Below are 56,195 nucleotides of genomic sequence, written 5' to 3'. Positions count from 1 at the left end.
TTGATTTAGGGGTGATTTTCATGGATTTTGTGCATTCAATGGGAGATTGGGGCGTGTTGGACGTTGCAGCCCCATATTTGGACTTGATAATGACAAAAAATGCAAATTTAATGAACTTTTAAAAGTGGTTTTGTCTCAGTTTTAAGTGGGCTTATTTTTGGGTTTTCGGGCTTTTTAGATCCATTAAGCTCAATTTCATTGGTCCAAGTGTTTGAACAACTCAAGAATGAGTTTGACACCAGCCATCACATTTTTGAGGTTTGATATTGGGATAGATGAGGTGGTGATTTGATTTGGTGCGTCGCAATGACATCTTTCTAGTTTAATAGTCAAACAAGTAAATTAGGATGTGAAATTTGACGTGATGAGATGTTTTGGGTCTCTAAACACAGTGGTGAGGTCTGATTGGCCTAATAGTGTCGAGACGATGGAAATATATGGCTAACAAATTCGGATCAACGAGATTTGTTAAAATAGAACCTTTGCTTGATGAAGGATCAAACAAGGGAATTTTGGGATGAAATTCGGTGGGTAGGCATTTTTTAATGTCCTGAATTTGATGGAAGTGATAGTCCATTGATCATAGGTGTGGATTGATAGATTTGGTTTGGGTCAATGGTTTATTGGTTAACGAAATGGTTTGAAATGAAATCTCACTTTTTAACGGTCAAATGGAGGAGTTTGGTCGTGAAATTTAACGTGATGGGGTTTTTTTGGGTCTCTAAACACAGTGGTGAGGTCTGATTAGTCAAATGAAATTCTGAAGATGGATGATAAGCTCTAATCAATAAGATTTGTTGAAATAAGATGTAGGCTTGATGGTGGGTTAAAGAGGGGAATTTTAAGCTAAAATTTGGTGGGTAGGCACAGATTGAGGTGAGGAGTTGAGAAGATGGTTCTGATTTGAGAAGGAAATGGTTAATATAGGTTTTCTAAATCTAGTTGTGCAGGGTCAATAGAATGGAATTTAGGTGCTTTTGAGGTTGATCGTTGTACACTTATAGTGAGATTTGCTAGTTGATTGTGTTCTAATGATGTAGAGGTGATGGATGCATTGGATCAGAGCCATTAGAAAGGAAGTTGGCATGATGAATGGTAGATGTGTGACTAATTTATAGTTTCGTAAGTCTGTAGGCCATATTTGATTGGATGTCAATGTTAATCTCGAGGTTTTCATTTGTCCAATGAATTGTGTCAATAGAGGAATTTTTGGCTTTATAAAGTTCTAAAATTGATTTGGTTGTGATTCCAGATTTTTGGGGTCTGAAATGAGAGTATAAAGTGGTAGGGTGAAGGGACTGTGAAAAAATTGGGTGCTAACAGTGGGTTTTGATTTGATTGATGCAATTTGCTTTTAGTTTAATGGTGGAGACCTTCTTCTCAGCTATACCTCAACCTATATTTCTCTGGTCCCTAAAGTTAAGATTCTGTCTTCCTTCTTGGATTTTAGGCCTATCCGTGTATGCAACTTTATTTATAAGGTGATTACTAAGATTTTGTGAATAGACTTACCCCCTACCTCACATGTTAGTTCCCCCCATCAAGGGGCCTTTGTGAAAGGCAAAAACATTATGAATAATATTGCATTAGTCCAAGAACTCTTTCAGGAGATTGACTATAAAATAAGCGGGAATAATGTTGCTCTTACGCTAGATATGATGAAGGCATATGATCGTCTGGATTAGAATTTCCTCTTCTTTGTACTCTAGAAGTTTGGTTTTGATGCTCGGTGGATTGATCTTGTTCGAAAAGTTGTTGACAACTGTTGATTTTCTTTGAGCTTTCATGGGTGCTAGGTTGGTTTCTTTAAATCTACACGGGGTTTAAGGCAAAGGGACCCCCTCTCCTCCTATCTCTTTATTTTAGCAGAAGAGGTTCTTAATCGTGATATCTCTAAACTCTTTCACAACTTCCCAGATCTGTAGTATAGAGTCCCTTGGGGCTGTGTTAGTGTTTCTCATTGCTTATGCGCGGTTGACACGATCATTTTCACTAATGGATCAAAATATGCACTTTAGAAATTAATGCTTTTTCTCTCCAGATATGAATCAACATCTGGACAAAAGATTAATAAACAAAAGTGCTTTCTATATCTCTTCTAAAGCCAGCCCCTCACGTTGTTTCATTGTTGCTAATACAACTGGGTTTCATAAACAAGCTTTTCCCTATAAATATCTTGGAGTTCCGATCCATAAAGGCAAAGCTAAGATTGGGAATTTTCTGGAGCTCATACAAAAAAAGTTGAAGCTGAAGTCTACTATTGGCAAGGAAAATTTTTATCTATGAGGGGTAACCTCACATTACTAAAGCATGTGCTGTCTTCCATGCCGATCTATATGATGTTGGCCTTTGACCTCCCAAAAAATCTGCTACATAAATTGGAGAAGAAATTCAGGTATTTCCTTTCGAGTGCCTCCGATGATGCCAAGCATGCTTGGGTTAGCTAGGATAAGGTATGTCGGCCGGTTGAGGAAGGTGGCCTTGGGCTCAAAAATTAAAAGACCTGAATCTTCTATTTAGACTAAAAGCTCTTTGGAGGGCCCTAATTGAACAAGGAATTTGGCAATCTTGTTGTAGAAGTCGGTTCCTAAACAATGATCATTATAGCAACATCGACTGCTCCAAGGGTTCTTCTATTTGGAAGTTGAACTGCAAATTTATAGATCTGCTCCTTGCAAATTCCAGATGGCTCATTAGATTAGGTATTGTTTCTTTTTGGCATTATAAATGGTGTGATGAGGGCCCTATTGTTAATCATACCACTGAAGCCATAGACACTAATATTCTGGTCAGCGATGTACTTGATGAAAATGGTAATCGGGACTGGTCCAATCTGAATTATTCATTACTTGATGAAATTAAGTCTGCAATAACCTCTTCTGGTATTCTTCTCTCACCCGGTTTGGACAGATGGACATGGGTGCTGAATAATTTAGGTAATTTCACCTATAAATCGGCTTTTGATGTAGTTCAAAATCGTTTTTAGTAGGTTCCTTGGGCGAAGCTCGTTTGGAGCAAAGGCAGCCCCTCCAAAATCTCCTTCTCATGGAGGATTTTGTGTGGGGAATACCGATTGATGTGGGTATTCAGCGTCTTGGCATCCCTTTCCCTTCCGCTTGTGTATGCTGTAATCACAAGTCTGTTCAAAGCATGGATCATCTTCTTATGGATGGGGTTCTTGCCTCAAAGGTCTGAGGCTATTTTTCCAAGACTCTCGGGGTCCCCTTGATAAGATATCAATTTGCCCGGACTCGGATTCTTCATTGGTTTAACTGTGCTCAATCTAATTCTCAGTTAGGCTAAGTCATTCGAACCACTCCTATGTTGGTAACTTGGGATGTTTGGAAGGAACAATGCCACTGTCGAATGGAAGGTGTCTCTCTATTTGCCCATGCCATTATCCAAAAAGTTTGTTGTTGGCTCCAAGAACTGAATTGGTCTCCTCCCTTGAACGCTCCTAGTTGGAGTAATTTCCTATCCTTTTTGGTGCTTTTGGGTACCATCAAGGTAAATGTTGATGGGGCCTCAAGGGGAAACCCGGGCCCAAGTTGCTAGAGGTGGAGTTTTTAGGGACAAGAGGCAATTTCATCTTTGGGTTTGCTAGTTTTTATGGAGTCGGTTCCAATATGATTACCGAGCTCAGAGCTATTCTGCAAGCAGTATAGTTTGCTTCCGAAATGGACCTTCGCTATCTGACTATGGAAAGTGATTCTAGGGTGGCCATTGATATCTTGAATGGTAAAAGCGCCTCTCCTTGGCACTCCCTCTATAACCAACTTTGCTTGTTGTCGATGTGACAATTTCACCTTTAACACAAATAATGGCCTTCCTCACTCATGCACATGCTATCTTTTCAGTGATAGTTTGTTTATTGCTCATGTTAGGTTACACTAATTTTTTGCAAAAGGTAGACGAGCTATGAGCTACCTCTTTGCTTTGTATAGCTTTTTTGGGGTTAGGCTTTTATGTCCCCCATTAGGCCCTTTTTCTTATATCATTGAGAGAAGGACCATTTAGCCTAGGGTCAGAATTCATAGGCCTAAAGTATAATTGGGGTAGGTGCCAGATCGGAATTGATGCTAATTTACAGGCGGGTATGGATGCATAGAGTGTAGGTTTTTGATTTTTGAATGTTTATAGATTTGCAGGGGAATTCAGAAATCTGCATTAAGCCTATCCGTACTTTTCCATAAAATTTTTTATGGCCTCCCTCCATCGAGAATAAATTTTGAGATAAAAAATAGATACACTTCTTTATTTTCCTTCGATGAGCGAGAAATAGTAAGTAGCTTCTTGGAGTACCATGCAATAAGATTTTTTCCTAGGTAAACACAATAGTCCATTTGAGAGCTCTTGTTATTTGAAGTTTGAACAACCAACCCAATCAACATAAAAAAACATGAAGAGAGGTGTGCTTAGAGGGAATAATGGCATGACCAAAGTCGATAGTCTACTTCAAATAATGCAATATGCATTTGACAACACTTTAATGCTCCGCCATTGCGCTATGCATATACTGGTCTTGTTGACAGTAAAGGAAATCCCTAATCGAGTGGATTGCAAATTTTGAAGAGAGCCGACTCTTTGCCTATATATGGTTCTATTGGGAAGTAGACCTCTATTGTCATGAAGAGAGGGACGAATAGAAGTAGACGTTGGTGTAGGCAGGAGTTTGGCCTCAGTCATCTTAAGCTTTCATGAACAAGTCAACAATGTATTTCTATTGGGTCATTAGGAGAATACCCAACTACTCGAGGTGCAAACAACTTCCATGCCAAGAAAGTAGCAAAGGGGACCAAGATCTCTTAACTATAAAGGATTGGCCCATTGAGTGAATGGGATGGGAAGTGGATGAATCAGACAATGATATCATCCATGCAGATTAAAACAAATACACTAGAGCCACAATGACAGCGATAGAAAAGAGTATGACCATGTCATGAGCCATTAAAGCCATACATGATTGGGAAATTGTTTGACAATAAATCCTGATGATTATATTACATGGAAAAAATTCTCGATTAGTACTTTGTATTTTGGGCCTAGTGCCACTTTGGTCCCCGAATTTTAAAACGTGACGATTCAATACCCAAACTTTCAAAATGTGCCAATGCAGTACCTACCGTTAATCAGCTGTTAAGTGGTATTTGAAAAGACACAAATGCCCTTCAAGTATCATCTAATTTTCTTTATCAACCATCCAAACATTGATAAAAAATGAACAGTCCCAAATCCTTGACTCTTCCATTCAAGAGAGTTGGGGTTACTAGAATGCCCATTGGGATGTGACCCCAAATGTGTCCATTTACAAATGGACCGGATCCAATCTAATCTAAACCCAATACAAACCAAATCCAATCCAATCCATTAAAATGTAAACAGACTGTATTAAGTCCAATCTAAACTGAATGAAATGTCAAAAATTATAAACTACAAAAATATATTAATGAAGAAAACCTGAAACATTAGAATAATAGAATCAAACTTCTTCACAAAATATATATATATATTTTTTTAAGTTTATTCTTTCTATAGATTAATCTTCTTCACTATAGACTACCAATCTTCTTCATCTCAAAAAGCTCTTTTCTGCAAAATTTCATCCACATATGCGCTGTCAACCAGTACCTGAAAAATACAAAACGCATAGCTTGTCAAAATCCCACCATTGCCCAACTCTGAGTTCACTAAATATTGAGTAAAACCTATAGAGCTTTCAATAGCAAGGTTGCCACCCCATTTTTTAACAGTAAATCAACCAAAAGTTTCCATTGTTAGAAGAATTTATTTCCCTAATCTCATAAGCCAATTTCATTGACCTTGTAGCCTCGTCCTTAGTTCACCAAGTGGTATTAATAACCTCCACAACTATTGGCCTGATTACATTTTCATTGGAAATTTCTGACCTTGACAATAAGGCTCTTCATTAGCTTTGTTTTCTTTCCTATGGGACTGTTCTATATGAAAATTTCCAAATAATGTTGCCAACTCCATTCTAGGTTTCTAGTTGGCTGATCTTAAGGTCCATATGCACAAGATTTTCATTCTGGATCTTGGGACTCTTCAGTACTGCCACTCATGCATAGAGCTAAAAAAGTTTTGAAGCTTTCATCTTGAAGTAGAGGATTTTGAGAATCATACGGTCATTTCCTCTTACAAATTTATGATTTTCCAAATTCACTGTAAAGTCATTATATTTGTCCTTTTGGATGTACATTTTTATGTTTTGAAATAAAAATTGTTTGTTAAAAAGGGCAGTATTCTATTTGTTGAACTGCATTTTTTTGTTCTCATAAGATTCTTGGAGTCTGATCCCATAACTGGAGAAAGTTGTGATACAAGTCTTGGTTTGTTAAACCAAAGAGCTCTCAAGAGCTTAGGTCCATTCCTGCAACTAATTCAATCTGACTCTGTACCATTCATGGACCCAACCGAAGATAAATCAATGTATATCCTTTTGAAAACACTAGGATAAGTGTGCCTTCTCATTTAATGGGTTTTAAAAGAGAGATTTACTTAATAAAAACTTAGATTTAAAGATAAATCAAAACTCAAATTTAATGGATTTACTGAACCCGCTACAACTAAAAAGATCTTTTTATTATTTACATTCTTCACAACAGTGGTTGGTTCCACCTTTTGCTTCAAAAGTTGTAATTAATAATCTTCAATAACTTCAAAAGGAGCATTCTTCATTCAAATTTCATCACAAAAGGAATCTGTTACAATTAATGATCTTATAAATTCGAGATGTGAGAATCATTACCCACCTTTTGCTTGCACAGATTCACTTTAAGGATGCGGTTTTGTTTTCTTTGTGGGTCCAATGGGTTGCCTAGAAACTATGTTCTGGGTTGGCAAGTTTAATCATGTTAGAGGAACTTTAGTAGTTTATCTATACATCCCATAACTTCAAGCTAAAGAAGGCTAGAAATTGTATATCTCAAGTCTAAAACAAAAGTTTGTCATGCTTAAAAAGCATCCTACCCCAAGCAAAGCATTCAGCTGTGTATTGAATACCCTATCTTCAATACCCAAAGCTCTATGAGAAGTGGGCTGGAGCAATTAAACCTACTTGCAATAGAAAGCAGCTTCAATTTGCACTCCATGTAAAGAAAAAACCCTTACATAAGTTACAATAGAAAGCAGCAATTAAACCTATTTGCAATGAATCGTGCAACAAGGAAACCTACATTCATTCTCGGTGGTCTCTCTCCTACCGTTCTCATCCGTCCGGCGGCAGATGGAAACCTCCTCTGTTCTGCCCAATTTTGCCATTTGCACATAAGTTATCCTAAGAGCTCTAGTTCGCAGCATCTGCAAATCGGTCAGGTAAATCCGAACTAAACTCTTTCTATATTTGCTCTTGTAGTGACGATGTGAGGTCGGGGACAAAGGTTGCTGGAGTTGGTTCCACCGAAACCCACTCCCATAAATTCTCATCCCTGATCCAATCTGACCTGAGTTATTTATTGGTTCCCATGCTTTCGTTAGATCCAAATATACCTTTGCAGTGATTAAATTGCTATTAAATTTTTTTTTTAGATTTCTCTTGTTAGCTGTTGTTAACAGTATGGATACCCATTAGCATTGTTTTCAAATTTATTTTGGTTGTTAGGCAGTTGAGGCTTCAGCATCTATTTTTGTTTTCTTATCCTTAGCTATGCAATCTAATTTCATGTTATGTAATTTGATTTCATTTTAGATCCCAGTAGTTTAGGTTTGAATTGTAGTTCACTTTATTAATGGTAGATATAATATCCCCATATTAGCAGATAGTAGGAACTAAATGTATAAGCAAGGAAGGGGAATTAGAGGAGTTAGAACAACTTCAGAACATTTATTTGTGAATTGGGATGGGTGCCAGTTACAGATTCGGGTATATGGCTTGATAGGTAGGATGTGATTAAGGGGAAAGAGTAAGCTACTAATAACCAGGAGTAAAAGAGAAATATAAAAATAAAAAATCAAATCAAGAAAAAGAGAAGTAAAAATAATAACAATAAATTAATTAATTAAGGAAGAAATAAAACATTAAAAAATTTTAGAAAATAGAAAAATAAAAAAATAATAATTAAAAATAGATAAACAAATAGGGTTCTCTAAAAAAATAGCAAAAGAATAAATACAAAAAAATAAAATATAAAAATTATTAAAATATAATTTAGGGGGGATTCTCTTGTACGTTTGTTCTACTTATCTACTTTACTTTGCTCCTAATCAATTAAATAATGGTATATTCAGGATTATGTTTGTTTAGGATACCATGTGGGTCCCACCAATTGGATCCAGGAGAACCCCTTCCCCCTCCCATCCGAGTCTTACCCGAATTGGTGTAGCTAGTGCTTGGGCTTTGGAGTCACCATTAAACTAAACACACTTTCTAATGTTCATCTCGGAGTCCCATCACCTCCTTTTCCTAATCTGATGGGTGGCGACTCCAAATCCAGGCCAAATAAGCCATTTTCTCGATGTTCACAGACTGACCATTCCTTTAGCGAATTCTTGGACCATAAGTGGGTTCCAGATGGGGCATGTTCAGACTTCATTGCTATTTTTTGTATATATGCATGCTTATGTGTTATTTTGTTTTGTTTTAGTAATAACTACATGTTCGGGTTATGGTTGAGCTGGCTTTAGATGACACGTTGTCACAGGTGACTCCTTCATCGCGCCATCAAGCACCTACAGTGAGCCACCCGAGTGCCAACCGCGTGCCTTCATGGTGTCAACATGTGTGTCATGGGTGGGCTTTGCTTGTATTTTGTAAGGGGGACCGCCAATGGCGTTATTGTAATTACTTAGTATGCTTTTCCATCATTTTGATGTTTCCTATTGTCACTCCCCCAAAAGCTTAACGTACTCTTTGAGGGGAGGTAGGTAGTCGAGTGAGCTCATAAGCGTGTAAAGGTTAAGCATGAGATCCCCTCGACACTGTACTGTGTGCTTGTGCTTACCACTGATTAATGCAATACAAGTAGCCTTTTGCTAATTCGTGTGCCATCTTGTTGCTTTTGTGTGTGTGTTTGCTTTGTTTCGTAGGCTTACTCGCCCATTTTGAGTGCCGCACGGGGCCCCAACGATTACCCCGTGACAGTTGGTATCAGAGTAGGTGCTCCTACAAATACTCTGGACCGTCTTCGTCCCTACATCAACCCAATGAAGAGCAATCGGGGCGTTTCCGATGACACACCACATGGGCGGACTCAAGCCCACGACACTGACGAAGCTCCACTTGACGAACCTACCAAGACACAAGCCCCAAAGGGGCATACAACCAAAGCTAGCAAGCACGACAAATCAGTCGACCAACTAGCTACCGTGGACATGCGCCTCCTACGTTGCGAGGTGATAGTGGGAGAAACCCGAGATCGGGTTGATGAACTCCACCTCAACCTAGAGACGGTTGAGAATGCAGTGGTGGAACTAGAAGGACGTTTCAATGGCGCCTTCAGAGACATGCACACCACCATACAGAATTCGGGAGCTGGGCCTTCCCAAAGCAGCCTACAGGGCTTGCTAGACAGATTCCAAGCGCAATTGGATAAGATGAGAGATGAGATGACTCTCCTAAAGAGGGCAGTGGCCAACACACCAAGCACTCCCTCCACCCTAGCTTCCATGAACATCAAGATCCGAGAGCCAACACCTTACTCGGGTGCCCGGGATGCTAGGGAGCTTGACAACTTCTTGTGGCAATTGGAGCAATATTTCTCTGCCACTGGCATCATTGACAACCAAACTCAGGTACGTACAGCTGCTATGTATTTGACTGATATAGCAATGTTATGGTGGCGTAGGTGTTGCCAAGACATTGAACGCGGAACCCGTACCATTGACACTTGGGTTGGATTCAAGCGTGAGATCAAGCAGCAGTTCTACCCAGAAAACGTGGAGTACTTGGCGCGCCGAAGAATGAAGAATCTCAGACATCAAGAATCACTACATGACTATGTCAAGGAGTTTTCGGCCTTGACGCTAGAGATCACGGACATGTCAGACAAGGATCTTCTGTTCAATTTTATGGACGATCTCAGGCCATGGGCTGAGCTCGAACTCCAGCGACGCGGGGTTGAGGACCTCGCCACCGCCATGGCCATAGCTGAACAGCTTGTTGATCTGAGAACACCTAAAGAAGATGTGCAAAGACCATCCAGCCCAGGTACCATGAGTTTGAGTGGGGGAGATCCACAATCAACCCCTACAAAGGAGAAGCCAGTGCCCGTGAACAAGCCCTACACTTACCAACAAGGGAAGAAGCCACAAGGAGGCCCAAGCTACCAGGGCCACCAATCCACTAGAAGACCTCCTCCTGCACCGTGTTACCTTTGCAACGGGAAGCATTGGACGAGTGACTGTCCAACCCGAAAGAAAATAACTGCCCTCATCGCCAAACACAGCGATAGTGAAGAGAGTGATGAGGAGAAACCCACAGCGGCGCCCAGAGTAGGCGCCCTCCAACTCATCAATGCCATGGTCAAGAAAGAGGCCACATCAAAGCGGCCCACCAAAGCCCACAAGGGGCTGAGTTATGTAGACATCACCCTCGGCAGGAGGCCGACCCAAGCCTTGGTGGACACTGGGGCCACCCATAACTTCATTTCGCTTGCGGAGGCAAAGCGACTCGGCTTGACCACCACCAAACAAACTGGGTGGGTCAAGGCTGTCAACTCCGGGGCCAAAGCAGTAGAGGGCATGGCCCGTGGAGTAGAACTCCGAGTTGGACCATGGAAAGGACCCATCAATCTATCTGTTGTTCCCTTGGATGATTTTCAGGTGGTTCATGGAGTGGAGTTCCTCAAGCAGGCGGAAGCAGCACTTATGCCACACATCAACAGTTTGCTTATTCTGGACGAACACTCCCCTTGCATGGTTCCTGTCTCATCAGCCTTGCAGATACTTGGGAAGCAGCTTTCAGCCTTGCAGTTGTACCAAGAAACTATCAACCATAAAGACAGCTCTGCGTCAACAAGGAAGAACCCCTGTCAAGTACCCCTCATCGACACTGGAACTGGTTGGGAAGTCGTCACCAGGAAGAAGTCACCCCCAAGACAGTTCCATTTTCAACGCCAACAACAATGCCAACGCCCAAGTCAACACCAACAGCAGCATCAGCTTCAGCGCCAATCACATCAGCAGAAGTCGACTTCGCAGCAGAAGCCGTAAGTGCCCGCAACTGGTGGGCCCAACAAAAGAAGACCCAAGGCCGTGTCAAACCTTGCCCACATCTACTACCACAACCACCGGGGAGAGCGAGTGCCACCCAAGCCATCTAGGGACCACATTCACATCATCCCGAAGGCTAGTTCCCGTAGTAGCCCGGTGAGATACCCTTGGGGAAAAATGCATGGGAATCCACACCTTAATAATCCAAAACACCATTTTGATCCTTACCTGGCCCAAACCTACCCCTTAGCCAAACAGAACCAGCCACTAACATACCTTGAGGCTGCCAGGAAAGGACTTAGCCATAGGAAACCCCAACAGAATGAGCCAACCCGACCATGCCACCAAAATATACACCTCGGCCTTGGACGACAGCCGGTTCGGGGAGCAGCAGAAGAACCCTCCTTCCGCAACAGAGACTCTAAGGGACCAGCCGAAGCCGATCTCCGAGGACGTAGATCGAATTGAGTGGGGGAGAATGTCACAGGTGACTCCTTCATCGCGCCATCAAGCACCTACAGTGAGCCACCCGAGTGCCTTCATGGTGTCAACATGTGTGTCATGGGTGGGCTTTGCTTGTATTTTGTAAGGGGGACCGCCAATGGCGTTATTGTAATTACTTAGTATGCTTTTCCATCATTTTGATGTTTCCTATTGTCACTCCCCCAAAAGCTTAACGTACTCTTTGAGGGGAGGTAGGTAGTCGAGTGAGCTCATAAGCGTGCAAAGGTTAAGCACGAGATCCCCTCGACACTGTACTGTGTGCTTGTGCTTACCACTGATTAATGCAATACAAGTAGCCTTTTGCTAATTCGTGTGCCATCTTGTTGCTTTTGTGTGTGTGTTTGCTTTGTTTCGTAGGCTTACTCGCCCATTTCGAGTGCCGCACAGGGCCCCAACGATTACCCCCGTGACAGCGTGGCACCTACGTGGCCGCCCCATCTTCTCGGCCATGTCAACACCATGTCATATCCGCGGCTTATCTTATCTCCTCGACCATGTTAGCACCACACCACCTCCACCGCCCCATTGCACCTTTCTATCCACGACGACTCCACGTCATGTGGATAGACACGACTGAGACATGAGAGTAGATGGGGACAATTTTGTTGGGATTAGGTCTTATCCGAAGACCTCGACGGTTAACCTCATCACGACAACCTTGAAAGCCTAATCATAGATCTTCGGCTATAGAAAGGTACCTCCCACTCAAGGTAAGGGATCCAACTTCTAATTCTCATACTACTACTTTGCTCGGGCCAGGACTGTTCTTCAACTGCTCGGCTTGACCACCTACTGTCTTCTATGACTTGAGCGTCGGAGTACTTACTCGGGGATAACTCCTCAGGCCTCTGACTATTTCTTGTTCGCAGATCTCATTGCGCGACTTCGTCCTTCCACCTCGGCTCTGACCAGTTAGCAAGGGTTATCTGACTATGACCTCAGTTCTTGCACTACCTAGGATTGAGCAACATCAGATTGGCATTGTCTGTGGGAAATACACAAAAGGCCTTTCCTAAATCTCTCTCACCGCGTAGTCAAGAAGAGATCAAGATGCCAAGAAACTACTTTGAGCATTCAGTAGCCCGATCCCAATCTCGGGAATCCTGTCGTCGCATCCCCCCACGCTAGGAAACCCAGTAGCCACAACCAACAATAGTCGACCCCATCCAATTCCAAGCAATCCAAGAAAAGGTTGGCCAAATCTTGGTGATGATGCAGTTGCTGGGGTCTACGGCGCCACCCACTCAAACCGTCCCCCCCGTTGCCTTGACGCATACGAAGGCCGATCCTCGCCCCGAGGACCCCAAAATGCACTGGTCAGACAAGAAGGGAGCATGATCTGACCAAGAAAAGCAAGATAGAGCAAGAAGGTCTTTCTCCTCTACTTGCTCTCACGAACCCAACAACCGTAGTAGGACTCACCAGACTACTCGGATCCCAACCAAGGAAAGGCTCAGCAAACAGATGTCGTCCCAGGTGGTCTCTGTTGCTAAGTCCAGTTTGGTTAAAGGCCGCCCAACGCAGCTCAAGAAAGAAAGAGCCACACACGCCGTGGTTCCAGATGACAGAGATGCAAAGATTTGGGAGTTCTGACAACGCTTAACTGAGTTGGAGTGCAGCCAAGCCCAAAGGAGCGCGGCGCCACCTGTAGATCAGCCCATGCAACCAACTGGCCAGCCCATCAAAGAGCCACCCTTCGTCAAAGAGATCGTGGACGAAATTCCCCCTATAGGGTGGCGGGCATCACAGTTTGACAAGTATGACGGGAACACCAATCCCAGTGAACACATCGAAGTGCTCAATGCCCAAATGATGCTGCACGGTTCATCCGAGGACTTGATGTGCAAAGCCCTCGTGACCACCCTCAAAGGCCCGACCCTGACTTGGTACTCGTCCCTTCCCCCGTGCTCCATAGCATTATGGGAGTAGCAGGAGAGCCAGTTTCTAGCGCAATTTACAACAAGCCAGAAGCATTGGAAGACTTCGGCCATCCTTATGCAGGTGCGGCAAAGGAAAGGAGAATATCTTAGAGACTACCTGGCGGGGTTCAACCCTGAAGTACTACAGGTCTGGAACTTGAACCAATCTGTGGCCGTCACAGCCATATAGCACGGACTTCGTCCTTTGCCGTTCAACTTCTCCATATCCAAAAACCCTCCTTAGACATTAGCCACATTGATGAACCACACCCAGAAATACATCAACGCGGAGGAGGTCCAGGCATAGCTAAGAGATGAGGAGGAATGACCTAACAGGAACGGAAGGGACACCAAGGAGCAAAAGATAGAGATGGCAGACTGAGAAAGCAAGTGACAGGATCACGGATTAGAGAGGAGGCCATGCACACCACCTTCGACCTTCAGGAATTTCACGCTGCTAACTACTCCACGGTCTAAAATCTTGATGCAGATTCGAGACATCAAGTTTGTCTAGTGGCCCAAAAAATGAAAACCCAAGCCAACAAAAGAAACTGTGACAAGTATTGCGATTTTCATCGGGACCATGGCCACGAGACTAACAACTGTCTTGACCGTGAGTACCACTTGAAGACCTAATCAGGCGTGACTACTTGGCGGGCTTCATTGACATAAAAGAAGACAACCCTCCTAAGGTGGAGCCGCATCCCAAGCCCCAGCCTGAGCTCCCCCAGCTAGAGTTATAGCAGTGATCTTGGAAGGAATGGCTCCCAGAGGGGAGAGCAGCTTGGACCGAAAGAGGTATGTGCGCTTGATGGATATCGATAATAGGGAGCAAAAGAAGAGACAAGAGGAACTAGTCACATTCACTAAAGACGACCTTAGGGGGGTCCAACCGAGATTGCAAACTATGAAGTTCGGCACATCCTAGTTGACATTGGGAGCTCAACCGACATCCTGTTCGAAGATGACTTTGATCAGCTCGGCATCAACAACGCTTGTCTCACACCAATCAACACTCCCTTGATGGGCCTCTTTGGGGAGTCACTCATGCCAATAGGAAGGATAACTCTGCCCCTGCTAATCGGAGATGGTGAGATCACTTCAACAACCATGGTAGATTTTTCTATCGTATGATGCCTATCTTCCTACAATGCCATCCTTAGTAGGCCGACCTTGAATGCTTTACAAGTCTCTATGTCTACCTTCCACTTGGTCATGAAGTTCCCTACCCCATATGGAGTGGGAGTGGCCTGAGGAGACTAGAGGGCAGCACGAAAATGATACCTACAATCCTGCCGAGGAAAGTAACCAACCATAGAGACCCTTACGACCGAGAGTATAAATCTGCGTGACAAGCTGAGAACACAGCACGACCAACCTGTCAAAGACCTCATTCAGGTGCCGCTCTCCGAGGAAGACCCCGAGAAGATGGTCCAAGTCGGCTCTCTCCTGGACAACCGTCTACGTGAGGACCTCATCCAACTTCTTAGAGACCATGCCGATGTATTTTCATGGTCAATGGTAAATATGTCGGGGATCGACCCCAAGGTCATCACCCACTACCTCAACGCCGACCCACTCTACCAACCAATTAGCTAGAAGAGGAGGAGCTTCATTGTGGAATGGTGGCAGATCATTAACGAGGAAGTCTAGAAGCTACTCGATGCCGACTTTATTCGGGAAATAAAGTACCCAGACTGACTGGCCAACATGGTGATGGTGAAAAAGGCGAATGAGAAGTGGATGATCTGTATCGAATTCACGGACCTGAACAAAGCTTGTCCCAAAGACAACTTCCCCTTACCGAGGATAGACCAACTTGTCGACGTGACGGCAGGGCACGAACTCTTGAGCTTCATGGATGCATTCTCCGGGTACAATCAGATCCAGATGCATCCTGACGATCAGGAGAAGACCACCTTTATCACCAACCATAGATTGTATTGTTACAAAGCAATGCCCTTTGGCCTCAAGAACACTGGTGCTACTTATCAGCGGCTGGTGAATGCGGTCATGGACTAGCTTGGCTGCAACGTTGAAGCGTACGTCGACAACATGCTTGTCAAATGCAAGAAGGCCGAGCACCACCTAGCCGATCTTAGGGATGTCTTCGGCACTTAAGAAATACCAAATGAAGCTGAACCCGACCAAGTGTGCCTTTGGGGTTGTCTCCAACAAATTTCTAGGGTTCATGGTCACCCAGCGAGGAGTCGAAGCCAATCCAGAAAAGATCCAAGCCATCATCGACATGCAATCGCCTCGGACTCATAAAGAAGTGAATCACCTTGCCGAGCAAGTAGCTGCCCTTAGTAGGTTTATCTTTAAATTTGCAGCCGGTGCTTGCCCTTCTTCAAGGCCTTGAAAAAGGTCACAACTTCCAGTGGACCAAAGAGTGTGAACAATCCTTCCAGGAGTTGAAGAGGTACCTAATATCACCACCCCTTCTCACTAAGCCAAAACCTGGGGATGAGCTGTTGCTCTACCTCTTGGCTGGAGACGAGGTGATCAGCTCGGTACTAGTTAAAGAAGCATGAGACCGAGCACATCTAAAGATGGTTTCATATCAACAAAGAATGGCAAAGTATTACGACTCCTAGGTTCGAAGAAGAGAGTTTAAGACTGGCGACCTTATCCTTTGGAAGCTTATAATACTCGCTCCAAGGGAAGGGAAGCTCAAACCAAATTGATAAGGACCATATCGAGTCACTAGAGTGGTCAGACCCGACACTAACAGGCTAGAAGACTTCAACGATAGGCCCATACAGAGGAGCTAGAACACTAGAAACCACCGAATGTACTATTAGTAAATCTACATTAATAAAGTGTTGTTTTCCTTACAAAGTGGATTGTCCAGTGCACGACAAACAACGCACATACTGCACGACACACACTGCATACCATACTACGCAACATGCACCGTCCAACTGAACTCCTAACAACTAAAATTTCCACACATCGACTCGGCTGATCTATAACGGCCCGAGCCCACAATGCATAGCCATTATCTTGCCCAACAGTGTATAGCCGACCAGTTGACTCGATTGATTGGCGACTAGAGCCTAAAACAGAGAAGATCGCTCCCACCTTTCAAGGCCAGAGGGCAGTCATCAAACTTTGTACACGATTGAAGAAGCGTCAGAGCAGAACTAGCTGAGGAACGACTAGTCGATGAAGAGCTGAAAGCTCCCAAGACCTACAATTGAGCATCCCTTCAAGAGACGAGAGCTCGGATAACACCTTTACCAAAAACCGAGGATCAAAGATCTCGACCATAGTTAACCTTCATCATAAGAAGATCAAGGTCCACAACAAAAAAAAAGAAGGGAAGGGCAATACATAAGCTCAGAGCAAAAAAAACATACTTCCAATAAATAGTTAAAGCCTGTACATCGTTTTAAGCTTGGCATACCGAGCCATCTACAAAAAAAAAGAATAGAAAATGGTCAACATCCCAACAATAGCAACAGAACAAAGGAAAACAAAAACTCAGGTAGTAGTAGCAGCAGACAATAACTCAATCCTCGGCAAACTCAAGAAGATCTGCTGACGTCAAACCACCATCGAATGTTGTCAGTAGCCTGTATAGGTATTGGCAGCATCCCTTGAATTTGATCTACTCTTATGCGCCCTAATTTTAAGGTTATTTTGGTATGGTTCTTATCTTCATCTGATGTGTTTATGATTTTTTCTGGATTTTATAGTAAAAAGTTATAGTAAAACACAGGTTCGATGTTTGGAATTTTTCCTCCTTGTTGGTTTTGATTTATTTGGCATCACTAAAGGTATGGGAAGTGGTTCCACATTTTTATAACCTCTAATCTTTCTTCGGAGGTCTTTTTTTCCCTTATATAAAACCACCAGTTCAGTTTTGGGCCTCCAATTGGATTCTAGCCAAGTGTTTCCCATATTTTGTGGGTCTTGTGTGTGTTGCTTGGTTGTTGGAGTGTTGTAGGACTGTTTGAAGGCCGACCCAACTCCAAAGTATGTGCCTAAGAAGTTACAAACTGTTTCCGAAATGCTTTCAGGTAATGTCGATGTCTCCAATGGTATGATAACCACTGTAAAACTTGATGGAACCAACTTCCTAGAATGGTCTCAATTAGCCAAGCTTACTATTGAAGGTAGGGGTAAGCTGGGATTTATTATTGGTAGAAATAAGCTAAAAGGTAGTAACCTCAAACTTGCTATATGGGAATAAGATAATTCTTTGGTTTTGTCATGGTTGGTGTGTTCAATGCAACTACATATTACCTATAATTATATATTCCTCTTCACTTCCAAGGATATTTGGGATCATATTTCAACCACATACTTCCAAGCAAAAAATATAGCTCGAGTCTACCAACCCCGAAGAGAAGCTTGTAATATGCACCAAGGGGAGGGGACTGTAGCAATGTACTTCTCTTCTTTGTGGCCTCTATGGGAGGAAATGGACCATTTGGAGAACTTGGAATAGAAGAACCCTAAGGACACTGAACAATATTAGAAGTATGTTGAGAAGAACTGAGTGTTTGACTTATTACTTGGATTGAATGGTGAGTATGATTTTACTCGACAATATATTTTGAGTGTGGGTATTGTTTCCCTTGCTAATGCATACTCTTTAGTGTAGGGAGAGGAGAGTAGAAAGGTTTCTATGATGTAGACCCCAGTGATGGATCATTCTACCTACATGTCTTCAAGGGCCAAGCTGAGTACAAATAGACAAGGTACTAATGAAAAGCATGATGACGTGGTATGTGATTACTACAAGTGGCCAAGACATACGAAGGACGGGTGTTGGAAATTGAACCCACATTTGAAGCCTGGCTAATTTAAAACTACAAAGAAGGGTAATGCTCATCTTGCTACTATTGGATGTAATGGAGAAGCTCAGGATTCTGTTGACTTAGCTTGAGAAGTCTGGGCCCTCTACCTCTACTAGTTTTAGTAATCCTTCCACTACCTTTTGTGAAAATAGGTATTGCACTTACTTGTCAATCTTTTCCATTTTAGCTCCTAGATTGTGGACTCTAGAACTTGTGCACATATGATTGGTATGCTTTCCCACTTCACCTCTTGTAAGTTGGCTCTAGGGGAAGGAAAAACCATTGTAGTAGATGGATCTCAAACCCCTATCTCTGGTTTGGGGGAGGTTAAGTTCACTCTTGATCTTTCCCTAAGCTTTATCCTTCATGTTCCCCAATTGCACAAGAATCTTTTATTTGTTAACACTCTTACCAAATCCCATAATTGTTCAATGACCTTTTTCCCTTCTCATTGTGTTTTTTAGTACATGAGAACAAGGAGGACGATTGAAACTAGAAATGAAGTTGATAGAGTTTACCTTTTTTATCAAACCCTATATCTGGTTTGGGGGAGGTTAAGCTCACTCATGATCTTTCCCTAAACTTTATCCTTCATGTTCCCCAATTGTACAAGAATCTTTTATTTGTTAACACTCTTACCAAATCCCATAATTGTTCAATGACCTTTTCCCCTTCTCATTGTGTATTTTAGTACATGAGAACAGGGAGGACGATTGAAACTAGAAATGAAGTTGATGGAGTTTAACTTTTTGATCAAACCCTATCTCTGGTTTGGGGGAGATTAAGCTCACTCGTGATCTTTTCCTAAGATTTATCCTTCATGTTCCCCAATTGTACACGAATCTTTTATCTGTTAGCACTCTTACCAAATCCCATAATTGTTCAATGACCTTTTTCCCTTCTTATTGTGTTTTTCAGGACATGAGAACATGGAGGATGATTGAAACTGGAAATGAAACTGATGGATTTTACCTTTTTTATCAAACCTCCGAGCAAGGATTACTGTGCCAGACTGAGTAATGTCAAGATGAAAATTTGAATCTTTTGAAGTTGTGGCATTGTCACCTTGGTCATGTGTCTTTTAAGTCTATTAAATTTTTGTTTCCAAACTTAAGTCAATCTAGGTCTAATTTGGGTATGCATATTGTGAAGTTTATCATCTTTCAAAACAATGTAGAATTATATATCCTACAAGTAATAGGAATGATGTTGCTTTCAACTTGATACACATTGATGTTTGGAGGACATACATATCTATTTTATGTATGGACAGCTATAAATATTTTATATTGTTCATTAATGATTACTTTAGATATACTTGGCTTTACCAAATGAAGAGTAAATATGAGGTCCCTTCCATTGTTTAAAAGTTCTTCAAGACGATGAAAATACAATTTCAAAGGCACATCAATATATTAAGGTCTAACAATGCTAAGGTGTATTTTGAAAAACATATGCAATTATTCCTTGAAAGAAAGGGAGCAATTTACCAAAGTTCATGTTCTCCTACTTCGCAACAGAATAGTGTACACTATAAGAAAAATAATTTTTACGGCAGCCAGAGATCCCTAAAACTACCGCTAGAGACTTTATTGGCAGCCAGCAAACTGCCGCTAGAATTTATAGCGGTAGTTTTCATGGCTGCCAGTACAAATAAAAACTGCCGCTAAAACTTTTTAGCAGAAATCATGATTGCCACTAAAAGTCCAACGTGTGATTTTTAGTGGCCGTCAAGGACATCTTTAATAACAATCTATACATTTTTTCATATAACTTATATATATATATATATTTTTAATTTTTTCTAATTTGCTTCATATAAACCATCTATTAAATAGTTGTAAAATTCTTCCACCTTCAAAGCTGGCCCATTGGGTCCAACTTGCCTAAGTCGATTATATTGTATTATAAATTATACATCATCTAATCTATAACACACGATTCATTTTTGGGAGAATAACAATTCAGCCCAGGGTCAAAATTTTTAGGCCCAAAATATAATTGGTGTAAGTGCCAATTCAGAATTAATGCCAATTCATGAATGGGCATTGGTGGATAAAATAAAAGTTTTTGACATTTTGAATGTTTATAAATCTACAGTGGCATTCAAATCTGCATTGAACCTGTCCCCGTACTTTTCCGTTCATTTCTTTTTGCTTTTCTTGCATCTGATACCAATTTGCAGATACATCCCTTTCGATACATTTGGATGTTTCAATACTTCAAACCATGGTTCAGAGAAATGGCTTTCCACTATGCTCGATGAAAATATGAAATGTCGTTTTTCAAGTCTCTGGAATGATTGCATCAGTTGCATCATAAAACACCTTGGTCACATTAAAATAAATGAAATGACCCAACTCACATTAAAATATGCAAAACCATTATCCATAATTTCTTAGCTAAATGTTTCAAAAGGTTTTTCAAGTGTGAATACAATGAATTTTGCATTTCAAGACTCAAAGAGAAGTGTGCAGTATTCAGTCATTGAAAATTGATACGCTCCATCGAAAGGATACATTAAATCCACAAATAGTTTTCAACTGGATATAAATTCACTTCAAAACCTGGCCTAATTTTTACATGACATTTGGATATAAGGACAGATGTGCATTGGATTTGTAGAATTGCCGCATAAGATGGCCATAACCCAATTCATACAAAACAGCGGATACCATACCAACCCATGTCACATGCAGAAAGCTAAAAGTTAAGACTTGTTTGTGGGCCCAGAATCACCCTAGAGACGCGAACATATATCACGACGTAGCATTTGGATGTATTCCTGCAAAGGCAGAAGAAATTTTGTATTCAAGTAGTACCGAATACTTTCGGAAAATTATTTGAGTTAATGTCTTAAGTACGTACATTTGCAAGAGATTCATCACTATATAATTCTTCAAGATCTTCATAGTCGTTTCCATCACTGTACAATAGAGTAGCAGTTTCAACCATAGATCGAAAAATGTCACTAGGGAGATCATGGTGTTCAATCCTATCAACAGTTTGCTGAATGCCAACCCGAAGAATAAAACAAAGTTAAAAGCACTTCCAAATTCAGTATTAGATAAATTGGTTCTAACAGGCAAGCATTTAATATGCAGAAACACATTGTCCAACAATGACACAGTTGTAGAGGTAGCGCAAAAAGGGACAAAGCAAATTATTTTATTGATCTTCATTAATATATGCTTCTTTATGCTAAAATCCTCAAAATTAAAGAAAGAGAAAAAAAACATGTACAACGAATCCTAGGTCACTTTTGATGTGGATGCTTTTATTGGGAAGAAATATCGCCGCCGGCAGCAGTAGTAAAGGGAGCAAGATTTGCTGATTCTCATCTTATCTAATTCTAGCTAGATACAGTTCTTATCTTATCTGTTTAATATTGTTTTCAGTAGTATGGATTAGTAGGGAGTCTTATCTTATCTTATCAGTTTAGTAGTATGGATTAGTAGGGAGTCTTATCTTATCTTATCGGTTTAGTAGGATAGATTATTAGGGAGTGTTCCTAATTAGCAAGGAGATTTCCTAAAAATAGGACTCTTATCTTCTTGTAATCTCCTATTTAAGGAGTTGATGATATTCAATAAAGGGATCGAAATTTTCAGTCAAGAAAGAGCAGAGGAGAGTTGATAATCTCTTGAACAAATCACCATTAAGGCGCCAAGATAGGTTCCTCAAGAAAAGGGAGGAACAAGGGAAAACATGAGGTTTTCCCCGTGGACCGACCTGTGACGAGATCCTATTCGTGGGCCCATAACAATTTGGTATCAGAGCCAGGCGTCATGGGTGACCTTGAGCAGTTGAAGACTAAGATTTAGGACCTGGAGCTCAAGATCATGGAAAATAGCATGGAGGTGCGCGAGATCAAGGACGACGTCCGAGAATTAAGGCGCTTGATGGAGTTGTACTTTTCCAGCAAGGAAAGGAACCCGGAAGGGGCTGCAACCACAACCGGCCGCCGACCAGACATGGCAGAATCGTCCGACGAGTAGCAGGTCGTTGCCCTAGCGCAGGTTAGCAACACCCAGAATGTCTCGATTAAGTAGGGATCCGATGCCGTCGAGGATTCCATCGATGAGAGTTCAAAGAAGAATAAGAGCACCTACTCCAAGGTCGTCATCGCTAACCTCAACGTCGACCCTCCCGAAAGCGACGATGATGACTATGCCTCCATCGATTCTCCTGATTCCACCAGGAGCATTAAGGAAGAAAATTGTGGGGAGAAAAGTACCTCAGTATGTAAAGACGCTGTGGTTGATGCCACAGAAGGAGAAGCTAAACGGTTAAATAAACTGGGGAAGTGTCGTTCAAGAATTAACAAGGGCAAATGTTCTCTTGAATGTGGGCCTGATACGGATTCCGATCAACACTGTCAAGGGGCTCTAGCATCCCGTGAGGAAAATGTTAGTAACCTTAAAACTGGTTTGCTTCATGTTGCAAGGAAGATGCCTAAAAATGGCCATGCACATTTTATACTTGGCCTAATGTATCAGAGGTTGGGTCAGCCACAAAAGGCAGTGTCAGCATATGAAAAGGCAGCAAAAATATTACTTCGGAGTGAGGAAGAGATTGACAGGCCTGAGTTACTTTCTTTGGTTCAAATTCATCATGCACAGTGCCTCCTGCTAGGAAGTACAATTGATCATTGTGCCGATAAAGAACTTACGCATGAAGAACTTGGAGAAATTATTTCCAAGTTGAAGGAGTCAGTGTAGTCAGATATTAGACAAGCATCTGTCTAGAATACACTTGGTTTATTACTTATTAGAACCGGCTGTCTACAGAGTGCTATATCGGTTTTATCCTCTTTGTTGTCTATTGCTCCTGACCACTTGGACTCCCTTGCAAATCTTGGGATTGCTTATCTTCAAAGTGGTAGCTTGGAGTTGTCAATGAAATGTTTTCAAGATTTGGTTCTAAAAGATCAAAACCATCCTGCGGCCCTAATCAATTACGCATATCTTCTTTTGTGTAAATATGGTTCAGTTGTTGCAGGTGCTGGGGCAAGTGCTGGTGAAGGAGCTTGTATGCCTCATGTTGCGGCTGCAAATATTGCAAAAGAGTGTTTGTTAGCTGTAGTCAGATCAAATCCTAGGGCTACACATATCTGGGCGAATCTTGCTAATGCATACTATTTGGCTGGTGATCATAGAAGTGCTGGAAAGTGTCTGGAGAAGGCAGCAAAACTGGAGCCTAATTGCATGTCAACTCGATCTGCTGTTGTGCTTCATCGTATCAAGGATGCAGAAATGTCTCAAGATCCCACTGAACAACTTTCATGGGCTGCGAATGAAATGGCTTCAATACTCAGAGAAGGGGACTCTGCAACAATTGAGCTTCGGATAGCATGGGCAGGACTTGCCATGGTTCACAAGGCTCAACATGAAATTGCAGCAACGTTTGAAATTGGACATAATGATTTGACGGAAGTGGAAGAGCGAGCTCTGTACACACTAAAGCAGGCAATAGAAGAGGATCCAGATGATGCAGTTCAGTGACACTAGCTTGGCCTTCACAATCTTTGTACTCTACGGTTCAAGACATCTCAGAAGATCCTTAAGGCTGTAGTTGCCCGCGGCAAAGAATGCAGCTACGCATGGTCAAATCTTGGTATCTCACTGTAGCTGTCTGAGGATGAACCCTCTTCATTGGAACCCGATCCAGGAGGGCAAAATCATTCCACTTATTCGGGATTTCTTTGACTGAGTTTCAAGACACATATCCCGGGTTCGAGCTTGAGGACAAGCTCTTAGTCCAAGAGGGGAGCAATGATGTGGACGCTTTTATTGGGAAGAAATATCGCCGTCGGCAGCAGCAGTAAAGGGAGCAAGATTTGCTGATTCTCATCTTATCTAATTCTAGCTAGATACAATTCTTATCTTATCTGTTCAGTATTGTTTTCAGTAGTATGGATTAGTAGGGAGTCTTATCTTATCTTATCAGTTCAGTAGGATAGATTATTAGGGAGTGCTCCTAATTAGCAAGGAGTCTTCCTAAAAATAAGACTCTTATCTTCTTGCAATCTCCCATTTAAGGAGTTGATGATATTCAATAAAGGGATCAAAATTTTCAGTCAGGAAAGAGCAGAGGAGAGTTGGTGATCTCTTGAACAAATCACCATTAAGGCACCAAGATAGATTCCTCAAGAAAAGGGAGGAACAAGGGAAAACAGGAGGTTTTCCCTGTGGACCGACCCGTGATGAGATCCTATTTGCAGGCCCATAACAACTTTTTTTCCCTCAATGGGTTTTTTGAAATTATATTGGGGGATGGTGGGTTCATCTCATGGATAGGAATGGAATAAAGAAAGTGAATCTTGGAATTCAAATCAAGAATCATGATTTGTGCAATTAACCTGTTTATCAAGTAATTTCGTTGCAGAAGATTCTAGACAAGGAAATGAATCAATTTACAAGTTAATAAAAATAATAGGAAACGGTAAAACAAATCCAGGACTCAAGGACCATGTTAAAAGGGGTTCTTGCAAAAGTACACATGATAGCCATGTCCTAGTTAAATAGGAAGAAGAAAATTTATTGTAGACAAACTTGAGAATCAAGTTTGTCTTCTTTCCCTGGCCTACTCTAACTATGCTGTTGCTGACTTTCAAGCTGTGACGAGTAGAATGTATCATGTTGAGTCGATCCCCTTATAAGCGTTTGAGATACAATTGGCATCATATGTTGAATCATCCTAGATAAACCCATACCACCACCTTGGCCACTTCCCAATCCTGAAAACATGTTGCCAATATCTTGGCTTTCGACTTGTTGGGCAATTTGGTTGAGTGTATTCCTCATTGTTGGGCTCTGTGCCAACTGCTCCAACATATTCCTCAAGACAGCAGGTAAACCAATCTCTCATGCCTTTGCAATGGCGAACTCTCCATAATGTGCCCAAGCACAAAAGGCAGCTGCACTGAGGGTCCATTTGCACCAACTCTATTTGCATTGGTGCTCTGAGACGAGAGATTATTGCAAAACCCGTTGACCGCCTGCAATTGTACTCTGGTTCTCATTGACAGGAGTTGCATGAGATGTTCCAAAGACAGAAGCTGCACTAAGATTGTAAACACCATGCATATTTTCAAATACCCATCATTCTCAGGAGCATGCCCCTTTCATAGTTACAATGCATATGCCTATCAATCTGCATAGTCTAATGTAAAGGAAATTGGCACTAATAAAAGAAAAAACACTAATTAACCAGAACTATCTCAAAACAAGTAGGTAAAATCTAGGTTAAAGATTGTAAGGGAATACAATTAATGACTTTAATACCCCAAGGACATAGCTTCCATGCAAAGGGTACATAATAGACTGGATTGAAAAATCCAGCACCAAAATTTGTTGATACATTGTGCACAATGTTGAGAGGTATTATGTGGAAAGATGTAGTAATCTTTCTACCTTTCAATAGTTGTAGTTGAAGAACGACATCTCACCTTTGGTTGCAGACCTCCCAAGCCTAATCCCAAAGGAACAGCATTGGAACCCTCAGGAGGATCATGGCTCTGGCTGGACTCTTAGAACATTCTCTAATGGAACGTCCTCATTATTATTAAATTGGTGATGCTTGTGTTGGGTCTGCCAATCAATAATTTTCAGTTGAATCTCCAGAGAACAGAATTTTTTGGGGGGATGGGGGGAAGAGATAAAATGTACAACACGGAGAAAAAAAAAGCATCAAGATTAACATACAGGATTGCACTTAAGCTCTTCTTCATTCATACCCAAACCTACTACCCTATCTTGCTTGTATTCTACTGGAAAATGACCCACCTAGAACATAAAAATGACAATAATCAGAGTATGAATAATATAAACTTAAATCTTTCAAAGAGAATAAAGTCAGTTCTGTCTTACCCAACTGCTACATAAATCCAGTAGACTCAGACCTGTCAAACACAAGATGAATGCAAAATTAGACAATAAGATTATAGTCCACTAGGTGGGTTATTTAGGTGTCTTGTGAAATATAATATCTGTCACCTCTGATTGGTTTGATTCTTCTGTGTAGCATACAATCATTTATTCTAAAAACTATTGGATATTTTCAGGGGTGTCATGTTTGTATCATTAAGGTTTTTAAATTAAATTCCAATATTAATTTCTAGCAATATTTACAGGTTGCATGCTTGCCAACCAATATTAATTTCCTACAAAGGCTTGCCAAACATTGGGCATTTGAAAATGGACAAGTTGAAACTCACTTTATTGAGCATATAGTAAGAAGAATAGCAGAGGTATCCTAGCAACAAATCTTTGATGACTAATTGGAAATTGGAACACAATATTTACCAGCAACTGATCCAAGAAGATAAAAAAACACTTTGAAATTACTTCCTTTTCTCTTCACAATTCTGGTTTCAAGGTTTCTATTGGTGATAATAGAAATGTTCCTAACCCTACTTTGTTTACTAGGGTCTTTCCTCCTAAGTCTTGATTATTCAAAGGATAAACAAATTTAAGCGCAAAAGCTGAATCTTATTTCATTGAAATTCCCAGTAATGACTTACAATTGCAATCACTAACCCCAGAATCCATGTCTGCCAGATGACACTAAACATGTATGAGGGAGGATCAACCAATGTCACATTTAGGAGAGATGAAAAGAATTATAGTGTGTAATCCAAAAGGGAAGTAAATTTGTGAAGGCAGTGAATGTAGCAGAAGCAAATATAGCTGAAGTCTACATAAGTATCTTAACAATTAAAAGTCAGAAGTAATTTTCCAATACAAACTTATTCCTTATTTCTATGTCTAAATCCTTGTAAACTTGACATGCCTAAGATTCCCAGAATCTATATCTAACCTTTTACAATATAAATCATCATTATTATTGTTACATGAACCACGTTAGAACTAATTGAGGGAAAAAATGAAGTAAAAAAAGCAAAGTGCAAAGGGTTTGAAAGAAGAATTCTCAGAGCTAGTTAAACATGAAAGATGAGAAAAAAACACATACAAGAATTTTACATTATCCGAAGAAAATAAGTCCTAAAAATAAATAAAGATAAAGGTTTACTGACTTAAAAGGATGAAAATTAATTATTAATACTATCAAGAATCATAGGACAATTTTAAAATTATAACATATATAAAAATATAATTGGCATCTTTGGATGTAAGAAACCAGGTACGGCATTTTTTTTCTGGTATATGCTTGAAGCCCCTCCTTCCCTCTATGAAAGGGGGGTCAGCTTCTTCATTTAAATGATCAGAGACAGATGGGATAACTAAATATTGCAGATTTGGAAGCACTAATATATGGGTCAAAACATTTATTTCGATAGTTTGAGTTTTGAACATTCAGTTTTCTATCTTTACCTAAGGATTTCTGTTGTTAGGGTTTCAAATATATAAATTTCAGTGTCTCATAAGTCTAAGAAAATGATGTTAATTGAAAGTTTGAAGATATTATCAAGATTAAGATAAAGTAATTTTTAGATTTGTTTTCATATATAAGTATCATATTAGATCATTTGTTCAGCTCTTTGCAACATATTGTTGAGCTCTTGCAAACTAACATTTTACTTGTTCATGTTGTAATTCATGACAAACTGATTGAATGATAAGGACAAAGAGTTTAAGATGGCATAAGTCTTGGTGTCATCGTCAAGTTGGGGGCCAAGAGCCTCCAATTCATTTATGTAACCTATCATCCCCATGACATGGTCATGAACTTGTTGGCTTTTGATCATCCTCGTGGTCATCAACAGTTTGAGGATTTTCTGTCTTATAGAACGATTTTGCTTCTCATACATGGTCTTTAGACTATCTAGGATATGTTTGCAGATATCAATTTTATAAAATTGTCTCTGGATAGAATTGTCCAAAGAGGCTATGACATAACATCGAGCAAGAGTTTTTATTTTCTTATTCTTGATATTCCCTCCTTTGTGCTTCAGAAGCCCTGACACCCAGACATTCTGGTGCTGGGTTTTTGGCAACTTTGTCCAATTTCTCAGACGTAAGCACTAGATTTAGGTTACAATACCAATATGCATAGTTGGGTTCTTTCAATTTATTATCGTCTAACAATTTAGCGGATTGTCCATGTGCTATTTCTAATAAAAGGCATGAATAATTAGTCCACAACCATAATATTGTTTCATGTTATCTTTCATAGAATGGACTTTTATCTATATTCCATCTCTATTTGTTCATATTTGATATTTCCCTCCTATCTTAGTGACGATGTCACAAATCATGTCCTTGTAAATGTGGAAAATCACATAGGTGCATGGGCCAACTGTATTAACTACATAACCCCACCACTTTCTGGGGAGGATCACATATCCACCCATCCAATGAGCTTTGCCTTTGGCCTCCATCAGACAAGGTTCATTGCCATTTTAGGTTAAACATTTCCGTATGGTAAGTGCAGACTCGTCATATCGTGAGCCCCAAGGTACCATGGAAGAGTCTTCCATTTTAGGATAAGCCCCTCCCACTAGTCTATGACTCCCCTATCATCTCATGAAGCAATGCTACTAATTGTCTGAGTGAAATGGATAGCCCAATTTTATGGTGCATCTCCACCCACCAATTCAGCCCTATTTTCATTAGCATGAAAACATGCCTTTAGAAAAATCATCCTATGATATTCCCTATCTCATTGCACTTATATTAATCATGAAGGAATGTTGATATTAGTCCCTAGGTCAAATTTATGTCATACCATAGTGGCTCCCATTGAATTTCTGAAAGTTAGATTCAAATGGGCCCTTAATGGGCTAGGGTTCTTGCGAGGTTCCTCTTGAGGAGGAAGATAGTTAGGGGGCCCATTAAAAGAGGAGATCATAAAATGATCTATGGGCATCATGGTAAAAACGTGCATCAGCCATGATGTTCATTGAGAGCCACTTAAGTCAATACATGGGCCAAGCACTTATGTCCCATGAACGGATCACATCCATTCAACACATCACATACACGCACACACACACACACAGACACACACACACACAATTGATCCAAATCAATTTAGAACTTGTAAAATCCATATTCATTTAGATTTCATCAATGGACCAAATTGTCTAATGATTTTATCTTTGTATATGGGCTAAACTACAAAAAGCAGTTTGACCCATATAGCAGTCCATGCCAACGTTTTAAAAAATGACCCAAAAATGGAACCATTTTGACCACTGGTTTCCAGGTCGATGGTCTGACCGTTTGATTCAAATGGATGGCCCGTTCTAATAGCAAAATTAAAAAAATAATTTAAAAATAATTAAAAAAAATAAAAAATGGTAAAAAACCGTTGAACGGGTCGACGATTCAACCGCCCGAGTCAATAGTTTGTTGATTTTTTCAACGGTTTTTGACCAGATTCTAGGTTTGGGGTAAAATGGAACCAGTTGACTGGACGGTTCCCAGACCGAATGGTTTGGCTGTTTGGGTCAACGACAGTTCGAAAATGTTGGTGCATGCTGAAATTGGATAGTCTTGCTTTAATCTAACATAAAATGGGTTTTCAAGTATGGGCCGAATTGGTCCATTCAGTGGGCCATCAAACCCCTGGCCTAAAACCAATTTTGGATCACTTAAACCATGATCCAAGGAGTTGTGATTAGACCCCAAAGGACCATAGGTTCGGCCCAACAAGATTGGACTAAAACTAGGTCAAATCAGCCTAGGGTTTGGTGCCCAAAACATAAATCAATTCACATTGGTAATTATTTGAAATTCTTAGTTATGATTCACAATCAAAATAGAAAATAAACAACAAATAAACCAAAATAAATAGATAGGGCTGATAGTGTGATGGCCTGAATCCAATTTGTACAATAACTACAACCTTGCAAAAAATGCAGTCTGTAGATCGATCTCCATATGCAAACTCTTTCTTCTATGCACGATCTAGCAATTTCTCCGATGTAAAAAAATAGAAAAATGCTAATTTCTATTGCATACATAAGAAAAACCTAATACATTCTTTCTAGAAAAGAAAAATAATTAATTACAAACCACATAATTAAATCAATACATTTGGTGTTCACAAATCTTGCCGCCATCAAGATTTTGATCTCTATCATACTTTCAGACCAAGATTTCAAGAATCCATAATAAAACAATTCTATAATATATCAGAATATATTCACCAAAATTTCAGATCATTTCCCATTCTGAGAACCAATTTCTCAGGATTTTCTATTAACTGCTCAAATGCTAAACTAGTTCTTGCCGATTTGAGTTTTGGTTCAAATTTGATTTGGTTCAGACCAAGGGCTGAACTTGGCTCTGATACCACTGAAAAAAGGGTCAGGATCCATCATATGGATGGCTGAACTATGCTAGATGTTTGGGCGAAATTTCAAAAATTTCTAATCCTTCTGGAAATCGAATTCCCTAGGTTTTAAAAAATTGCATTTTTCAGGATTGGTCTAGCACTAAACTAGACCAGATTTGAAACCAACCAAAGAGAGATATGTAAACCTTATATGGATACCACAAATGAAGATCCCAAGGTGGAAGTTCACGCCCAAATCTATCCTAAAACCACCCTCCATTGAAAATGGCGTAGCATATTCTTGAAGCCGGTTCAACAACGCAATTTTCAGCAAAACTTTAATCCAACTGCTTGGATCGAATTGGGGAGGTGAGCACGAAATTTCTCCAGATTTTTCTTTCAAAAATCAGAAGAAAAACTTATCTATATCAGTCCCAAATAGTTAAGGACGAATTGGGAAAAAACTGAGACACAAAATGGTCTAGAGAGGAATAGAAACTGCAAAAGTATGAAGTTGTCTTAGACTGGTCCGCCCCCTCCTCTTTTATAATCTCTTATGGAGCTATCTCCTAATTAGATTAGGAGATAATTCAGATCTAAATCAGATCTGGACTCCAATTAAAGATAGACGTTATCTTCTTATAAGATTAGGTGCTTCATACCCAGATCCAAACCCAAATTTGCCCAATGTCACATGAAACTTAATTATGGGCTTTACACCCATCAGTTATAAGGCTCATGAACCAAGGGTGTTGCATGGTCAACTTAGGCTTGATTTGTATGGCGTTGGACCCCACAATGACCTCACATAAGTCCACATGGCTTTGGCCCAACCTCTGTGAAAAGGCATGGCCAAATTCACTACTAAATGCAATGAACCCTTGAGCACATCACAATGGGCTCAAAATGGGTCCAACATTTATACTTAAATGATCATTGAATTCATCCATCCTATGAAAACCCTAGAATAATGAACTTAAGTAAAATAAAGCCCATAAGGTAATCAACCCTGTAATGGTCTCTTACACTTAACCTCTCGGCCCATAATGATCAAACATTTCTCCGATAGGGAAGGACCTCTCCCTTAGTTGCAAGATGCAATGTCACATTCTCTGTTGGGATGGATCCTAAGAATTAAAACCTTTTACAAACATTTTTAATAAAACATCATATAAATATATTTTGCAAAACTAAATCTCAAACATAGTTGAAATCTACTGCCGGCAGTTTAGGTTTCCATCAAAGAGAGTGTAAACCCTATCATTCACTTCGCCCGACAAAGGGGCCGATCCTATTACTATGATCACCCACTTAAGAGAATTCTCAAACTGCCCCAACATACCCAGGTTTTGACCCTCAGTAGATCTCCCAAATTGGCATATCAAACATAGTCCAACCTGACACTTAGTGCAGTACTATAATCAAGTCTAAGGGTTGTGTAACTTTCCATTTTTTCCCATCAATCTTCAAGGCTCAGGGCATAGCTGGAAAATGGTTCGGGTTTAGTGTTTCAACCAAACACACTCTGCGTGCGCTTTAGGTCTAATCCTAGCAGCTGAGATAAGTTTCCCCAACTTCTTTGGCAATAAATTAGTGTCAGCCTTGGCAGGATAACTACCTAAGTCTATCCAATGGCTGAGAACATTCTAAATTAACACGAGTCTCATAAGTGTCTAGTTGAAGGGGTAATCTCATGGAAACATACCAATATCAACATGAAATGTACTTTTGTTCATTTACAATAAATGTATTTGTACATCTATCTTGTTGGAGCTAAGGGCATACATTGTGATAGTTATGAATATAACCCTAGCAAGTGCACTAGTTATCAAGTAGTATAAAAATATCGTTCTCACAAGGATTTAACAAAATAAGTATTAGAACTACCACCTTCCCTAATTATTTGGACAATCAAATTTCAGATTTAAGAGTAAAACTAATGAAAAGCATAAAAGAGGAAAACAAGAGCAAAAGTAACAATGCTGAAGTATGTAACGATTGGTGGAATTCGCTAGGGCTTTCGGTCCACCTAACCATTCCAATGAATATTAATGGATGAGATTATTCAAGATAATTTGTCATTCCTATAAGCTGAAGTATTTCCAATTTTATTTAATATTCTCTCTCGAGATATACTAAAACTACTTCTATCAGGTAACCCCTCAATCTCTCGACTAGAATTCTCAAGATAGAAGCGCATTAAGTCCAAGGAAAAACTATTGTATTCAGATGAATCATGTGTATATGCCCCTATATCCCATTCAACTCACACCATGAATTATGTGGTCAGCTATGTGAATTCCTCTCTCGATTCATTCACATATGCCTGATCAATTAAGAGATGGTCACTCCTAATAGCATTAAGCAAGATAATTCATAGACTATATGGAAATCACGATTTTGAATAAATCAGAATAAAAATATATTTATTGATATGATTAGGCTTTCCACAAGCCTAATAACAGATAAATTAGTTCATACTAGCAGAAATAAAACAAACAAGAGGAAAGAAAGAACTCATGGTTTCGCCCTTGGAGTTGAGATCTTCTCTTCTCCTTGCGACCACCTCCTTCTTGCAGACTTCTTGCTTGATAACTGGATTGCTCCTCTGCTTCTTGATGCCTCTCTAATCCGCCCACTACCCCTATATATAGCTTAAGGGGAGGGGGTGGTCTCCTACTCTTTCTTGAAGTTAATCTCTCAAAAATAGAAAGTCCTAGTCTAATCCTACTCTTATCTCTTTACCTAATGAACTCAATCTCTTTATCTTTGTGGGATTACATCATAAATTTAGATCTGATAAGACTCTTATCAATTTCTTGTTCTTGGATTCATATTAGACCTCCTCTGCAAATTGGGCTGCTGCTAGGCTTTTCTACAAGTTGGGCTCAAGCTACGGATTGGGCCTTCCTATGAATTTTCCCCAACTTCGGTTTCGGATTTGACTTCGGTGCAGGCCAAATCTGCGAAAGCCCAATACGTGAAAGTTGTGGCTTTTTCTCCTATCTATACAGTGGGTCTTGAATCAGCCCAATCAGAATTCGGATATGCGAGTTAGGCCCATATTACTGAACGGTGCCAAAACTGTGAAAAATCATCCGATTTGACTTTCTTTGCTCCTAATGCCTTTTTTCATACCCTGAACCGAAATACAAGAAATATGAGTCCAATTAAGTACTAATTAAGTATGCAAGATAGAATATTTGGGAATAAAAATGTGATAAATTCTACTCTCATCAAACCCCCCCACACTTAAACCTTTGCCCGTCATCGGGCAAGACAAAATTCAAGCAAAAATAAAACAAGAACAAACTAGCTAGCCTACTGAAATTTAAACTCAACTCTCTTTAATCTTTCTCCACAAATATTCTAGGTTAACTATTGCAAACCGTTGAATCAACACAACCAAGTCACACATGACTCATTCATCAGTCAATCCATTTTTTGCTACTGCAAACCAAGTAGTAAATCAGGGAAATCTCTCTTTTTTTTTTCTTTTTTTTTTATCGGGAGTTTATGCATTTTATACTCCATCTTACTTTTGGATCACTTGGCCAGTAGGTGCATTTTATGCTCCGTCCTACTGTTGAATTTGTTGGTTAGTAGGTGCATTTTATGCTCCATCCTACTATTGAATTGTTTGGTTGGTAGGTGCATTTCATGCTCCATCTTACCATTGAATTATTTGGTTGGTAGGTGCATTTTATGCTCCATCCTACCAATTGTAGCAATGGTAAAACAACTACCGCAATTACTTAAACCTGAATTTAAGACTAGCTTAACTAGAAATGGCTTTAGATAAGTCATGTACCCATTGGTCGTACCTCATTACTAGGTTCACAAGAGTTTTCTTTGGACATTGTTTCAATTGATTTCAAAAGAGTTGAGGTTTTGATTTTAATTTTTTATTTTTGGAAATTGACGAAAACACAACCTAAATTCTAACCTTAATCCTAAATCCCCTCCCCCACACTTAAAACTTACATTGTCCCCAATGTGAGGTTAAATGCAAAGAAAGGGTAGAAAAACTAAACTATAAATCTAAAAACAAAAAGATGAATCGGACCCTCTAACTCTTGTGGTCGCAACTTTCGGTGTGCTCCCCTTCCATCCATCATGGGTGGGTTTAAATGTGGAACAGGGGCCTGCAAAACAGAGGGTAACGGTCTCTTATTAGAAATCGGCAATATCATATAGTGAGCATTATCTTGTCTTGGCATGGACCCTTCTTGACCGGCCTCCAAATTGTTCAAAACCTCCTTAACTTCCTCATCCAAGTTATCTTTCAAAACTCATTCAGGGTAAGGGAGAGGAAGTTTAATAGCATCTAAACTTAGTTTAGTTGTACTCCCTTTGATCTCCATTTGAGAATCGGTTGCCTAAACTTCCTTGTCATCATTCTGGGTCTCGCCAACTGTCTTCCCACTTCTTAAGGCTATGGCGTTTACTTGCTCTCTAGGATTCTTCTCCGTGTTGCTGGGTAGCCGTCCCTCTTTTCTTTCCGACAATAGATTTATAATCTACCCCATTTGAACTTCTAAGTTTTTGATCGATGCTTCATGTTCTTGGAATTTTGCTTCAGTAGCACTGATGAACTTAAAAATCATCTCTTCCAAATTACTCTTTTTTTCTTGTGGGGGCGGCTGTTGTTGGAATCCCATGGGTGCCTTTTGCTGATTGTTGCTCCATGAAAAGTTTGGATGATTCCTCCACCCTGGGTTGTATGTGTTTGAGTAGGGATTGAAATTCGACCTTCTAGCATGAGAGATAAAATTAGCATTCTCATGTGAAGTAAAAGGACTACTTAATGGACAATCAGATTTAGTATGTCCTATTTGACCATCAATTAAGAGATGGTCACTCCTAATAGCATTAAGCAAGATAATTCATAGACTATATGGAAATCACAATCTTGAATAAATCAGAATAAAAATATATTCATTGATATGATTAGGCTTTCCACAACCCTAACTATAGATAAATTAGTTCATACTAGCAGAAATAAAACAAACAAGAGGAAAGAAAGAACTCATGGTTTCACCCTTGGAGTTGAGATCTTCTTTTCTCCTTGCCGCCACTTCCTTCTTGCAGACTTCTTGCTTGATAACTGGATTGCTCCTCTGCTTCTTGATGCCTCTCTAGTCCGCCCCCTACCCCTATATATAGCTTAAGGGGAGGGGGTGGTCTCCTACTCTTTCTTGAAGTTAATCTCTCAAAAATAGAAAGTCCTAGTCTAATCCTACTTTTATCTCTTTATCTAATGAACTCAATCTCTTTATCTTTATGGGATTACATCATAAATTTAGATCTGATAAGACTCTTCTCAGTTTCTTGTTCTTGGATTCGTATTAGACCTCCTCTGCGAATTGGGCTGCTGCCAGGCTTTTCTGCAAGTTGGGCTTAAGCTGCGGATTGGGCATTCCTACAAATTTTCCCCGACTTTGGTTCTGGATTTGACTTCGGTGCAGGCCAAATCTGCGAAAGCCCAATACATGAAAGTTGTGGCTTTTTCTCTTATCTATATAGTGGGTCTTGAATCAGCCCAATCGGAGTTCGGATACGCGAGTTAGGCCCAGATTACTGAATGTTTCCAAAACTGTGAAAATCATCCGATTTGCCTTTCTTTGCTCCTGATGCCTTTTTTCATGCCCTGAACCGAAATACAAGAAAAATGAATCCAATTAAGTACTAATTAAGTATGCAAGACAGAATATTTAGGGATAAAAGTGTGATAAATTTTACTCTCATCACATTGTCTAATAGCTCCCACTTGCACTTAGGTCCAATCGGGTACAAGCCTCAGTCCCACACTATCCACGAGTTTCTCAAACACCTTCTATGTTAGTGGCTTAGTCAATGGGTATACCACATTCTCCGCTGATGCTACCTGTTGAATCTTGATATCCTCTCTGTTAACAATCTCTTGTAGATCTAGTATTGTCACACAACGGTGGAATGGGTGATATGGTGGGATTCCAAATTCCAAGATGAATTTCTTCATCCATACTACTTATTAGGCAGCCTTGCTTACGACAATGTGCTTAGCCTTGGTCTTTGACTATTTTTCTTACTACATAGGGTCCCAAAGTATCCATATACAGACTTTCAATCATTTGGGTTAGGTTGGAAGTCAACATCAATGTGCTCAACCATCTGTAGTGAACTACCACCGAAGATAATACAAGTTTTAGTCCTCCATAGGTACTTTAGTATGCTTTCCACATCAGTCCAATGCTCTTGTCCTGGGTAAGATTGGTATCTACTTACAACACTAGCAGCCCGAGCAATGTCTAGTCGAGTATATACAACATAGCATACATGATGCTCCCTATGCTTGAAACTTGACCCTAAATCTATGAAACACATATTTGTGGGCTATTCTCCGTTGCTTAAGTTAGTATTCATACTTGTGGTTGCGAGCTAAAAGCTTGAATGTTAGAGAGCTTGAATGCAAATAATTGCGTGTACTTGGGCCCTAGAAGGGTTGATTTCCGTATATAGCTGAGCTGCCGTGGGTCTCACGAAATTGTTCTAAGATCTTCGGCCTGAGTAGATGAGATCCGTTTCCGCTTTAGTCGTGGAGTAACGTATCAGTCAATGAAGTCTATCGTTACCGCCTGATCTAGGTGGGAAGGGGATAAGGCCTGCCATTTCATAGCATGATCCTGGGAGGTTTGGAGTATGCTGAGTAGCTTCTGGAGTCTATTACATGTCATCTCGGTTCCTGGGCCCCGAACTAGCTTAGGTGCCAAGGTGACTTTATGCCGAGGTGTCTTTGTACTAAGGTAACTGAACACCCAGGCTCTGGAAACTGTTAACTAGGCTTCTCTTGCTGAATTGTCATCCTACTAGTAGATTGCATCCACGTGACCTTCACTTACTAGGTCATTCCAAATTACCCCTCATGAATTGCCCCCCACTCCTCATGCTATGGGTCCTGACCTAGTGCGGGGAGTTCATGACAAGTCTAGTAAAAGAATGGTAAGATCCATCATATGGATGCCAAAAAGGTTGCGGAATGGGTGGGCGAATTTCAAAAATTTCTTGGCATTCTTCCAACTAGGAATCATATTCCCTGACTTTTCCAGGATTCATCTTGGACCAAAACTGAACCAAAAGAGAAGGGAAGGAATATACCTGATCCGGAGAAGCAGTATCTCCCAACGTCGGAGTTCACGCCCAAAGAAAATGCAGTCTAATTTGCGAAATCCTTAGGGTTCAAATTCTTGTAATTCGAATTAGGGTTTCTCCTCTTTCTTTGTGATTAAGAAACCTCCTAATCCCATTAGGAGTTATCCTAATCCAAATTTGTATTTGGATAAGGAGTCTTCTTAATCCTATTTGCAGATTAGATCAGCCCACTCCTTATCTTATCAGGAGGTTACCAGATTCAAATCCTAATTTGATATTGGTCTCCATGAGTGGATAGGGTTAAGACCCAATCCTTTTTGGCTTGACCTAATCTCAGATCCGACTCTTTAAGTGACTGATCAAATGAGCCCAGTTCGAAATGGGCTTTAGGCCCAATATGTATTAAGTGCTCAATAAGCTTCCAAACTGCTACCCAGTTGGGCTTCTTTGTATTGCGTGGAACCCAAGCATTGATCTACACATCAGCCACATGGGTTCGGCCCAGCCTTTGTTACAAGGCCTAGTCGAATCCACTGGAAAACCCAGTGAACCCCTTGAGCCCATCACATGGACTCTATGGGCCCAACACTTACACTAAGTGGTCCCTGGGCCAAGCCATCTTATAAAAACCCCGGGACTGTGGGTAGATGCAAGATTAGCCCATCAGGTATAACCCTAAATGGCCTTACACTCAACCTCTCAGCTCATAATGATCAAACACTGCCTGACAAGAGAGGACCTCTCCCTCGGCTGCAAGGAACAGTGCTGCACTCTCTGCTCACATGGATCCTGGGAATTAAAACCATTTGCAAAGATTTGGAAACCGTATATATCTATATATCTTATATATAAATTTTGCAAAACAAATTTCCAACGATTGAAATCAACTGCCGGCAGTTTGGTTTCCATCAGAGAGAGTGCATCCCCGATCATTACCTTTGTCCGACAAAGGGGCTGATCCTGTCACTCTGATCACCACTTAGATGAATTCTCAGACTGTCAACATACCCAGGTTTTGACCCCCACTAAGGATCTCACTGATTGGCATATCAAAGACAACCCAATCCGACACCTAGTGCAGTATCATAATCGGGTCTAGGGGTCAGGTGCAACTTTCCAGTTTTGCCCATCAATCTCCAAGGTCCAGGGCAATACTAGAATTCTGGTCCGGTTCAAAGATTCAAATAATCCTACACTGCATGTGCCATGGGTCTCACCCTGGCGGCTGAGACAGGACACCCCAACATTTGGCAGCACACCAGTGTTAGCCTTGGTAGGATAAATCTCCCTAGACTTATCCAATGGCTATGAACATTCTAAACTAACCCGAGTCTCATTAAGTGTCCAGTTTAAGGGTCTTACACATAAACATACCACACAACATGAATCAAACATGCACTTTATTCATTTACACTAAATGTCAAAAGTACATCAAAACTGATTGGAGCTAAGGGCATACAAAATTGTCTAACAACTCCCACTTGCACTTAGGTCCAATCTGGTACAAGCCAGAGTCCCATGCTTTCGACGTGTTTTCAAACACTTTCTGTGTGAGTGGCATAGTCAATGGGTCTACCACTTTATCCATTGATACTATCCTCTGAATCAGGACGTCCCCTCTGCCAACAATCTCCCGCAGTACATGGTACTTCCTCTCGATGTGCTTTGACTTCGAGTGGGCTCGAGGCTCCTTAACCTGGGCGATCGTTCCATTGTTGTCACACAACAACGGGATGGGTGATGTGCTGGACGGAACCACTCCTAATTCATGAATGAACTTTTTCATCCACACGGCTTCCTTTGCAGCTTCATTTGCGGCAATGTACTCGGCTTCGCTCATGGAGTCTGTCGTGGACCCCTGTTTGCTGCTTTTCCAGCAAACCGCACACGATCCTATCGTGAAAACAAATCCAGATGTAGAATTTTATCATCTAGATCCGACTAGAAATCGACATCAGTATACCCTAGAATTTGTAGTGAACTACCACTGAATACCAAACAAAACTCTTTTGTCCTTCGAAGGTATTTGAGTATGTTTTTCACAACAATCCAATGCTCCTGCTCTGGGTTGGCCTGGAACCTGCTTACCACACTCACCACCTAAGCAATGTTAGGGCGAGTGCATAGCATGGCATACATTATGGTCCATATGGCTGAGGCATAGGGAACGTCTTTCATGCCCTCAATCTCCTCAGAAGTCTTGGGAGACATCTTCTTGGAGAGAGTGACTCCATGCCTGAAAGGAACGTCTCCTTTCTTGGAGATCTCCATTCTGTACCTTTTGACAATTTCTTCAATGTAAGTAGCCTGGGATAATCTAATTATCCGCTTCGATCTATCTCTATAGAGTCGAAGACCCAGTATATAGGAGGCTTCTCCAAGATCTTTCATGGAGAATTGCTGCGAAAGCCAAACCTTGACCGAAGTCAACATTCCTACATCATTCCCAATGAGTAGGATATCGTCCACATACAACACTAAGAAGGTGACCTTATCCCCATTGGACTTCCTGTAAACACAGGGCTCATCCGGATTCTGCTCAAAGTCAAACAATTTGACGACAGAGTCAAAACGGATGTTCCAACTCCTAGAAGCTTTTTTAAGTCCATATATGGATCTATTAAGTTTACATACCAAGTGTTCCTGACCAGCAGCAATGAAACCTTGCAGCTGCTGCATGTAGATATCTTCACTAAGATCTCCATTCAGGAATGCAGTTTTGACATCCATCTGCCAAATCTCGTAGTCATGGTATGCTGCTACAGCTAGCAGGATCCTAATGGATTTAAGCATGGCCACGGGTAAAAATGTTTCCTCATAGTCGATGCCCTCTTTCTGAGTATACCCTTTCGCCACCAAACGAGCTTTGTAGGTTTCAATCTTGCAATCGGGGCCCTTCTTCCTCTTATAGATCCATTTGCAACCAATTGCTTTTACCCCGGAGGGCGGATCTACTAGAGTCCAGACTCTATATGGCTCCATTGAGTCCACCTCAGCTCTCATGGCCTCCACCTTCTTCTGGGAATCTATGTCCAACATAGCTTCTGCATAAGTCACGAGATCCTCCTCACTAGTCAAGGCTTCCACCAGGTAACTATCCTGGTCATAACCATAATGGACTGGTGGCCTGCATACCCGGGTGGATCTTCTAGGTTGGTCACTACCTAGAACTTGTGGGACACCTCCCACTGCTCCTGAGCTCTCCTCATCAAGAACTATTTCCTGACGATGGGTGTCCAGGACGTAATTGGTCTCTAAGAACTGGGCATTTTGACTACAGAACACTCTCTACTCACTTGGGTCATCGAATAGATAACCCACCGAATCCTTTGGGTCGCCTACAAATAGGCAACGACTGGTCTTTGATTCCAACTTGTCCGCACTCGTTCTTTTAACGTGCACAGGACAACCCCAAATTTTCAAGTGTTTGACACTTAGTTTCTTTCCGATCCAAAGTTCGTATGGAGTTTTCGAAACCGATTTGGTTGGAACCCGATTCAGCACGTAGATAGCATTCTCTAATGCATATCCCCAAAAGGATGTGGGTAATTCTAAGCGTATGAGAAGTGACCGGACCATGTCTAACAATGTCCTATTCCTTCTCTCTGAAACACCGTTAAGCTGTGGTGTTGCAGGACGAGCTAACTGTGATATTATCCCATTGGCCTTCAAGTAGTCTTTGAATTCATCAGAGAGATACTCGCCACCTCGATCTGATCGAAGGGCCCTAATTTCTCTCCCTAACTGTTTCTCGACTTCTTGTCTAAACTCCTTGAACTTTTCAAATGATTCAGACTTCTGTCTCATTAGGTACACATAACCATATCGTGAGCAATCATTGGTGAAGGTGATGAAATACACGTGTTGGTTACGAGTCCTAACACACAGGGGATCACATACATCAGTATGTATAAGGTCAAGCGTGCCTGTACATATTTCAGGCTTACCGTTAAATGGCCGTTTTGTCATCTTACCTCGGAGGCAAGGCTTACAAGTGGGAAGATCTTCTACGGTTAGAAAATCCAAAGGACCATCCTTTACCAACCATGTGATTCGATCAATACATATATGGCCAAGTTGGTAATGCCATAACCACGTGGGACTAACTATATCACGAGTTCTTTTCTTGGGGATTTCGACCAACGTAGTTTCGGTTAAGTTAGTTTCTAGAGAAGGATGTAGAACATAGAGACCGTTCTCTAGTTTCCCGCATGCGATGAATTTATTTTTCCTTTTAATAGTAATCATATTAGTAAAATAGACAGTATATCCATCAACACACAGTTTGGAAAACAAAAATCAAATTTTTCTTAAGTTTGTACATAAAGACAATCCTTAAGTACAAGAATTCCTTCTCTAAAGACTAATTCTACGGTTCCTATCGCCGTAGCTACAACACTTGCAGAAGTCCCTAAGTAAAGTGTCACTTCTCTTTCACTCAGCCTTCTGCTTACTTTGAACCCCTATAGTGAATTATACACATGAGTTGAAGCCTCGGAGTCAACACCAGGACAAAGAAGTAACTAATAGATTAGTCTCTATGACACAAGTTTCAAAATTACCATTCTTAGATTCCTGGTAGGCAGGATAGTTCCTCTTCCAGTGGCCGACCTGCTTGCAGAAGTGACAAACATTTGATGCCTTGTCTTTCTTTTGCTTCTTAGATTTTGTGGCATTTTTCTAGGGCTTTCTCTTTGCCCTCCTCTTCTTGCCTAATTTGTCAACTTCAACAAGCATGGCTATCGGCTCATCCTTCCTAATCAGTTCTTTGGCTCGTTGCAACATATTGCTGAGCTCTTGAACGCTGACATTCAGCTTATTCATATTATAGTTCATAATGAACGGATTGAAGGACGAAGGCAATGAGTTAAGAATGACGTCTATCTGTGTGACCAGATCTAGCCCGGACCCAAGGGCCTCCTGCTTTTTTATGTACCCCATCATCTGGAGACAATGGTCATGAACTTGCTGCCCTTTGGTCATCTGCGCGGTCATGAACGGCTTCAGGACCTTTTGGCGAGTTGAATGGTTCTACTCTTTGTACAATGTTTTTAGACTATCCAATATGTCTTTGGCAAGTTCGATCTGATCGAACTGCCTTTGTATCGGATTATCTCAAGAGGCTATGATATAGCAGCGGGCTAGGGAGTTTTTCTCTTCCCACTCTTGGTAGTCCCTCCTACGGGCTTCTGAAGCCCTGTCTCCCGGACGTTCCGGTGTAAGATTCTTTGCCACTTTATCTAACTTTTCTGAAGTCAAGACCATCATAAGGTTTCTGTACCCGTCGGCCAAGTTTGGGCCCTTAAGCTTATTATCGTCGAGAAGCTTTGTAAATTGATCGTTTGCCCTTTTCTGGTAAAACAACAAAACGTTATTCCACAACCTTAGTTTGATTCAAGTTACCTACATAGATATGGCTTTTAATCTATGTTCTATTTTCATTTATTCATCTCTGAGATTTCCCTCCTATCTCAATGACGGAGACGGAGAAATGTCTCTGAAAATGTGGGAAATCACACAGGGTGCATGGAGCCAACTGTTTCAGCTGCATAACCCTACCACCTTTCTGTGAATGATCACATCCACTCATCGTATGAGTTTTCCCTTTGGCCTCTGTCAGACAAGGTTCATGGCCATTTTAGGGTAAACCTTTCTATCCAGTGAGTGCTCACCCATCATATTCAGGTTACGCCAAGGTACCGTGAGAGAGTTCCCATTTTCTGGTGAAGCCCCTCCCACATCAGTCTATGATGCCCCTATCATCTTATGAAACACTCTGACAAATCGAACAACAAATGGATAGCCAAATTTTATGGTGCGTTTCCTCATTACTGAATGACCCATCATCGTGCTAATGATGGAAGGCCTTTAGAGAGTTCATCACATGAATCTCCCTATCACATGCACTCATATTTGTTGGAGGGAACAAAATTTACGCCCTAGTTAATTTAGGTCAAACCAAAGTAGCTCCCACTGACTTTCATAAAGTCAGATTTCTGGTGGCCCAATTAGGCTAGGGTTTCTGCACGCGTCCCTTTTCAGTTTTGTGGGGCCCACCACGAAGGGAGGGGTCATCCAATGACCGCAAGGGACACCATGGAAATGATGTGCATTCTGCCATAGTGTGCGCAAGAGCCACTATCGTATCATCATGGGCCAAGTGCTTATGGCCCATGGTCACAGCACATCAAACATCCATACATCACATGCATTGGAAGAATTGATCCAATCAATCAATTGCTGTAAAGCCCATTAAAAGTCCATAATATTAACAATTAATATTATCTAGGTGTATGGGCTGAATGAAAGTTAGCAGTTCGACCCATATAGCTTTCAAACAAAATGGGCTTTTGCAGTTTTAACTCTTTAAAACTGGGCTTCACTGGTTGGGCCGAATTAATTCTTGCAATTAAACATTAGTTTCAGACCTGAAAGTGGGAGAAAACAGGACTGAAAATAGTCTCCTTCAAACCCTAGATTCGGTCCAAACAGTTTTGGTCCAATCTGGTCCGAAATGGTCTGAATCTAATTTTCAATTCAAGAATCAATTTCAAGAAAGATCTGAAATTAATAATTCTGATTATAGACAATCACAAATCAGACATAGGACTGTTCGTACCAAATCCACCTGCAAAACAGAGGTTAGAACGCAGGGTTGCAGTTTCATAAACTGCAAAACGCAGACTGTGATAGTTATATCAGCGAATTTCCAGCGCCGCCGACATCTTCAATCAAGAAATAAAAAAACAGAAAACCTAACTTCTATTAATTAATTACAACTCGTTTGAATCCTATACATTCAATTTAGAAAAATAAAAAAAATATATTTACAGACTGAATGAATAAAAACTGCAAAAAGAATGCACAAACAATCTGCGCCAAATCTGCAACTCGATCTCCAGGTATGAACAACCCAATAAATCAAGAAATAAATAAAGAACAATTCAAAATTAATTTCAGATTTATAAAATTAATTTCAGATCAATCGCCCCACATCCAGAAACAATTTTCTAGAAACAAAAACAATCTGCGCAAATCCGGGTAGAACACATTCTACCCATTTGCGCAGGTTCAGATCTGATTTCTTTTAATTCAAGATTCAAACCTGTGGCCCTGATACCACTGAAAGAATGGTAAGATCCATCATATGGACTCCTAAAAGGTTGCAGAATGGGTGGGCGAATTTCAAAAATTTCTTGCCATTCTTCCAACTGGGAATCATATTCCCTGAATTTTCCAGGATTCAGGATTCAAAAATTTCTTGCCATTCTAAGAGTATGGATCTATTAAGTCAAACGATTTGACGGCAGAGTCCAAACGGATGTTCCAACTCTTAGAAGCTTTTTTTAGTCCATATATGGATCTATTAAGTTTACATACCATGTGTTCCTGACCAGCAAAAATGAAGCCTTGCATCTGCTGCATGTAGATATCTTCACTAAGATCTCCATTCAGGAACGCGGTTTTGACATCCATCTGCCAAATCTCGTAGTCAAGGTATGTTGCTACAGCTAGCAGGATCCTAATGGATTTAAGCATGGCCACGAGCGAAAAGGTTTCCTCATAGTCGATGCCCTCTTTCTGAGTATACCCTTTCGCCACTAAACGAGCTTTGTAGGTCTCCTCACCCCGGGTACAAGCTATTACATGAGCTCCCTAACAATGTCCCTGCCTGAAGGGCAGCCATCCAGGACCTCGACGTTAGATTATACCAAATGACTCGGGAAGAAGTCTGATCTTGGGCGAAGCTCAGCCTGAAGTTGGAAAGCTTTGTGACCGAGGAGAAGCTCGTACAAGCCGGTCTAAGCCCTCCTGGTAGGTCACCAACTGTTGTACTTTTTTTCTTTGTTATGTTTTACTTTGATGTTGTATCTAACTCGGTTCGTCAGTTGTTGCAGTTTCCATGGATGGCATCCCCGCCGTCGAGCTCTTCGGAAGCATGCGAAAGGGGAAGAAGAAGAAGATGGCCTCCAAGAAGGCTCACCTCCACACCTAGACCACCTCCTTTGACGTGGATGCATCTGTCCCCGAGCACCCACTAGTCATCAAGCAGCCTCCCGTGATCTAGTTGGTTGAGGTGGACCAAAGCAAAGCTTTTCCGCCTCGCGTGCCCAAGGAGACCACATCTTCTAAGCCTTAGCCCGTGCAGGCGACCACCACTCCATCGAGTAGCGATGCTTCGACTCGGAGAATTTTGACTCGAATGTTCGGCCTCCTCAAAACTAAGGATGTGGTATTCACTGAGTAGGTAGCTCATTGGGGTGACTTACTAGTTGCTCAACTCGGAGCCAGAGCGGCCACACATTGTATGGTGGTAGGTATTTTATTCTTTAGGTTGCTTTATACTTAGATTATCTTCATAATGATACTTGTTTTCTTCTTTTGGTAGGTGAATTCCTCGATCCACACCCTGGCCTACCAATTCGAGGTGAACTTAAAGCGAGCTCTCGAAGCCGAGGAATCCTTCAAAGTGCCTACTCCGAGCTCAACTTAGCTAGCAGTGAGATCAACCAACTAAAGAATGTTGCGCAAGTCAAGAAGGAGTTATTGACTCTACTTATGGCGAACAAGAAGGTGCTCGAAGCGGAGCAGAAGCAGCTTGAGCAGCGCAAAATGGCTCTAAAGAGGGAAAATGAGAACCTCAAGGCGCTAGTGAAGGAGCGGACTGAGATTCTGCTCCAGGTGATGAAGGATGCCAAGGCTATGCCTGTCGAGGAGTATAAGTCTTCGGTGGAGTACCACGAGAATATGGTCGAGGTTGGGATAGCGGGCTACCGTAAGGGATTTATTATCAATATGTGGTTGACCCCGCATGAATTTCCCTACCTTGACCTTAGTGCCATCACGACATTTAAGATCACGAAGGAGATTGTCGTCGAAGCCGCAAAGGACTCGGACTCCGAGGAGGAGAGCAACGATGACCTTCTCGACGATGATACAACAGGAGAGGGAGAGGGAGCTGATGCCGCTGAGGAACACATGGAGACAAATCCACCTGCTGATGCTTCTATTGGGGATGAGGCGCCTTGAATTGATTGATGCCTCTTTTCTTAGACCCCCCTTTGAAAATACATGATGTCTCAAGCCTATGATCTTGACTAAACAGTTGTAATCTCTTTTTTTACCATGTACTCGAAGTGCTTTATCAATAGAATACATGTATTTTGCAAACTCTTTGTGTGCTAAACCAAATAGGAGCAAAACTTTTCTAAGTGTAGATTAGTCCCGAATTGGCGAGCTTGACTCAAATATGAATAATCTAATCATTATTGTACGCTAGAGTGAACAGACACTGTAGGGTACATGCTTGACCTGTCTATGCCTAGGCTACTTCACCTTGCCCATGCCAAAGTGATTGGGTTTTAATGAGACTGTGCCAAAGAGGCGATCGGTTATTAAGTTGCTTATGCCAAAGAGGCAACTAGGATTTCTCTATCGATGCCGAAGAGGTGACTGGGTCTTATATCGTGCTGAGGTCTTCTTGTCAGCTCAACACCATAGCCCTTAGGCTTCTAGGAGTGACATAAGGTCCTCTCTCCAGTTTTTCATCCATTGGGTCAGCTCGATGATCTTATGGACTTAACCATTTTGCCTGCGCTGAGGTTTACAGGTAGTATCTCCTTAGGTTGTCAATGTTCCAAGCTTGAGGTACCTATTTCCCTTCCATGGTCTCAATGAAGGGATGAGAGATCCATCCTATGGACGCCCAAAGATTGCGGAATAAGGGGGAAATTTTCAAAAATTTTTCTCTCCCTTCAACTGAGAATCACATTCCCTATTTAGAAAATCATATTTTCAAGGATCATTCTTGAACCTTAAACTGAATCAGATCTGAACCAAAAGGAGTAGGAGAGAATTATACCTGCTACGGAGAAGTAGTATCTCCCAACGAAGGTGTTCACGCCCAAGGAAGGATCCAAAAACTGCTCCCACTGAAGATGGCGCAGTGCAGGATGAAGCAGAATTAGTAGTGTTCTTCTCCAAGAACTCTGTCCTTCGCAAGAATCAGCAGGATGGTACGTGAGCACAGCTTCCTTTCAATCCTTTCTTAAAGAACTGATGTCAAGATCCAATCTTGACTTCTCCCACAACTGGAGATCGAACTAGCTAACAGGGCGGCAAGAATAGGAAGGCAGGAAGAGAGTATTTGCAGGGTGCAGAATTCTCTCTTCTTGCTTTCAACACTAAAGGAAATCTGATGTGTGTCTCTTAGGCTGCCGTCCCTTTCTTTTGTTAACCTAAAAGATCAGCTCTTAATCCAATTAGGAGTAGCTTATCCAAATCATATTTGGATAAGACTTCTCTTTAGGTGATAGGGATAAACCCTTATCTTATCTGCAGATTAGATTAGCTTTCCCCTAATCTCATTAGGAGGTTTCTAGATCTGAATCATATTCAGATATGGACTCTCTGAGTGGATAGGATTAAGACCCTATCCTATCTGCTAATCCATCTCAGAATTCACCCCTTTAATTAACTAAATGAATAGCCCAGTTCGAAATGGGCTTTAGGCCCATTAAGCTTATGTGCTCACTTATCCTTCCTAACTGCTGCCCAGTTGGGCTTCCTTGTATGGCGTGTGACCCAAGCATTGATCTACACATCAGCCACATGGGTTCGGCCCAGCCTTTGTTACAAGGCCTGGCCGAATACACTGTTAAAGACAGTGCACCCTCTGAAACCCATCGAATGGGCTCTATGGGTCTAACACTTACCCTAAGTGGTCCCTGGGCCAAGCCACCTTGTAGCACCCAGGGACTGTGGGCAGATGCAAGATTAGCCCATCAGGTATTATCCTCAATGGTTTTACACTTAACCTCTCAGCCCATAATGATCATACACTGCCCGACAAGAGAGGACCTCTCCCTCGACTGCAAGGAACAGTGTTGCACTCTCTGCTTATATGGATCCCGGGAATTAAAACCTTTTTGCAAACATTTTAGAAACCATAATATATATACTTTTATATCTCATATAAAATATACTTTGCAAAACAAATCTCAACGGTTGAAATCGGTTGCCGGCAGTCTTGGTTTCCATCAGTGAGAGTGCATCCCCGATCATTACCTTTGTCCGACAAAGGGGCTGATCCTGTCACTATGATCACCCACTCAGATGAATTCTCGGACTGTCCCAACATACCCAGGTTTTGACCCCCGCTAAGGATCTCACTGATTGGTACATCAAAGATAGTCCGATCCGACACCTAGTGCAGTATCATAATCGAGTCTAGGGGTCAGGTGTAACTTTCCAGTTTTGCCCATCAATCTCCAAGGTTCAGGGCAATACTGGAAATCTAGTCCAGTTCAAAGATTCAATTAATCCTACACTGTATGTGCCTAGGGTCTCACCCCGGCAGCTGAGACAGGCCACCCCAACCGACTTGGTTGCACCACAGTGTCAGCCTTGTAAGGATAGGTCTCCCCAGACTGACCCACTGGCTGTGAACATTCTAAACTAACACGAGTCTCATTAAGTGTCCAGTTTAAGGGTATTACACAGAAACATACCAAGGGAACATGAATCAAATATGCACTTTTATTCATTTACAATCAACTCATAAAGTACATCATTCTGATTGAAGCTAAGGGCATACCAAACTGTCTAACACTCAAGCTCATAGGTTCCTTCTCTGAACACCTATCTCACCCAGTAAGGACCTTCCCAATTTGGACCGAGCTTACCCACGCCGAGCTCAGGTACCATTACCTTACGGAGAACCAGGTCAGCGACTCGGAATAGTCGCTTCTTGACTCGGGCATTATAATACCGAGCTACTCACTACTGGTAAGATGCAGTCCAAATGTGGGCCAGATCGCATGCCTCCTCGATGAGGTCCAAGATAGTTATGAGCTCATCGTTGTTTGTTTCTTCATTATAAGCTTCGAGCTACAACATTGATACTTCAATCTCTGTCGGGATCACGACTTCCATCCCGTATGTAAGGTTGAAGGGTGTCTCGCGGTCGCAGTCTTGATGGTAGTCCGATAGGCCCAAAGGACACTAGGTGCTCATCCACACACAACCCTTTAGCTCACGCAAGGCAAGCTTTCAATCAGCAGAGGATAGCCCTGTTCGTTACTTCGGCCTGTCCATTTGCTTGTGAATGCACTACTGAAGTGAATTATTTTTGAATTACCATCTCGGTGCACCAGTTTTGGAATTTGTATCATCGAATTACTTTCCATTATCTGAAATCAAGTCTTTAGGCAGTTCAAAATGGCACATGATGCTTTTCTAGAAGAAATTTTGTACATTCCGGGCTATAATGCTTACCAACGGTTCAACTTCCACCCACTTTGTGAAGTAATCCACTGCCATAACCAAGAACTTCCTCTGCCCAATTGTTGGCAGAAAAGGACTGAGGATGTCGATTCCCCACTACACGAAGGGCCACAGGCTAGTAATATACTTCAAATTGGTAGCAGGTTGGTGGGGGATGTTGGCATGCCTTTGACATCTGTCGCATTTCTTGACAAGCTCGAGTGCATTTGCCTTCATTGTGGGCCAATAGTAGCCTTGCCCTAATGCCTTTTGGGCGAGGGCTCTACCCCCCAAGTGTCCTCCACATAAACCTTCATGGATATCGTGAAGTACAAGCGCAACTTCTGAGGGTCGCAGGCAACATAGGTAGGGGAGCATGAATATCTTCTGTACAGTTGTCCGTCTATGAGGACGTACCGGGCTGATTGATGCTCTACCCTCTGAGTTGCATTGAGTTCTGTAGGTAGGGTCTCGTGGAGCAGATCATCCACGAGCAGGTCAATTAAGCTTAGTTCCGCTTGCAACACGAGAGCAAACTCTTCTGCCCCCCTGAGAATGCTGGACCAAGGCAGGTCCTCTATGTATACGGTTCACATGGTGTTGTCGCTTGTACTTGGTAGTCGTGATAAGGCATCAAACTCAGCATTCTTAGACCTTGAATTGTTTTGGTGAAACAAGATCTGAAGCCTGTTAAGATCTCCCTAACTTTGGTTAAGTAGGTTGCCATGGTCGAGTTGCGTGCTTCGTAGTCACCATTGACTTGGTTAACCACTAGTTGAGAATCGCTACAAACGATGAGGTGTTTTGTTCGCATTTCCTTCACTAAGTTTAGCTTGACAATTAGTGCTTCACACTTTGCATCATTGTTCAACGCCTCGAATCCGAATCGGAGAGTGTATTCCAGCTTCCCCTCGCTTGGTCGTATAGTATTAGTCTTGCATCGCTTCCTTGCTGGTTGGACGAGCCATCTATGTGGAGGATCCAAGGCTCTTCATCCTAGGTCGGTGCTGCTCTGACCGGGACCGGTGCTAAACTGGTTAATGCCTCCAACACATTAGCGGGCTCAATCAGTTCAGGGGCCGGTGTGTTGAACATGCATTTTTCTACGAAGTCCGCCAAGACTTGGGCTTTGATTGTTGGCCGTGGCTTGAACCGGATGTCATACTTGCTCAGCTCGATGGACCACTTCATCAATCTCCCTGACACCTTAGGCTTAAGTAGGATGTGCCTCAGAGGTCCATCAGTAAGGACGGCGATGGTATGGCTTAGAAGTATGGGTGTAATTTCCGAGCTGCTACCACTAGTGCGTATGCCAGATTTTTGATGTCGGGGTTTCTGGTTTCTGTATCCTGCAACACTTTACTAACATAGTAGATGGGTCATTGAACCCGGTCTACCTCTCTGATTAGTACCGAGCTGACCACCTCGTCACTCGCGGAGAGGTACAACTTCAACACATCCCCTTCCTCAGGTTAGATTAAAACCGGGGTGGTACTTAGGTACTTTTTTAGCTCATCAAACGCGAGCTGGCACTCTTTATTCCATTCAAATGTTTCATTCTTTTTAACCTCTTTAAAAAAGGGAAGGCACCGACCTACCGATTTAGACAAAAATCAGTTTAGGGCAATTACCCGTCTAGTTAGTCAATGTACCTCCTTGATTTTTTGGGGTGGTTGCATTTCTAAGATAGCTTTGATTTTGTCCAGGTTTGCTTCGATGCCACGTCGGTTCACTATGTAACCGAGGAACTTGCTTGACATGACTCTGAAGGCACTCTTATTTAGATTTAACTTCATATTGTATTTCCTTAAAATTTGAAAAACAACATCTAAATCGTCAATTAAAGATCTAGAAAATTGGCTCTTCACAACCATGTCATCAACATAATTGTCCACTTTATTTCCAATCAAAGGTTCAAAAATCTTGTTTACAAGTCAATGGAAAGTTGCTCCAGCATTTTTCAAACCAAAGGGCATAACTTTATAACAGTATAGCCCGAGTTCAGTTACAAAAGCATTTTTTCCTTGGTTAGCTGTGTCCATCCTAATTTGATTACAGCTGGAGTAGGCGTCCATGTAACTCAGCAACTCATGCCCTGAGGTCGCGTATACTAGGCGGTCAATTCTGGGCAGGGGGAAGCAATCCTTTGGACATGTTCTGTTAAGGTTGGTGTAGTCGACGCACATGCGCCCCTTACCATTGGCTTTCTTCACAAGCACGGGGTTGGCGACCCAACTCGAATAATGGACTTCCCTGATGAAATCTGCGGCGAGGAGCTTTCTGACCTCCTCATTGACTACCCTCCACTGCTCCGGGGCGATGTTGCACTTTCTTTGTCTAACTGGCCTGACTAGAGGGTCCACATTAATTTTATGAGTTATTACACTAGGGTCAATTCCGGGCATTTCTGTTGCGGACCAGGTGAAAACATCTAAATTTTTAAGTTAGAAACTTACTAGCTGTGTTCGGAGCGGTTCACTCATTAGTGCACCGATCTAGAGAGTCTTGGTCAGTTCGGTCTTAGAAACTGGTATGTGGGCTATCTCTTCGATCGGGGTAGCTTGCTCCTCGGTGTGGTCTTCTAGTTGCTCCATTTTGATGTCTTCTATGAGTTTTTCCTTTCCCTTGAGGGCAGCCACAAAGCACTTCTAGGATTCGAGCTGATTGCCTCGTTTCACCCCTACTCCATAATCTGTCGGGAACTTCATCGCGAGATAGTAAGTTGACACTATCGCATGTAAAACATGTAATAGACCGACCTATGATTGCGTTGTAGGGGAATAGAGTCGTGACCACCAAGAATGTGTGCTTGAAGCGGACAATATTCGGCAACGTGCTTGCTTCCACTGGTATTGTGACCCGACCTATAGGCCTGACTTCCTCTCTGCTAAACCCTACTAGTGGGGCATCTGTTGGTTTCAGATGCCTCAGTCCACCAAGACCCACTTCACTTCGAAGTCATTGATGATCATTTTTATGACTAGAGTGTCATCATGAAGATACTGAATCCCACAGGCATCGTCCTCGATAAAATAAATTGGTTCTTCGATCCGAGGTTGCTTGGGTGGGTTCTCTACCTCGTGCTCCAGTTCTTGGACTGATGTTTTTCTAGCCGCTACTATGCACCCCGCTACAATAAATCCTCCATATTAATCATATTAATATGGACTGATCATATTAATCACCCCATGGATTAGTCTTTCTTTTGGTAGCAGGCGAGGTGACGGTTCATTTTGCCTGCTGCTCTCCGGGGCATCTTTCTTCCTATCTCCCTATTGGTCCCTCTATCCTTTCTCCTCATGCATAATGTATTTCTTCAAGTACCTTTGGCGGATGAGTTCTTCGATCTCATCACAGAGGTTACTACAGTTCTCCGTGTTGTGACCATGGTCCCTATGAATGTGACAGTAAACATTCAGGTTCTTGGTCATTGGGTCTCCCTGTAGCTTGGGTGGCCATCTAACAATGAAAGAGTCTTTGATGGCCATTAAGATCTCTCCTTGCTTCGCGTTAAGGGGAGTATAGTTGGTTCTCTCCATTGGCGGCGTCCTAGAATGCCGACCTGACCTGTAACTTTGTGAGGGGAACTTACTCCTTGAGCTCGGGGACTTGCTCTTTTTCCTTTTCTTGTTGCTCATTCCTTCTTCCTTTCTCTTCCTCTTCTCACCTTGATGGTTGTCGGTTTTTGGTTTATTTCCTCTTCTGTATTGATGAACTGATTGACTAGCTTGAGGAACTTGGTGATGTTTTTCGGCTTGTTGGCCACGATGTGCCACTTGAACTCTTTGTGAATGATTCCTTTTCATGCTATGGTGAGACGTACTTCTGGGTCAAGGTTTGGTATCTACAGGCATGTCTCATTGAAGCGTTTGATGTAGCTTCAAATTGACTCTCCTTCCCTCTGCACCACATTTAGAAGGCTCTCTTGTGACTTTGGGCACTTCTTATTGGTAATGACGTGGGTCGTAAACATGTTTGTGAACTGTGCCCAACTTCTAATGGAACTTGACGCGAGGTTTCTATACCAGGTCCGAACTACTCCTTTGAATATGGTGGAGAAAGCCACGCACATGCAAGCCTCGTCGGCCCCGGCAAGATGCATCTGGGACTACAATGCATTTACATGATCATTGGGATCGAAGGACCCATCATACTTATCTAGCGGCGGTACCTTGAAATCTTTCGGCATTGGGACCGCTAGGAGCTCGGGTGACAGGGGGGATGGTCGGCTCAGTAGAGCAGGCGCTGTTCTTGTGGCTACCAAGCTCACCTCCTCTCTTTCTCGTCCTTGATCTGTTGGATGGCTGGGCTTCGCTGGTGGACTATTCCTTGTTGATGAATGGCGAGTGTTGCGACGTCGCCACTACTGCTTCTTTGGTGGTGCAACGTTTGTATTGTCAGCCTTAGTGTTGTCAGGTATTTCAATCTTACTTCGAATGGTAGGACAAGGTGGTCTGGGGGTTATCCTCACCGCTTCTTCATTGTGTGTCCGATGCTGGTTGCCGCGGGGAACCGAGGGGTCTCCTCTCAAGCCCACTCCTCGGGTCCCGAGCTGACGATCTACATTACAATGATGTGGAACATGCTGATTGTGCCTCTCGGGCTGGTTGGGTTTGGGCCTATCCCTCAATCTCTCTCTTCGGGAAGTAGGGGGAGTTTGCCGGCCACCTATTGTAGCCTGCGGTGGAGTCTATCCCGAGGGAGGAACAGGTACCCGTGAAGTTCTTTCACCACGGGGAGGGGACTGACAGACGTTCTGATGGGCCTAGTGCTGATTTTGGTTCTGAGTCTGCCCTTGAAGATGATTTGCTGGCTGGTTCGGTTGCAGCGATGGAAACTGTTGTTGGTACTGTATAGAGTTAAGCGCAATGCCAAATGAACAAATGCACCCATGGTAGAAGATACTTAAATTTCCAAAAACTACAAGACCAATTAGCAAAGGCCGTACCTGTTCAAGAGTTGTTTAGAGGTAGGTTTCCAAAAGGCAGAAGGAGGTGTACACAAAATAACTTCTTCTACTAGGTGACTAGGAAAAAGACTTAAAACCAAGACCGATTCCAATTTCTTGTAACCAGATCAATAGGGATAGCAACCCTTCAATTCTAATCCCCCTCTTTCCGTACAATTTTAGGACTCCAACCATTGATGTGTGGATTAAAATCCTAACTTACCAACTGATGAAGGAAGATTTGGCCCGACCTCGTAATCACTCAACACGTGGAAAGGCAGCAGCTCGGCACAACAGTACGCCCAAGGCGTGAGCTCCGAAAAGAGGAACCCACAGTCTGAACTCCCCACAAGGAGCTCGAGCTCTCCCATGAACCCCGAGCCTTACAAACACAAAGGGCAACAACCCGAATTGGCCCGCCCCATGGCAGTTCGGGCCACACCTCTATGCGAACTCAAGACTTCACCTTGCACACCACTCCAGCACTTCGCCTCCAGGACGCCGAACTGAACAACCGCACCGTACCTGACACCAAAGGAGTCCGTATCCTGAGGTGGCGCACCTGACTGACTTGGGATCTGACGCTTGACAGCCGCACTTCAACGGCCACCTGCCACTGCCATCTCCAGTTACAGAGACGGCTCCGACAAAGAGAGCAGTGGTGGTTCTGCCCCAGCAGAGGTGATGACACCCGAACTGGCAGAAGCGCAGAGGTAATCATACCCGATCTGGCAGAAGCTTAGGAGTGAGTGCGCGAAATGGTTATAAAAGGTTCTCTTCCCCCCAAGAACGAGGTATGTGATAACATTGCGCCATCTGGTTTTATCTTGCCTTTGAGGAAATACTAACTTGAGCTTCGGAGCATTCTCACCGGGTTCTTCCCTAGAGATTACTCGTTTTCTCCCCCGTTTTAGGCACCTTGTGCTCCAGCCCGAGGAAAGATCGTTGACAGCTAGGACCGGCCGGATTGTGCACCATCAACTGGCGCCGTCTATGGGAACGCTTCTAAAAGCCTCCCTCTAAAATTCTCATAACCCCTTTTTTCCAAAAAAAAACCCAACACTCATGGCTTCTTCCAGCAATGCCGCACGTGGCACGGAGATGAACACCACCGGGGAACAACTTCAAGTCCCCGTGGTGTGCATCGGACAGTTCACCATCCCCCTTCCGGTGGATGGGATCCCCAGCCTGGATGCGCCACGAACAGTGGTG

General features: G+C 41.9%; 1 pseudogene; it reads left to right on the top strand.

Annotated features, from left to right (window-relative positions):
* The first annotated feature begins 15,299 nt into the window (after positions 1-15,299).
* Positions 15,300-24,105, top strand: LOC148791956 (uncharacterized; annotated as a pseudogene).
* The last annotated feature ends 32,090 nt before the right edge of the window (positions 24,106-56,195 follow it).

The sequence above is a fragment of the Nelumbo nucifera genome, chromosome 5 (assembly GCF_055504915.1).
Source record: "Nelumbo nucifera cultivar China Antique chromosome 5, China Antique-T2T, whole genome shotgun sequence".
In the NCBI taxonomy this organism is placed as follows: domain Eukaryota; kingdom Viridiplantae; phylum Streptophyta; class Magnoliopsida; order Proteales; family Nelumbonaceae; genus Nelumbo; species Nelumbo nucifera.
This window is presented reverse-complemented; position numbering and strand designations above follow the sequence as displayed.